This window comes from Squalius cephalus (genome assembly GCF_949319135.1).
Source record: "Squalius cephalus genome assembly, chromosome: 5".
In the NCBI taxonomy this organism is placed as follows: Eukaryota; Metazoa; Chordata; class Actinopteri; order Cypriniformes; family Leuciscidae; genus Squalius; species Squalius cephalus.
Genome location: NC_137126.1, coordinates 47,282,713 through 47,354,801, shown reverse-complemented (window position 1 = coordinate 47,354,801; position 72,089 = coordinate 47,282,713). Strand labels below are relative to the sequence as shown.

General features: G+C 39.3%; 3 protein-coding genes and 1 long non-coding RNA gene across 6 annotated transcripts in view; all 4 read right to left on the bottom strand.

Annotated features, from left to right (window-relative positions):
* Positions 1-6,979: 6,979 nt before the first annotated feature.
* On the bottom strand, positions 6,980-11,495 carry LOC307159359. 3 transcript variants are annotated; one of them, XR_013821363.1, is made up of 5 exons: positions 11,095-11,495; positions 10,834-10,865; positions 10,422-10,668; positions 9,847-10,012; positions 6,980-7,285 (listed from the first exon to the last, which is right to left on the bottom strand). It is a non-coding gene; the product is annotated as an uncharacterized lncRNA (long non-coding RNA). The 3 variants fall into 3 exon arrangements; XR_013821364.1 differs by lacking the exon at positions 6,980-7,285 and adding an exon at positions 7,881-7,937; XR_013821365.1 differs by lacking the exon at positions 6,980-7,285 and adding an exon at positions 8,176-9,074 and having other exon boundaries at positions 9,707-10,012.
* A 1,210-nt stretch (positions 11,496-12,705) lies between these two features.
* LOC307159162 (cystatin-B-like) lies at positions 12,706-13,752 on the bottom strand (the record flags this gene model as incomplete). The annotated part of the gene is made up of 3 exons (XM_079872374.1): positions 12,706-12,885; positions 13,321-13,413; positions 13,672-13,752. The coding sequence occupies 3 exons, from the start codon at positions 13,750-13,752 to the stop codon at positions 12,706-12,708; spliced, it is 354 nt and encodes a 117-aa protein (XP_079728500.1).
* Positions 13,753-25,980: 12,228 nt separating this feature from the next.
* LOC307158855 (cytosolic phospholipase A2 gamma-like) lies at positions 25,981-53,807 on the bottom strand. The gene is made up of 15 exons (XM_079871817.1): positions 53,754-53,807; positions 53,063-53,088; positions 52,742-52,850; positions 52,526-52,668; positions 52,057-52,258; positions 51,505-51,607; positions 51,284-51,424; positions 50,490-50,555; positions 50,085-50,129; positions 49,853-49,978; positions 35,702-35,845; positions 33,897-33,974; positions 33,653-33,807; positions 27,579-27,744; positions 25,981-27,505 (listed from the first exon to the last, which is right to left on the bottom strand). The coding sequence occupies exons 2-15, from the start codon at positions 53,086-53,088 to the stop codon at positions 27,348-27,350; spliced, it is 1,662 nt and encodes a 553-aa protein (XP_079727943.1). The 5' UTR covers positions 53,754-53,807; the 3' UTR covers positions 25,981-27,347.
* An 8,083-nt stretch (positions 53,808-61,890) lies between these two features.
* The window catches only part of LOC307158854 (cytosolic phospholipase A2 gamma-like), a 26,497-nt gene continuing 16,298 nt past the window's right edge, over positions 61,891-72,089 (bottom strand). Inside the window, exons 7-15 of the mRNA XM_079871816.1 lie at positions 71,887-72,027; positions 68,178-68,243; positions 67,707-67,751; positions 67,456-67,581; positions 66,323-66,466; positions 63,576-63,653; positions 63,331-63,485; positions 62,684-62,849; positions 61,891-62,610 (exon numbers count right to left, since the gene is read on the bottom strand). Coding sequence (XP_079727942.1) covers positions 62,429-62,610; positions 62,684-62,849; positions 63,331-63,485; positions 63,576-63,653; positions 66,323-66,466; positions 67,456-67,581; positions 67,707-67,751; positions 68,178-68,243; positions 71,887-72,027 — 1,103 coding nt within the window. The 3' untranslated portion in view covers positions 61,891-62,428. The remainder of the gene's footprint in view (positions 62,611-62,683; positions 62,850-63,330; positions 63,486-63,575; positions 63,654-66,322; positions 66,467-67,455; positions 67,582-67,706; positions 67,752-68,177; positions 68,244-71,886; positions 72,028-72,089) is intronic.

Genomic DNA, 72,089 nt, shown 5'->3' with positions numbered 1-72,089 from the left:
CAGTTAGCATTACCTGTGGATCTGCGGGAGATGGTCTTGACAAGCCTGCACAACGACATGGGCCATCTTGGAATTGAGAGGACCCTGGATCTGGCTAGGTCCCGGTTTTACTGGCCAAAGTTGGCAGTGACTGTAGAGGAGAAGGTAAAGGCCTGTGAGCGTTGTTTGAGACGGAAGACCCCTCCCGAGCGTGCCGCACCCCTGGTGAACATAGTGACCAGCAGACCCCTCGAGTTAGTCTGTATGGACTACTTGTCGCTGGAGCCCGATCGGAGCAATATTAAAGATATTCTAGTGATCACCGATCACTTCACTAGGTATTCTGTGGCAATACCCACCAGGAACCAGAAGGCTCAAACTGTGGCCAAATGCTTGTGGGATAACTTCTTCATCCACTACGGATTTCCTGAGAAACTCCTGAGCGATCAGGGACCCGACTTTGAGTCAAAGTTGATAAAGGAGCTATGTGGTATAGCAGGAATTCGTAAAGTGAGGACGACACCTTATCATCCCCGGGGCAACCCTGTTGAGCGCTTTAACAGGACGCTGCTTCAGATGCTAGGGACCCTGGATGAGAAGGGAAAGACCTGCTGGAAGGACTATGTGAAACCATTAGTCCATGCGTATAATTGCACCCGCAATGACTCGACAGGATTCTCGCCTTACGAGTTAATGTTCGGGAGGCAGCCTCGGCTACCAGTCGATCTGGCCTTCAGTTTACCTGCTAAGTCGTTCCCATCTCATTCAAGTTATGTCAGAAATTTGAAAGATCGCCTGCAGGAGAGCTACAGGGTGGCAAGTGAGAATGCCTCAAAAGTGGCAAGACGTAATAAGAAGAGATTCGACGAGCGAGTGGTCGCCTCATCCCTTGAAATCGGAGATCGGGTCCTGGTAAGGAACGTCAAGCTGAGGGGAAAACATAAGTTGGCAGACAAGTGGGAGAAAGAGGTATACGTTGTGATCAAGAAAGCTGTTGACTTACCAGTCTATACCGTTCAACCAGAGGGCAAGGATGGGCCGCTTCGCACGTTGCACCGAGACTTGCTACTGCCCTGTGGATACTTGCGAGAAAACACACCTGAGGAACCAGTAAGACCAAAGACACCTCGGAGGCCTAGAACTCGAGCAAACCCTGGTACAGAAGATCCCAAAAGTGTGACTGAGGATTCTGAATCAGAAAATGATTGTATGGATTATTACACACCCAGGTACTTGCCAAGTGTTGAAAACAGAATTCTCTCCAATTCCAGACCTCAAAAGCAGTCAGGTGGCGGAGTGACAGCAGAAGTTTCTCCTGAAATGAGAACTGTGATTAATACAGACCCTGAGCAACCTACTCCAGTGAAGTTGCAAGTGAGCTTACCTAACCTACCTGACGCTGGGGAGGGAATTCCACTGGATGAGCCTGAGAGAGAGGATGAGCCTGAGAGAGAGGATGAGCCTGAGAGAGAGGATGAGCCTGAGAGAGAGGATGAGCCTGAGAGAGAGGATGAGCCTGAGAGAGAGGATGAGCCTGAGAGAGAGGATGAGCCTGAGAGAGAGGATGAGCCTGAGAGAGAGGATGAGTGGGTGATGGATCTCGTAAGAGCAGATGTGTTGAGTGACTTACCTGTTGGAGATGACCCAGGACTAGTGGAGCAGAGAGAAGAATCAGATGAACCGGCATCTAAGATCTCCACTGAGGATGATAGGACTGATGTCCTGCCGCAAAACAGTGTTGTTGATCAGAGAAACCCTCAGAGTGACCAGACAGTGGTTGACCAGTTTGGAGAAGGTGTCCTGAGGCGTTCGCAAAGGTGCCATGAGCCACCAAAAAGGCTACAGTACCCTCAATTAGGGAATCCTCTTTCCTTGGTCATACAGTCCTTACTGCAGGGACTCGGTACAGCGTTCACTGCATCACTGGAGGAGTCTGACTGCCTTTGGGAAGCCTCTCCGGAAATGGAAACTGGATCCCCCTCTGCTGTGATTTCACAGCCTGGAAGATGCAGTGGGACCTGCATATCTTCAAGGCGGGGAGAATGTAACCCAGGTTACTAATAAAACAAGATGAAAGTAAAAAATAAGGAAGAAAGAAACAGAAAAGAAATCACTGATTAAATGAGGTGATGGGCTCTTTAAGAGCTAGTGGCAGCAGTGAGCTAAGCCCCGCCCATCTGCTACCGATAGAGAGAGTGAGATGACGCAGTTACACGGAGCGATCTTCAAAACCCCTCCATGTAAGTGATTAATTCAGAGAAAAGTGATCAAATACGACAGAAAAACAGGATTTCTGATCTGATGCTATAATATGAAGGAGCTGATGCCAGAGTGAGAAGCGGATGAGACGGAGGCTTGTGAAACGGATCGATGCAGATATACACGGAACATCAATGTGCCACAAATGAACTTCTTTGTTAAAACATATAAATTCATCGCCTTGGTGAGTTAAAAACTCAAACACTAACTTGACGTTTATGTAAAAAGTGCCGCGAATCTGATAAAGAGTCAATACAGTGTTTATATAGGCCGTGCGAGCCGAAGTGGATAGCACATGGGCTAAAGCTGACGCACGTGTGAGAATGCTAATGAGCTAACGAAGTATGCTGTTTAAGTGTTAAAGTGTTATGTTTAATGTGTTATTTGAAGTGCATACATGTGATTTGACGATGAAATTGTTGAATTGAAGACTAATTATTGTTCTGCCTTGTGTTTTACAAGGCTGGGTTTTTTTGTAAGATTCAAGTTCTTCTGTGATGAGTTCCTTGATTCGTGCTGGACGCACGAGGTGCAGATTGTATATGGCGAGCCACCCACGGAATCGTTTCTCTGTTGAACTGTGTTTTGAGCCATCAAACTGGTAGGAGAATCTTTTCTTTTATTTTTGGACAATCGGGACTCGGACTCATTGAGATCATCTTGTTTTTCTATTTTTTCCTTTTTGATTTCTCAACAAAAAGACATTGATTGTGATCTTGAATCATTCTAAAAGAATCAACGGTTCTTTGAACTCATCGATTCAATTCATGAACTCTGGTTAACTGAATGATTTGTCAAATCTTGAGTCTCTGATTTACATCGGACAGACTATTAAGTTTTGAGAAGAAAGTGATTCAATTGCAACTGAAAGTGAAAGTTCAGAATCCCATTCTGTGTATTGAATCAAATTGAATGTTCATTTGATTTTGAGGTATTTGAACTATTGATTGCAATACTGTGTGTGAAAGCAATATCTATTGTTTCTTTATTTTTGTTGTGTTACAAGGAATTTGACACAGATTTATTTTATTTATTTTATTATTTTGATCCAATAAGAGTCGAAAGTGTTCATTACTGCTGTCCAAATCTGAGTCCATGAATCTGAAAGAAATAACAAGAAGAGTGTGAATATTATCATTTATTGTATTTTAATTGTTTACCTTTGTGATTCATACAATTTGAGCAAAAGTACATTTTCTTCCAATACAAAATCAAACTAAACCAGAAGCAAGACTTTGTATTGACTGTTCACTCACCTGTTGTGCTGTCTTCCTCTCTTCAGTAGTCGAATCTACCTTCTGATCAATCGGCCCATATTGAATGTTACGCTAGTATGACACGCTAGACACGTGTGACACGCTACACAACGGCAATGAAGAGGTGGCAGACTCAGTATTGAAATCCTTCTATGTGGATAACTGTTTGCAGTCCCTTCCCACAGCCTATGAAGCCAAACAGCTGATAGACAAAATGAGAGCTGTGCTATCAGCTGGGGGGTTTGAAATAAGACAATGGGCCAGTAACTACCCAGAGGTAATTGCTCATCTACCAACTGAGGCGCGATCGGAAAGCTGTGAGTTATGGCTGACCGTGAACAAAACAGACCCACAAGAATCGACACTCGGGCTCTCTTGGCACTGCCCCTCTGACAAGCTTGGCTATCGAAACAGGCCACTATCATCAGAAGAGCCTACCATGCGCAATATTTATAGAGTGCTGGCTTCTCAATATGACCCTCTTGGGTATATTTTGCCTTATACCACCCGAGCAAAAATACTTGTTCAAGCTCTATGGATAAACAAAAGAGGCTGGGATGACTGCATTGAAGATGAGATGCTCAACAAATGGCAAGAGTGGACCGATGAGCTGCAGTATCTTCCTATGGTAGGCATGCCAAGGTGCTATTTTCCAGTCTGTCCAGAACCTGACGATGACAAGATCGAGTTGCATGTATTCTGTGATGCCTCTGAGCGGGCTTACGGTTCAGTAGCATATCTTCGTCTACAGGACAAGGATGGAGGAATTCATACCTCATTTGTTATGGCCAGATCCCGTGTTGCACCAAAAAAGCAACTATCGATGCCCAGACTGGAACTGTGTGGTGCCCTTACCGGAGCCCAACTGGCTAAACTCCTCTTAACTGAAATTACTCTACCCATTCATAACACTGTTCTCTGGACAGACTCAACCACAGTTCTCACTTGGATCAAATCTGAATCTTGTCATTTCAAAGTGTTTGTTGGCACACGGATTGCCGAAATACAGGAGTTGACCAGTTCAGAGAACTGGAGATATGTGAACTCCAAATTAAACCCTGCTGATGATATTACAAGAGGGAAATCTCTTTATGATCTCTCTCATGCATGTCAGTGGAATCAAGGCCCTCAGTTCCTACAAGAGTCAACAGAAAACTGGCCAACACAACCTACCTTACAGTCAACTGATGAGAATGAGTTAAGAAAATCATTTTTCTGTGCTCATGCTGCCATACTTCAGTCCTCGCTACCAGATCCAAAGCAGCACACAACATGGGCAGACTTAGTCCAAGCTACCTACCAGTCTGAACACGGGACAGCCTCACCCCCAATGTCAGCTTCACAGCGTGTTGACACTGAACTGCTTCTTCTGAGACAAGCCCAGCGGGAGAGTTTCCCTGATGAAGTCCATGCATTTCAGAATGCTAAGGTCATACGTGCCAACAGTAGGTTAAGTAATTTGTCACCTGAATATGATCAAACCATGGGATTAATTCGGGTAGGAGGTCGTCTTCGCAAAGCTGAGAAACTTGAGATTGATACTTTACATCCTGTTGTACTGGCACCTGATCACCCTATCACTAAACTCATAATACAAGACTACGACAACCGACTGCTTCATCCTGGTCCTGAACGTGTCTTCGCAGAGATACGAAGAACATATTGGATTATCCGAGGCCGACAAGCTATAAAGAAATATCAACATCAGTGCATAGACTGCAGGAAATGGCGCAGTAATCCAGTTAACCCCAAAATGGCTGATCTCCCTGCTGCTCGCCTTCGCTTATACCAGCCTCCTTTCTGGTCAACTGGAGTTGATTGCTTCGGACCATTTACAGTAAAGATAGGCAGGAGACATGAAAAACGCTGGGGAATAATTTTCAAGTGTCTCACTACAAGGTGTATCCACTTGGACCTTCTGCATAATATGGACACTGACTCCTTTCTCATGGCTTTACGTCGTTTCACTGCACGACGAGGCAAACCTTTCGAGCTAATATCAGACCAGGGCACAAATTTCAGAGGTGGGAATCGGGAACTTCAGGAAAGTTTCTCTGCACTTGAGCCAGCAATCAAAGAGCTAAGTGAACAGAGTATTTCATTTCAGTTTAATCCTCCACATGCACCTCATTTTGGTGGAGCCTGGGAGTGTGAAATTCGTTCCGTAAAATCCTGTCTTCAAGTAGTACTTAAAGACCAAATTGTATCTGATGAAGTACTGTCTACTGTTCTTGTTGAAGTGGAAGGAATACTAAATTCTAAACCACTTGGTTATGTATCATCTGAGATATCAGACGCAGACCCAGTTACTCCAAATCTCTTGCTCATGGGGCGGCGGGATGCCTCCCTCCCCCAAGTGGTTTATGGCACAAGAGAATTGATTGGAAAGAGGAAATGGCGACATAGTCAAGTCATAGCTGACCAGTTCTGGAAACAGTTCATTCAGAACTACTTGCCAAGTCTACAACCCCGTGCGAAGTGGCGGAAATCTACACCAAATCTAACAGTGGGACAAGTAGTTATGGTTATGGACTCCCAATTGCCCAGATCCCTCTGGCCAGTAGGCAGAGTAAACCAAGTTGTTCCCAGCAGCGATGGAACAATAAGAGTAGCGAAAGTAACTGTTGGAAACCGCATTTACAGTCGCCCTGTTTAACGTTTAAACGCCCTGTTTAAACTTATTGTGCTACCAGAGATGCCCACTGATACCAACAACACATAGCTTCAAAGAACAGGGACCCTTATTTGATTTCTAATTTGCTGCACAAATTAGGGGGCGGCTGTATAAAAATCCCTGTCGAACTCTTATTTTGAATTATTCTGTGACATCACATGTGGGTGGAGTCGGGGACATGAACGAACAAGTTTATATCTGCACTGTAAAACTTTTCACTGTAAATTTACAGTAAAATACTGGCAGCTGGGTTGCCAGCCACATACTGTATTTTTACAGAACTAGTACTGTAAACAGCATTTACAGTATTGTACTGTAAAACGTTGTACTGTAAATTTACAGTAAAATACTGGCAGCTGGGTTTCCAGCCACATACTGTATTTTTACAGAACTAGTACTGTAGACAGCATTTACAGTATTGTACTGTAAAACATTGTACTGTAAATTTACAGTAAAATACTGGCAGCTGGGTTGCCAGCCACATACTGTATTTTTACAGCACTAGTACAGTAAACAGCATTTACAGTACTCCACTGTAATTACCAAATACAGAATATACCACATATTTTTACAATATTAAACTTGTCTACAGCAATAAATTGTATAGTAGTCACACTAGGAAAAAACAACATTTTCTGGGTTTTAAAACATTTATTTTGGTTAAAAGCAAAGATCAGAAAATTGCCTTCTGTGAACATGTTGGCTGAATTTTTTTTAAACATAAAATGCAATTTTAACACTTAACAACAAACAGATAACACTTAGCACTTAATTAAAGGGATAGTTCACCCAAAAAATTAAATTAGCTCAAATTTACTCACCCTCAAGTCATCCTAGGTCTATATGACATTCTTCTTTCAGACGAATACAATCGGAGATATATTAAAAAATGTCCTGGCTCTTCCAAGCTTTATAATGGCAGTGAATTGCTGTTTCTGTTTTGAAGTCCATACAAGTGCAAACGAAATCCCATTCAAAGTCTTCAAGTTTTCGCAGAAGTGAGGACACCTGTAGGCTTACAGTGTTCTTTTTTTGCACAACTTGGCCAGTTTTGTTTGAAGTTACTTGTCCTTTCTTTGTTTTTGATCCACGTTCAGGATTGATGTCAGGAAATCGTCTAAAAGGCAGAAAAGAAAGGAAAAAAAACAATGAAATATTATGGACTGAGTTTATATATTTTGACAGAGAGAGACAGCACAAAAGATGTGTAAATAAAAAACAGATATCGGTTTTAACGACTAATCTGTTTGGATAAAACTGAACAACATAAAAAAAAATGCAATGTTGGATGTTGTGATCAATAACTGATATTTTTTCTGCCCTGGTTAAAATACATCAACTCAATGTGTCTGTTTACATGTGCACTGTCAACTAACTAAACTTTTGGAAGTGGGGTTGCCAGATTTAAAGTTTTATTCTACAACTTTTAATATCATCCCCTCATCAGGTCCCATCAGAGTATCAGTGGAAAGGCAGCCATAGACTCTGTTTATATAGAGCACACATTGCCAGAATCCAGCCCAAACCTTTGTGACAGAAATAATTTAACTTTAATTGCAAGCCTTGCAATGTTTATTGCATACATGACTACATGATAATGTTAAACATGACATTTACCAGACTAAAATGCATGTTTGCACCCAAAAATGAAAATTCTGTCATTATTGCTCACCCTTAAGACTTTCGTTCGTCTTCGGAACACAAATTAAGATATTTTTGATGAAATCTGGGAGGTTTCTGTCCCTCCATTGACATCAATGTCATTGCAACTCTCAAAGCCCAGAAAGGTGGTAAAAACATTGGTAAATAGAACATATAACTACAGTGGTTCAACCTTAATATTATGAAGTGACGAGAATACTTTTTGTGTGCAAAATAACCCCAAAATAACCTCTTCTCTTACATGTCATTCTCCTACACTGTTTTGTGAGGATGAGTAGGCCGGAGTGTATTAAAGGGTAACTCTCGCCAAAATGCAACCTAGGGTCTTTTTGTTAATCTACCAGAGGCAAACTTTCATTTAAAAGCATAATTAGGATGGAAACGCCACTTAAGTTTGACCGTATTTTCGTTTTCGGTCTAATTGCCTTTTGAATGGGAGTGCTTGGACTATGATAGCATTAAAAATCGCTATTTTTTAAAACACTAAGGAGGCTCGACACAACATGAAACTGTGCTCGAAGTATCACCAGGGGCTCTACACATGAACTCCAGCATTGAGAACATTGTTTGTGTACACAGAGTTTACCAAAAATAAAGATTTTGAACAACTCACGGAAGCTGTGTCCGCCTGCATTTTGACAGTCAAAAATAGTCGATCTAATAACTATATTCTAGAGCTGCTGTAAAGCCAAAACAATCTATGTTACTGTAATTTCCTATTATCACTGTAAAGCTGCTTTGAAACAATCTATATTGTTAAAAGCGCTATATAAATGAAGGTGACTTGACACTGTTTACACTACGTCAACAGCGTAGGAGAATGACGTGAAAGAGTAGAGATTGTTGAATAATGTCGTTATTTTTTTGTATTTTTTTTTGTGCACAAAACAGGTTGCACCACTGTAGTTGCATGGATTATTTAAACAATGTTTTTACTACCTTTCTGGGCCTTGAAAGTTGCAAAGACATTTCTGTCTATGGCTGGTTCAGAAACCTCTCAGATTTCATCAAAAATATCTTCATTTGTGTTCTGAAGATTAACAAAGGTCTTACAGGTTTGGAACAACATGAGGGTGTGTAATTAATGATAGAATTTTCACTAATCCTTCAACTGAAAACAACTTGCACTGACATATCTTAAATATGTGACTGCCACTGTTTTGTCTCAAGATGCACACCAGTAATGTTTTTTTTTATTAGACATTTTTATAAAAGCTGCTTAAATACCCTAATTTTATTGAGGCCTAGACCTGTCTTAAAGGGTTAGTTCACCCAAAAATGAAAATGATGTCATTAATGACTCACCCTCATGTCACTCCAAACCCGTAAGACCTCTGAACTCTTCTGAAGACATCTTAAGATATTTTAGATTTATTCCGAGAGCTTTCTGTCCCTCCATTGTAAGTCAATGGACGTGTCACTGTTCACGTCCATAAAGGTAATAAAGACATCATCAAAGTAGTCCATGTGACATCAGTGGGTTATTTAGAATGTTTTGAAGCATCGAATATACATTTTGGTCCAAAATGAACAAAAACTACGACTTTATTCAACATTGTATTCTCTTCCGGTCTGTTTTCCATCCGCGTTCACGAGTCCATATTGACGCACCAGATAACACGTCAGCAGCGTCAATGTGGACTCGTGAACGCGGATGGAAAACAGACCGGAAGAGAATACAATGTTGAATAAAGTCGTAGTTTTTGTTCATTTTGGACCAAAATGTATATATTCACTTACAATGGAGGGACAGAAATCCTCTCGGAATAAATTTAAAATATCTTAAGATGTCTTCAGAAGAGAAACGGAGGTCTTACGGGTTTGGAGTGACATGAGGGTGAGTCATTAATGACATAATTTTCATTTTTGGGTGAACTAACCCTTTAAGCTAAGCCCAGTATGGAAACCAGGGCCATATTGTTCATACCAGTAGTCAGTCAGCTTAATAAATACTGTCAAGACAAGTCACAATTCAGTCTAATAGTTATATGAATGGCAAATATGCTAATGACTAACCTCTGAACAAACTCAAGGTGCTGCCTCTTCCTGGTACTGCAAGCTGAAGTTATAGGAGGAGGCAAACAGCGCTGCCAGGCCAGCGATGAAGCTAGGCTGTGATCCTTTCCACACACACCTTGACCTTCCAAACGTAATGTCCAGCACTGGTTGCTTAGAGATTGACCTGTAATTGAAAAAAAATAAAATAAAATGAATTAATAAATAATATTAATAATTAAAATAACTATTGTGGGTTCCACTGTGGTTCGATGTAGTTGTCTATCTATTCATAGTTCTATAAATTAAAATTTTCACCTAAAAATTAAAATTGATTAGGGTTAGAAGAACACTAAAACGCACTGCCATATTATTTTGCTTGTTTTAAGCATAAACTCACAAAATTTTTACTTATTCTTTCAGAAAACAAGACACTTTTTACTTGTCAATGAAATGCTTCTTCATGTAAGAATTTTAGATATCTGGACTGGAAACAAGAAAAAAACACTAATTAAGAAAAACATATTTTGCAGTGGAGTGAGTAAATGATGGCTTTTCATTTTAGGTTTAAACTTAAACCTTTAATGTTTACATACCAGGAAATAAGGCGTGGACTCTCTGGCAAATGTAGATTGCTGGACATCAGCGTTGCAAATTCCTGAAACAATTTTTAAAAAGGACAGCACAACCATGATCAACAGAACCAAAACATAAAACATATATTACAGATTAATGAGATTTGTTGAATATCATCTACTTATCTGCTTGAAGGATAACACCGTCTAACTTCTCTTTGAATTGTTAGGCAATTTGTAGGAACATATGGCATGGCAATCAGGAATACTACATTTGAAAACAGCATTAACATGGATTTTTTTATGCTAGCAAAATTGAAAATTCTGACAATGATTCAAAAGCACGATCACATAACTGACAGCATTTGATAGCATTTTTTTTTTTTTTTTTACCACATAGACTATAACTGTAACACTACTTAAAAGCACTTACATTAGCACTGGACCGTCATCAGATTACAAAGCCTGAAACGAAAAATATATATCAAAAGCAGGTCATGCAAATAACATGGTATATGTTGCCTATTATGTGAAATATCGAAGTTAACGTTAAATTACTTGGTAAACAGGTGGAACAGAGTGAATTGTTTGCGCGGCCGCGGTAGAAAACCGCGATCGCAAAATCAAACCAAATAAGCATTTGTGAAAACAATGTAGAAATGCGAACGCAAAAAAACAAAATATATTGGCTTACCGTATCACTCAGTTGAACAATTTTCCATCTTCTCAAACTCTAAATCCCACTAATCGTCACAGGCGCAGGTTATTCAGATGACAAATTCTTCCATCCGTCTTCATGTAACATTAATGTCGCCCATTTTCTGCTGCGTCACAGACAACTAATGTTTCAAACACGAACCGAAGCTCACAAAAGCTTAAAAATTGCTCACAGATTCGCAGACACTGTTTATCTTGTTAACAGGAATGATTATTCTGTTCAGTTGAATCCCGCTGACAAATCAAGTTTGCCTGTAGTAGCTACATGTCGGCTCGCGTCACATTTGAACTGAATTGAGCGCGAAAGAAATCAATCCCACAATGCAGTGCTTTTACAGTATGATACTGTATTACGAATTTATCGGGTTGAAAACAGAAATGTGCTGTATATTTACAGCTGTTCTGTAAAATATACAGCCTAATACTGTATTATGGAAATACAGTACAATTCTGTAGGAAATTCGCTGTAAATTTACAGTAAAGTTTTACAGTGTGCATGCCGCTGTTACAACATCATTGTTTGTTTGATGTGTGTGCGTTCTTGACAACGTAAGTTTCCATCAATATACTTTAGATGAACATGTATGTGTATAAGTAGACGTATGTTTATTCAATGCTATTGTTGCTTTGTCGTTATATTTATGCATGTGCTAAGAAGATAGTTTCGATTAACAGACATTGACAAATAGACGATCACGTTCTGTGTTTATTGCAGATGCATATATTAACCATACTGATATTGATCGCTGGAATATTTGTTTGATGTTATTTATTATTCTATTTACAATTTGAGGGTATTTTTAAGTGATTTATCACGAGTAGGCCCATTTGATCTTGTTTAGCACCAAATCTGGTGGCTGTGTTCTGTTACTGGAGCAAGAGCTCCGCCTAGTGGTTATTAGTTTAATTGCATTTAATATTGCAATTCCCAATTCAGTGTTTCTTTATTACTGCAATATATATATTTGCCAGCATTGTATTTAAATATTTGATACTTTATTTAATTTATTTTTGTTATTCATTTATTTCAGAAACCACACACAATCACACATAAACCTACAAACTACTTGTGGATTTATTGGAATAAATCAATGCTTGGGAACTGGAGCTGTCATGAACTTCTTTGCTTACAAACCTTCTGATCGAGGTTGAGGATTAGATGTTTACAAACCAGTACATCTATGCACATACATCTTTAACATTTACGTCTGTTCAAAATGATTCTTGACTGAATCTCTTATATGATCTTTTATAAATTATTTTTGGTTTCCTAACTTTTCTGAGTGTTCACATGCTTGCTAAATAAAATATAATATATTTTTACGCATGTGCCTAAAGGCCTTAAACCGCTTGAACCCTGATAAATGCTGCTTGCAGCTTTAATGTTTATTGTTTCAGCATAAAACGATTTTAGTAAAGTGAAGTGAATCTGGTGTTCACATCTTCATATAAACATACTGACACAGGCACTGGTGGTTTGAATATTGAGTTTAATATTGAGGAATGAAACCTTTTTCAATAGTTCCTCTATACAGTATGGTAGCTCATTGTGTGTCTGTTATTAGATCAGACAGACTATTTTCTGCTGTTAGTGTTTAACTTCAAAGGGGATCAGTGGGTCACTGAGGGCTTTAGGGTACTGGACTCCAGACACAAACGGGTGAAAGCCTCCAGTCTCAGTAGCTTCACTCCCTTCAGTCACTTTATCGCTGCAGATACCTCGACATAACATCGCATGAAGGCACTTATCATCTACTCCAACCTTCACCTGAGAGAGAGAGAGAGAGAGAGAGAGAGAGAGAGAAAAAGAGAGAGAGAGAGAGAGAGAGAGAGAGAGAGAGAGAGAGAGAGAGAAATTCACTTGGATTTATATGTGATCTCTTCCATGTAAAACTCTGTTCACATTGATAGCGAGCTAAACACATTTATTTTCCATGACACAGCAAACATATTTCTACGAGTTCTGCTACAGTGACCGTTGTAGAGATTTGAGTGTCCAGCAACGCTACAAAGTTGAGAAGTTTTCTCTTATACAAATGCAGAGAATCTTTATACTGTGACTTTTACCTTTCAGAGAGGACAGAAAAATGACTGGACACATCACATTTGTTTAGGACACACTGCTATAGTTGGCTTGTTGATATTGGAAATACAAAAACATCAAGCTCAAAATTCATAAAAACAATACAAAACACTAATTTACCTTGACCAGATAGTTTGTCGCCCCATACCACATCTGAACCATATAGGTTTTAGGATTGAAAACATCAAAATGGACTCCAGCCTGCTTCGCTACCTGAATAAACAAATGCACATTTTATATTCATCTATATTATTATAATTATTCTTATATTATTATTTAAAAAATATTTTGTTTATTGATCTCTAGGGAGGTATGTCTATCAGTCAGATCAGAAAACTTATGTAAAATGTTTTGTGACATTAAGAAAAAAGTAAAACAGTTCTTAAATAATTTCGCCAACACATTTTACAACATAACATGCTGTGTTTAACAAAAACACATTTACAACATAAGTGATTTTCAGTCTCCTACCTCAATGCAGATGTTCTTCATCTCTTCAGTGACAGGCGCCTCTAGGCTCCATTCTCCAATGATTGGCACTGGTGTAGTCATTGTGATGGTGATCAAAGTCTGGATGAAATAAACTGTATTATCAGGCAGTTTGTCTCACAGATTGATTCTGATCCACTATTTATGCTGCCAAAATCTCATGACATCAGTCGTCATTGTAATTCCATGTGATCACATCAAAGAGACTGAATGAATAGGTGGAGTTTCACTTTAGTGCGTTGTGTAATATTCAGTTCCTGTGAAATACTGTATACATTAATATGGTACACAAAAGTACACTAAATACACTTAACTTATGCTTTACTACAATTTAATTACTACTAAAATATACTTTTAGTAACTAATTAAAATGAGTTGTTTCAAAATAGCACATTTCAAGTTAACTAATCATTAACACACTTGAAGTATACTGATAATTAGTCTGGCTGCAAGTATACTTAGCATATTTTTTTTTTCCCACCAGGGTGTGTATAAGTGATGGTGAACAAAGAGGAAGAGGATGAGTACGATGAAGAGCAGGTGCGGAGAATGTTGTCGAGGCTGGATCTGCTTTAGGGTTTTTCCCTTTGCCTGCAGAGATGATATTGTCTGTGATGTGGACTATGTCCTCAGGCCGGACCCAACATGAAGACATGATGCTGAAGCAGAATCAATCTCTCTCACTGACTTTGATTTTGCAGTTGCACAACTCTTCTGAGTGTACAGGAACATGCTTTTCATTTAGAGTTTTATTTACTGTAACCCTTTTATCTTTTGCAGTTGGGTTACTGTATTTTCACAGTACACAAGTGCTGAATGACATTCAATACTATACAATATTCAGTAGAATACTATAATTGCAGTGCATATACAGTATACAATTTATTCATCTTACTTCTTTAAGTTGTCATTAACTATACTTTTTATGTAATTGCAAAATTTTTTGCTTTGTTAAAATATACTTTTTTCTGTAACTGCATGCTTTGGATTCTGTGTTCTCCATCTTTTTTGTTGATGTGTTAGGTTTTTCCTCTGCTTTCTGCGATGCCATTCTGTCACGTATAACTAAAGAAAAACTAAAGGAGAGGACACAAGTGCAGAAAGAATATTTATTAAATAAAAGAAACATGAAATGAAACAAAAACCCTCAAGGGGGAAAACATGAAATAACCAAAACTACAACTTCAAAACAACATACCGGGGTTTCACGGGAAAGCGGGAGACGTAAACAAGACAACGATCCGACACAGACTGCAAACACAAAGGAACTTAAATGGGACAAATCAGGCAGGTGATGAGGGAAAAACAGGTGGGGCAAATGAAACCAATAATGAGATAACAAGGAGGGTGGGGTCAAAACAGAGACAGGAACACAAACACCACATGTGCTACACGAGACAGGACAGGCATGTGACACATTCTTGCTTTAGATGTCGTCACGGCAGCATCAACATTTACTTCTTTCACTTCAGACTTTTCTTTCTTATTATTGGCTGCTGACGTTTTATGTCCTCATTTTGTCTGACCTGAGTTATCGTTTCATCCCATGTCAAATTTGGATCTAGTTGCAGTCTTTCTGAGAGCTTTGCATCTCTTATGCCCACTACAATATGGTCTCTGATCATTTCCTCATGGAGGTCACCATACCTGCAGTGTTTCACAAGCGTATACACGTCCATGATAAAACTCTCTGCTGATTCACCAGGCTGTTGAAATCTGTTGTTGAATTTTTCTCTTTCATACTGTAAAAGACACAATGTCTGCCAATAAAGTGCTCACTTAAAGCCTTCTTGATGTAAGGACTGATTTTCATGCTAAGACTAAACTCACCCTGCAATAAAGCCATAAAATGTCCACTCCCTGGACAGAAGATAGCAAAGACAGAGCACAGGACCTTGCCCTGCCCAAACGTATCTCCTTGTCTCCTTGTTTGACTTCAACTCATCCCCCCTCTCCCTCCTCAAGTCACTGAAGTTCACTTAGAATGTCTGTATATCACATATGATGTATCTTGTGAATCTATTCCTTTTCCTTATAACAACTAATGTAGGCAATTTTATAATGATGACATTGTGTATTTCCATGTTTAATTATGTGATATACTAGTAAACTAAAAAATGCATACCACTAGTAAATATACTAGTTATGGTGACTTTCTGCTACCATTCCTTGATTCATCCAGACCAAGTCTAAATTCCACTACCAGATCACTGCGGTAGTGAAGAATTTGGTGATCAAATGACACCTGCTCACTAAATATATGATTCTGAAAAAGAGACCTTATTTACCACTCGCACTTTTGACTTTTGAGTTTCACACTTTTGAATACATCATGTCTTGTTATTTTGTGTTCTTGTGTTTATCCAATAACTTTTTTCTCATCTTACAAGAACCACAAATACATCAGTGTTCAATTATTGCATGGCCATTCAGAAGTTGTTCAGGTGTCTCACACGCAATGGAGCGTCATCAGTGAAATCATTCCTTCAACAATGGAGTTCTGACCTGCCCGGCAAACCAAACCTTCTGCTTGAAGGTGACTGAGGAGGACTTCTCAAAGGGTCAGTTAAAACATTCTAGGGAGGACACAGATGTTTCCGCAAAGCATTATAATGACACTTTCCACTGACACTTTCTGATCATGCTGACCAACGCAAACAGACTTGATACAACGAGTCATTCTACAGACTGAATACCACCGCAACCAAGTGCAGGTGGAAGCAAACCCGACCAAGAGGGTCATGTGACACCCTTTCCAGCTGCTGCAGCATCCATGCATTCTGCCATACTTTCATGTTAATGTTCAACCAGTCTTAATGCTGTTATTTCAGGTGAAGACTGGATTCCTGCACCAATCGACTAATGTTGCAGACAACAGTGGTCAGCCCTATGAACACTCAGAAAATAACACTGAAAATGTGGAAGCAGGAAAATGTACAAAAATGTCCCATTAGGCCAATCTAAATCTCTGTCCCAATGGGCCAGGGGCCATCTGTAAGAACTGATTTTCCTGCTAAGACAAAACTCACCCTGCAATAAAGCCATAAAATGCACCCACAGAAAATGCACCCACAGAAAATGCACCCCCCCCCCCCCAAAGAATCACAAAGTTCACAAAGAATGTCTATATCACATATGGTGTATCTTGTGAATATATTGTTTTTCCTTTTCATGTTTGGTATCATTTTAAGTGTCTCAGTGCGATTGGTAAAATGGTCTTAATTTCATTGCAGTCATTAAAGAGAAAGATTGAGAACTTAGGAGAATCCTGTTCTATCTCCCGAAACCAGCTGTTACCCCCTGGGGTACATAGATTGACCCAAACATCTCTAAACAATATTGGTATAACCCTTTTGTTCTGGTCTGGGTATTTAAGGCTAGGTGACAGAGCAGTCTTTGGGACCCTTAACCAGGATCATCTCCCATACAAGTGCTGTTTCAGTGTTTTCCCGTTAGAAAGCACTGACACACCACTGTGTGTCTCTGTCAGGAATGCATTGCTTAATTTTAGAGTAATCTTTGAGTAAATTATGTCATGTATTTATTATTTCTGAATTGGCTTTTAATCATTTACTTGTGTAACTGGCATGATACATTTATACCTGACAAATAAATGTTACATCTTGATTTATTCTGAAGTTTTCTGAAATCATCATAGTAGACTAGAGGAGGCTGGTGCTACCGCAGCTCTGTGTCCAGGATAGGTCAAACTAAAGGCGCATATGAACGGAGCAGTAGCACGTCATCTGAAGACCTTTTGATTTCTGTCTATCACTGACTTGGCAAGTTGTACGGAAGTGGCTAAATAAACTACACTTTTTTTGTATGAGTGAGCAGTAGGCAACCGACTTAAGAGGTATTAGCAAACCCTGCACCCTCTGACCAAGATCAGACTGGCGAGGCTGTGTCCGTGAGATCCACATAAACCCGGGGTGTGTGACTCTGTGCGGCATTGGGTCCCTTAGTAAATTAATAATTGAAAGTATGGGATACTCAGAATATTCAAAGATCTAAATGAATTCATAATCAATATTTATGACTATTTTCTAATCAGAAACACGATCTAAATTTGATTATCATTTGAAATTGGAGTCAGATTAAGCGTCGAGCTAAAGTAATATGGAAACTAAATTCCAATAAATTAAGTGAACTTCACTGGATCGCTGAAAAGACATACACGCATTATTCCTTCGCCCACCGTTGGATTCCGTCGTTGGGCCAATGGGTGGTCCTTACAATATGTTGTAGCCACGACTAAACTAAGTGAACAGTACATATCCCCTCCCGGTCACCATACATTTGTGCTTGAGATAAATTAAAAAATGGCACTTTTAAAAAAGTCTATCAGGTTTGACATGAAGTGCAGGGAAGCAGAATAATATTTTTAAAATTATTGGATTGAAAATCCTATTTTTTTAATCAAAGATTAAATACAATTTTTAAGATCAATTTAAACAATCTTCCAAACAATCTTTACAATGCATTACAAGTGCATGAGAAAGTGCTGAACACTTTGTACCAATAGTGATACAATTCCAGTGAAGAGCAAAAAGATAAGCTTAATGAGGGATGATTCATCATTTTTGTTTACCTTAAATTCCTCTGGAGTGAATTAGTTCCATGGAATTGTCCACTTTTTCAGCCCCTTTGTTGTAACCACACTTTCAAACTAAATACACAAAATACAACTGACTTACTCAATATATATACATATTTTTTATCCTTTATTTAACCAGGATAGTCCTATATAAAATCTCTTCTTCCAGGGAGCCCTGGCCAAAATAGCAGCACAAAAAGTTTCACATAAACAGTATACAAACATAAAACTCAGAATCTTAAAATGTTATCCAGCACTCATAAAATAACAACAAAAGCTACTTAAAACATGCACACGTTTCCTTTAAACTGGTCAGTAAGAGATTTTTAAAAACTTTTAAAGAGGGGAGTTTCTATCATTATTATACTCCGCAGCTCATTCCATAACCAGGAAGCATAGGAAGAGAAGGCGGTTTTACCAAGCTCTGAACGTACTCTAGGAACCAAATATCTAAAAATTCTTAAATCAAGATGCATTTACTATAGTAAAATGCCATAAGATATTGTTTTCTGGGGGGAAAAATCCAAATGAAGTGAGTTTTTACTTAAAACAAGCAAAATTATCTGCCAATGGGGAAAGAAAAATAATCTTAATTCAAACAGAAACAATATAATTTTTCTTACCCTATTGGTAGATAATTTTGCTTGTTTTAAGCAACAACTCTAATTTGTATTTATTTCCCCAGAAAAAAGACATAATATCTGATGCCATTTTACTCATCTAGTAAATGCATCTTGATTTAAGAATTTTTAGATATTTGGACTGGAAACAGGAAAAAAAAATACTTCTGTTTTCAATTTAATTCCCACAATGCATGTGTTCAAGTAACATGCTCACTGACGCGTCCACGACAGCGACAAACACCTCGAGATCCAAAAGTCTCCATATTGAAGACATGAAGAGCTGAAACAGGGTAAATTTATATCCTTTCCTCCCACATCCTTTCCCAGAACTAGAGCTCAAACCTCCACGTCCAGGTCTGTAACAAACATCTTGATCTCAGTTGTGGACGTGGGGCTCATGGAGGGCCGGTGGAACAGATCGAGTCCTTCGGCTCAGTGACTCTTCAATATGGAAGGTTTTTTGCTCTTCTTTGCCCTTTTGCTGAAATAAACATGTTCTACTCAATCATATAAACGTCTTCAGGCAAGAGCTACACAAGTCCGTTTACTCAAATGACATGAGATTCGCTGGTATCTATAAGAGTGGAAAGAGCAACTGGTATTATGCAGTTATAATAGATGGACAATAGGGCTGGACAATATGATGCTGGAGTTTAGATGATCACAGTAGCAAAGCAAAGTCGCAACCTGCTGCATTACTATAGAATGTATTAAAGCAACAATCTATAATTTTTTTCGCTGCCAAGGGTTACTAACCTCTTACAATAACAAAGATTATTTGAGGCGTAGATTGATGTAAATGAGTAAATGAGTGTGGAATCATGGAACTTGTCGTCATGCCGAAGGATCTAACGTTAATATTGTTTAAGTGGAAATGTTTATGGATGAGTGAATACATTCATGTTTTTTAACATGACTGTGGTATGAAGCTGGGTGTGATTGCTAATGAGAGACATATATCAGCGCCACACGCGAGTCCCACGGATATAAATGAATGAGGACGTTTCTTTCTACCGACCGAACCGCAAGTGCAGAATTACTGCTCACACAGATCAGTTTATTTGATGAATTAAACTGTGAGGTAACACTGCGCTGTTTCACTTGGTCTAACATTGATTAGTTTTAGTTTTATGTACATGTGCTCACCTGTCTTATAAAGTACATGCAAGAGTGGCGTCTCTGTCAAGTCAAAGTTTGTCATGGACGTGGAGCTCTCGGCATCTCGAAAACACCACGCTGATATTGATCCTCATTTTATTTCTCCTTTTGTCTCAAAGTCTGCTTGCCATGGTCCATAATGTTTGAACGAAACAACAGCGTGCCACTGGACATACGGAGTTGTCCAAGTCTGTCGCCATGGTTACAATGGCAGTACAAGCGGAAACCAGGGATAATGCGGATATTACATCATTGAAAGACGACAACTTAAAACTTAAAAAAATGTCCCAACTTATTATATTAATTTGGATTGTAGATTGTAATCATTTGACATCTAAGACTTGATACTAATCTGAAACTGCCACAGTAGAAATTATTGAAAAGATGAATCATTGTATTTAATGCTCGCTTTAAATGTGCACATTTAACATTATTTTTTATAGTGCATAAACCTTAAACAAGAATATGAAAGAATTTCATATCGGCCTAGGTTTCTCATGTTTTTATTTTATTTTATTAGAAAGGTAGAGGGTTGCGGGCCTCCAAATGTCTAGAACCGGCCCTGAGTAAATGTATGGACTTTTTCCAGATCTTTCAATCTAATGGATGAAATAAGCTCACGCAATTGACAAATTCGAATGGAGATGACTGAAAAACAAACGGAGAGCAGCAGCTTTAGTTTCTGTTCTGAGACCAAAGACCAGCCGAACTCTGTGAGTGTGTGTTCGAAATGCAGTTTAAATCCCGTCTGGTTAGCGAGCTTCCCATAATGTTTACTCTTTAGGACAGTAGTGTTATGGAAGCAGACTCGGAGGAAGGTGGAAGATAACAGGATGTCTTATTGACAACAATGAGCGGATAAGCAGTAAGTGAGAAGTTCAATGATAATCTGGAGAGCAGGATTCTGGGGGTGAATGGAATGTTCCTTCTTACAGGTTCAATAACTGGGAGATGAAGAGATGGATGACGGAGCTGATGCACACAGGTGGGAACGGAGACACGGAGGAATGATGAACGAACAAGAGAATGGAGATGAGACACTGGAGATATCTTGGAGATCACTGGAGGAAGTAAGGTAAGTGTCCACTTCATGTAAAACGAGACCGGACAATGAACTGGGGTGAAGTGTGTGCATATATAGTGGATGAGGGTGATGATGAGGTGCAGGTGTGTGTGATCAGAATTCAGGAGAAGGAGTGCGCTGTGATTGGCTGGTGTGAGAGCCTGGCAGATCTGTAGCAAGTAGGAGGAGAGTAGGCATCTTTCATGGCTGTTCGAACACATTGAACACATGACCGTTTACCCTACGAAAGCAATCTGGTCGAATGTGTTTTCGACTGGAAGAGGTCAAAAGTGGACAAGCTCAAAATCTTTTAGACCCTGTTTACACCTGTATTTAGCGTCGTCCACTTACGATTGGATCGTGTAGAACTAACAATAGTTATAAATGTTTTTTTTTTTTTATTATACATGGGAAAATATACACAGTTTGGGCAGTATATTTTAAAATATGAATTAATTTAAATGAAGGACCTTTTTAAATATGTTTTATTACATTTAATAGCAGTAATATGGTAAATACAGTCAGTTTTACTGTACATGGTAATTACAGCTTGATGTTGTCGAATTTACTATTTGTTTTAACAACCGGGTTTTTCTCTTACGATCTGGGGTACTAATCACATAGTCTGTGTCACCAAGCTTTTTCTCAACAACATATGGACCAGAAAATTTTGCTTGCAAAGCTGAGCCAGGAACAGGAAGGAGGACAAGCACTTTTTCACCTGGTTGAAAATTACGCACCACACTTTGCTTATCATAATGAGCTTTCATTTTAGACTGGGTTTTAACAAGATGCTCTTTTGCGACTTCGCATGCCCTGTGCAGACGTTCCCGAAAAGAACTGACATAGTCTAACACTGACATTGGTGAAGTGGTCTTAGACAGTAATTGCTCACTCAACAATTTCAATGGTCCCCGTACTGTATGTCCAAAGACCAGTTCCGCAGGGCTGAAACCCAGTGACTCTTGAACCGTCTCTCTAATCGCAAACATGAGTAATGGCAATCCCTCTACCCAGTCTTTCCCTGTATCAAGACAGTATGCACGAAGCATGGATTTTAAGGTTTGGTGAAACCTTTCAAGTGCCCCCTGGGACTCTGGGTGATAGGCACTTGACAGTTGATGTTTCACCCCCAGTTCTCGTAATACCTGCCTGAACACATGAGAGGTAAAATTGGTGCCTCTATCAGATTGGATTATCTTAGGCAACCCAAATGTAGAGCAAAACTTCACAAGCTCATTAACAACAACCTTAGCTTTAAGAGTACGTATTGGAACAGCTTCAGGATATCGTGTCGCAGCACACATCAATGTTAGTATGTACTGATAACCTGACTTTGATTTGGGCAATGGACCCACACAATCAATAAGGAGTCTCTCAAAAGGTTCTCCGACAACAGGAATTGGTTGCAAAGGAGCAGGAGAAATAACCTGATTTGGTTTACCTGATAGCTGACAAATACGACAGGAGCGAACAAAGCCTGACACAGCAGACTTTAACCCAGGCCAAAAGAAGTACCTTGAAATCCGCCGGAACGTCTTTGTTATGCCCAGATGGCCAGACAAAGCATTTTCATGAGCCAACTTAAGAACTTGTTTACGATAACCTTGTGGAAGAACAATTTGGTAGCTTGCACTCCACTCATCCTCATCAGAGTATTGTCGCTTCCACCTACGCATTAGCACATCCCTGTCCCAGAAATATCCCACTCTAGTTTTAGGACTTCTCTCACCAGCATAGGCAGCACTGATGCAGTTAGACAAAGTGGGATCAGACTTTTGTGCCATAGCTAACTGTTCTCTACCAAGTGTCAGAGGAATTTTCTCTGAATCAGTCAGGACGTCAAGGTCAGATTTAAAAAGTTCAGGATCAATAGACAGTTTGACTTCCACCGGCTCACTCTGAGAAATCAAGAAAGAGTCTGAAAGTTCAACAACATCGTCATATTTGCGTGCCTGAGCACGAGTCACAGCACAAATAGGAAAGACAGAGGGAAACTGTTCTGCAATGTCACTGGGCCCACAAGCAATAGGGACATCCGTTACCACAGGACAGGGAAAAACCTTACCACCAGCTAGATCATTTCCTAGAATAAGATCTATCCCCCTCACTGGTAACTGAGAACAAACCGCTATCTTCACAGGCCCTCCAACAAGACCAGACTTTAAATGGACTTGGTGCAACGGAACTTTGACACAGCCCAACTCAATACCCTGTATTAAAACGCTTGTACCAGTATATGACACAGATGAGAAGGACAGAGCGCTCTCCAGAATCAAAGACTGTGCACATCCTGTGTCCCTCAACATCTGGATAGGCTTATAGTCAGAATCCGCAGAAAGAGACACAGAGCCGGTCAAGATGAAAGGTTCATATACCTTGGACTCAGGTGGAGAATCAAAACTGGACACACTTTGAACAAATGCTACACTTTTAGTCTTGGCAGCAGAGCTTTTCTGTTTCCAGGCCTTGCACTCAGAAATTAAATGGCCAGGGTCAAGACAATAAAAGCATACACGCCCGTCTCCACTTAATTTAGCAACAGGGTTACGACCACTAGCAACCGGCATGTCATTTCGGTTCGTGTGAGAAAAAGTTCTAGGCATGCCTCTCTCCCTACTCTCATCCCTAAAAGACAGATTCCTAGTTGGACGTGGTGAAGAAAACACCTGTTTATGTGTCAACACAAATTCATCACAAATAACTGCTGCATCCTGCAAAGAAACAACCCTTTTTTCATTCAAGTGAACAACAATTTTCTCTGGGATGCAACGCTTGAAATCTTCCAACAAAAGCAATTCCTGCAGCTGTTCAAAACTACTAACTTTGCTAGACAGACACCATTTTTCAAAGTGAGTCTTCTTTTCTCTAGCAAATTCTACAAATGTCTGATTGACTGTTTTTGACAAATTTCGAAACTTCTGGCGGTAGGCCTCAGGCACCAGCTCATATGTTCGGAGTACTGCAGATTTAACAATATCATAGTCCAAAGACTGCTCTATGGGCAAAGCTGAAGAAACCTCCTGGGCCTTCCCTACTAAAGTGCATTGCAGTAACAAGGCCCACATCTCCTTTGGCCACTTCAAATTAGCAGCCACTCGTTCAAATGCGGTGAAATAGGAGTCAACTTCACCCTCACGAAACTTGGGCACTAACGCAATGTGTTTACTTACATCAAAGCCTGATTGTGGATCTGGCATTGAAGGAACAGGACTTTGTAACGGAGAGGTGCCAGAGGGAGCTCCAGGTCGTGGCAATGGAACAGGCTTACTCTGCATTTGCTGAGCCTGTAAATCTAGCTGCCGCAATCTGATATCACGATCAGCTTGTACCTCAATAGCCCGAAGCCGAATTCTTTGAGCCTCACACTCTTGTTTCCTTATTGATAGATCTAATTCCTTTAATTTAAGTGCTATGTTTGGATCATCACAAGCTTCAACACTTTTAGAGTCAAGAAGCAACTCTTGATCTACAGTTTCCCCAGCAACATCTGGTACATCTTCAATCCTCTCTTTCTCTTCTGGCAAAATACCAGCACAAATTAGCTTCTCAAACAGTTCATCTTTGATAACCTGCTTAGTAGCTTCTCTAGGTACTTCCATATTAAAGAAATCAGCTATCAACAATAGATCTTTCTTCCTACAACGATTAAATTCTTCTGTTGTAGGGTTAAGTGTAAATGATATAAGATCAAAATCCATACTGTCCCTAGCACAGAATTTCCTCTTTCACCAAAGTCAAAAAACAGGCAAGCAACAAAACAAAAATGACAATGATAATAACAAAGGCTTACCTCCTCTTATTTAGTTGCAAGGGAAGATAATAAGGATCGAGGAGAAGTTTAGCAGTTAGACGAGCCCCCAATTAATGTTACGTTCCACCCAGTCTAGGGTAGGGGAAAGCAGCATTAAAGTAACTAAAAATATGAACAAAACAAATGGCTCCAAAAGTTACACCAAAACAACAGAAATGTGATACAACAAATTTATTGATGTAACACAATTTAGGAAGTATTAAGACTTCAGGAGTGGGAGTAAAGCCCAAAGAAAGTACATACAAAAATGCCTCTAACTATAGGGACAATCTCTACACTTACCTTGTGTAAAATAAAATGAAATAAACAACAAAATACTTCCCTGACTCCCTCTCTACTTTAAACAGGAGAAAAGAGTTACAAAATAATAAAAAGGGCACCCACTCCCTAGGACTCCCAGTTTAAGTATATTTACAATATTTACAGGATAAACAAACAGAGATTCAGTTTTAACAGTTGGTTTCACAACAGAAATAAAATGTCTCTACTTGAATGTAGCAATGTTTAGAAGCTAACATCAACACAATTTGAAAGTTTACAAGATCAGTGCATCTGAACAGCGGCAAAGCTTATAATCAACAAAGAGATACAACTAGCAAATGAACAACAAAAAAAAACCTCCCCTTTCAATGGAGACCAGCGAGGCTTTAAACTCTTTTCTTGAGGAGAAGACCAATCCCAAATGAGCAGCCATCAGTCGAGGAGATCACCTTCACCTGGCTTTACCTGCACAGAAAAAGGCATGGAGAAAACGACCACTACTGCTACCTAGTGGTCGGAGACACAACATACAAAAAATAATAATATAACATAAAACTACACCCTAGGACGTAACATGGCTGTTCGAACACATTGAACACATGACCGTTTACCCTACGAAAGCAATCTGGTCGAATGTGTTTTCGACTGGAAGAGGTCAAAAGTGGACAAGCTCAAAATCTTTTAGACCCTGTTTACACCTGTATTTAGCGTCGTCCACTTACGATTGGATCGTGTAGAACTAACAATAGTTATAAATGTTTTTTTTTTTATTATTATACATGGGAAAATATACACAGTTTGGGCAGTATATTTTAAAATATGAATTAATTTAAATGAAGGACCTTTTTAAATATGTTTTATTACATTTAATAGCAGTAATATGGTAAATACAGTCAGTTTTACTGTACATGGTAATTACAGCTTGATGTTGTCGAATTTACTATTTGTTTTACCTTAATTCCAACCACAAATTACAGTAAATTACTGTAAACAGCCACAGCTTACAATTAGCAGGTTTTTACAGTAACTAGCAACAGTGTTGTAAGGTTCAAAAGTGTATGCAAATACACATTATTACTAAAACATGATTTCAAATAGTTTTTTTCTCCCACATTGGAGACAATGTGGTGTGTTGAGTTACTCACCAATCTACACAATGGTGATGAGTAAAGAATCTAAATAGGCCAAATATTAATGTGTAGCAAAACAAGGTTGTTCCTCCAGATTAATTTGTGCCACATTTGCTATCAAAAAGATTATGACTTAAAATATGATTTGTCCTGGTCATTTTATATCACATAGCAAACAGCACAAATGCTCATTATTACAAAACTGAAGAGTTTTGGTCCTGGATGCTGATTGGTTAATCCAGAGCTCCAGTCATAAAACACATCAGCTACTGTGTATAACTTAATAACCTTTTATCATTTGTACTTAAATTTCTAGGATTTTGGACATTTAGGCGGTCACTTAGAAATGTCTAACATTACCCACACAGAGTTTAGTAATATTGAGTTTAGAAATTACAGGAAGCAGTAAAGGATCAAGCATGGTGTCTGCTAGGAGATATTTTAAACATGAATTAAAAATCCTTTCAATGTAGGTGTAATATTTTTATTATGAAGCCTCCAAACTGCCACAGACTGTATTGTTTACACTAAAATATTGTCACGAAAATAAAAAATAATATTGTAAAGTGATCATATTATGTTTATTTTGTCAACAGAACCTTAATATTTCAACTTCATTGGAACAGAAACAATAATGGACATGAACACAATATTTGTAAAAGTAATACAACTTTTTAAATCTGCAGTTATACTTGTAATCCAGTTTGTTATTGCTGATTTGATCAATGATGATCAGCTATTTTTAATGAAGGTCAATCATGCAGAAACATTTTTAATATAAACAGAAATGAATCACAAACTTTACCAACCTCTCATCATCTTATAATGGCACACAAATCACAGTTTGCAGAAAAGGTAATAATGCTGATTAAATGTTAAGTGATTATTAAAGATAGAAAATGAAATTAAACACTATTTATTGTTAAATTAATATGCAGATCAGTTTAGTCTGTATTTTGATTGTCATTAATTGTGTTTAGTCACAGTGTTAAATTTAGGATCCTGGATCATGTTACACCGGAAGCGCAATGATCGCACGAATCTCTTCCACCAGTTTTGCTTTATTGTTTGTGATGTTTTTTCCAGCGACCTCCATTAGATCAGTGATCATCTCAGCGCTGTAAGGAGGTTGAAGCGTGCAATATTTGTTCCTCCAGGCCTCAATATCATCTGAAGAAACACTTAAATCAGAACACAGTCGATATTTCTGTTTTATTCAGGATATTGTAAGATCATAACTTGCCTCCACAGTTGACCACATTAAAGAGAGGGATGTGAATCACGGTTGGAACGTTTTGGCCTTTGAACACATAGAAGTCCTTCGGTTTGTCTGAGTCCTCACTGGGAATGATGACCTCAGGGAAAGGGATGTTTCGTTCCCTGCACATCTTAGCAGCGTCCTTCACTGTCTGCAGAGGAAAAGCATTGCAAATCACTTTATTAAAAGTGGAAGTACTTCCAGGGGTTCATGTGTCAGCCGAGAAACCGACACTCAGATGAATGTTAATGCCAACAGATAGCTCTCCGTTAGATTTTCTTTGAATATACCATGTAAAGATGGTTAAATTAAAACATGTTTAAATGTTGTTGTTTTTTATTATTAAAATGATACACAACATTTCAGTATCTGTCAGTGTTTTTTTGTGTGTTTTTAGGGGTTCAAGCACGTAGTGCTGAAACCCTATTGTTATTGTTAATTTTCCCATGATGCAACATTCTCCTCTAAAACTGATCGGGCAGGCCGAACCGTAAGTCGTAGAGACTTGAAACTTTCAGGGCTGGTAGTACTCACACCGCCTACTGCGTCACTAGGGCCCGCCCCGATTGGCCCATAGGTGGCGCTACAGCGGTCAAAAGTACGAAACGGCTCATAACTCCTAAACCGTTAGGCTTAGGCTCAAGTGTCTTACATCGTTGGAATCCTTGGCTCAAGGCGGACAAGATGCATGTCTCGGATTGGCTCGTCACCCAGGAAAATTTTCGGGTATTTGGGTTTTTTCCAAAAACCTACTTTTGCGAACTAGTCCCTGGTTTTTCGCCCGATCGGAACCAAACCAGTCTGAGACGATTCTCTGGAGACTGAATATCAATAATTATCGAAAAAAAGTTGAATTTTTGCATTTGGTTGCCTATAAACAGGCTAATTTAGACAAGGGGCGTGACAAAATACACTCAAAAGCCTATAAATCCTAAACCAAAACTCAGAACTTCACAAAAATTGATGAGCACATGTGTCATAACATGGTGAGGACGCATGCAGAGTTTCATGGAGATCGGACCATAGGTGGCGCTATAACTGGCAAAAAGCTTTCATTCTAATTAGGGGTTCAAGCATGAAATGCTGAAACCCTATTGTAATTGTAAGGATTCGTAAAAAAAAACTGATCGTGCAGGCCAAACCGTAAGGCCTAGAGACTTGAAACCTGGCCAGATGATGGGCCTCAATTTTGGGGAGAACCTATCAGAGCATTACCCCGATTGGCCCATAGGTGGCGCTACAGGCAACCAAAATCACAAAATCGCTCACAACTCTTAGACCGTTTGTCCCAGGCTAAGTGTTCTTACACCACTGTGATCCCTGGCTCAAGCCGGAGAAAATGTATATCTCTAATTTTGATTTAGGCGAGAAAAAATGTCTGCTGTGTCTAATTTTGTCCAAAACATGCTTTTGGGAACTAGTCCCCGGTTTTCCGCCCGATTGGAACCAAACCACTCTAGGACGATTCTCTGGACTCTCTAGAAGATCAATAGTTATCGAAAAAAAGTGCAACTTTTGCATTTGGATGGCTGTAACAGGGTCATTTACAAAAAGGGCGGGGCAAAGTACAGTCGAAAGCCCATAAATCATAAACCAAAACTCAAAACTTGACAAAAATGAGTGAGCACATGTGCCCTAGCATGGTGAAGAAGCATGCAAAGTTTCGTGGAGATCGGACCAACGGTGGCGCTATAAAGGGCAAAAAGGTTTCCCTATTATTAGGGGTTCAAGCACGTACGGTCAAAAGTACGAAACGGCTCATAACTCCTAAACCGTTAGGCTTAGGCTCAAGTGTCTTACATCGTTGGAATCCTTGGCTCAAGGCGGACAAGATGCATGTCTCGGATTGGCTCGCCCTTCAGGTTCCAATTTTGAGTAAATTGAGTTTTTTTGAAAAACCTACTTTTGCGAACTAGTCCTAGGTTTTTTGCTTGATCCGAACCAAACCACTGCAGAAAGGTTCTCTGGAGAGGGACTATCATTAATCATAAAAAAAAAACATTTCAATTTCAATTCACGGTTGCTAAGTGGAACCAAAATATTCGATGGTCCGTGACCTTTTTTACTAAAACGGCTATAACTTGTGACTGGAAAGAGATATTTTCGCTAAACTCAAGACACTTGTCTAGGAGCTCAATCTGAGGTCACAGTAAAAAAAATTGTGACGACTGAACACTGGGTGGCGCTGTAACATAAAAAGAGCTATGACCACCTGACCTTTAGTCCGTTTGACTTGAAAATTAGTATGCAGTGTCTTGGGCCAAGGCCCCATGTATGTGTATGAGGACATTGGCATATCTCAAAAAACATGGTGGCCATTGGCCAATGAAATTTGAGCACCAATAAGACCAGGTTAACGGAGGCCGATCAAAACGAAACTTGATGGGCATGTTCGACTCATGGCCCTAAAGGTCTATAAGAATTTTGAAAGAAATCGGCCACCAGTTGGCGCTAACAAATTTTACTGATCTGTGGTGTTGCACACATCCACACAATATGCATATCATACGATAGATCTCCTCATACTGAACAACTTTTCCTCAAGAAACACTCTGCCTTACAAAGGCAAAATACCTTAACTTGCTAGAGTGTGGAACTGAGAAAAATGACTTTAAAGATTTTTAGTTGTCCCGCCAAATTAATTAATAACTGGACATTGGAAATCTGGCAATTAGATGTTTTAGTCATGAAAATTATCTACATAAAAAAATCTTGAGCTCAAATTTGACTTTTGACCACTGTTTTAACCTTACTGTACTCTGCCTTTGTATTGTTGGCAAAAAGTGAGAAGTCATGTCAAGGCAAAAGGCAGTAACTTCCACATTATCAATATTTGGTTTGCTGATCATCATTAAAACATCCTTATAGTAACACCTGTATAAAATCTAGCGATCATGATGTAACCCCCTAGAGTTTAACACTGTTTTAATTTTTGTTTAGTTGTATGCAGTACCGTAGTTTCCCTGTAGGGGCCGCTACACAAACGAGTTGACTGAGAAGAAAATATAGAGCGAAGAAGACTGTAAAATAGCTGATGAGCACGAGGTGATCAAGCGCTGCTTTTGAAAGCACTTTACTGAAAAGAGTGTATTTTTCTGAACAAAAAGAGTTTAAACTTTCCATAAGTCTTATGAAGTATGTTCGTGAGTCCAAAAGGAATTCCATTTGATTCTATTGAGAATTTTCTGCGAACTCTGATTGTTTTTTTTGTTGCCTGATTCCATCCTGTGAAAAGATCTGTGAAATGAGCCAAGGCGAGCCAGTCCGTGATTTAGAGAAGGTCCTACTGCATTCTACTTGACGTCCAACCCGGACCAGTTTGCATCTGTTTGCATCGTGGGATTCTGTGCAATTACAGCTAAGCTGTTGCTTTATACACACACTACCCGGGTAGTAGTAGAAAAAGGCCTTAAACACAATTAACTTTACACACACACACTCATTTTCCAAGGAACGAGAAGAACTTTGGACATTTTATTTTATTTTTTTATTTTTTTCCTTTTATTCTCAGACTTTGTGTACACAACCTGGACTAAATACTGCTTTTCCTTTTGTCAGAGTGTTGTGACGAGTCCTCAATATATTTTGTTTTTTTTATTTCATTTGTTCTATGTACAATAAATGTGCTGGCTGTTGCTGAACTACACTATTTGGCCTAAACTTAATTTCTATCCTCCCGAGAGTCGAACCTAGTCCTAAATATTCAGTGATACAACCCTTATGGTGTTTGGTTGACTTTGACAGTGTTACAATGGCATTTATTTTGTATGATTTACAATGACTTATAGTCATCTACTTATGCTATCCTGTGCTTTGGTTGCATTCTGATGGCATTATTAATACATTAGACACGACAAAATACCTCCAGCTGTAAAGAGTGAGCTATCTTCAATTGGTACAGAGTGGCATAAGACTTACTAAGCATGCGTTCAAAATTATCACGATAATCAGATAAACAGATAATCGCACACATTTGACCCGGGGACTGGTTTATAGCGGTGGATCTGAGAGACGCATATACTGTACTTTCACATTCAGATAGCCCTCATCACAGGCGCTTCCTGAGATTCGTGTTTGAATGTGTCGCACTTCTCACGTTCACGAAACAATTGTGTCGCGCTCCTCACGTTCACGAAAAACGCATGCTTTTTGAAACTATCAGAGGGCAGCGCATTCTGGATTACGACTAATGCATTTATAGCACAAACTTCTGTGTTCTGCGTCTACATTATACGGTGGTTTCAGCTGTCTGCCCTATTATTGTGCTTGTGCACTTTGATAGAACACAAGCACAGTAATTTCATATTGAAGCGCAACTAAACAAAGGCAGAGTACCTGAACTCAATTTGAGCATTCCAAAACAAAGCCAAAAAGCGACAACGGGTATTACGGTGCTCATGGGCTTTTGAAAGTTACTGCTAAGACTACCTAGCCTGGGTGCCAGCCCGAACCCCGCCCACAACATTTTTTGGTCGGGAAGTTCGGTCTGGCCTCGATCCGTTGAGGAGTAATTATGCTCGGCTCCCAGAAGGCCGAGCCAATCAAATTGCCAGGGCGGGCTTTAATCGATAATGGACACATAGAATGTCTAATAAGGAAGGGACAGATGATCTGCGGTTACGTAATCACCCACGTCACCAAAGAGCGCTTGGGTTGAATTGGTTTTCAAAAAAGATGACTACAGCTGGAGAAGTGAGATGTTTAGATTCCGCTATCGCGTCTGTTATAAAAGAAATCTACAGCGCATTAATTTTAAAAGATGAACAGAGAGCCGCAATCAAGGCATTTGTCTATGGGAAAGATGTGTTTGATGTGCTCAACATACACCACTTACTGCGTTGCTCTGATTGGTTGTAGGTCTATCCAATTGAGTGCAGAGTTGTTGTTTTTTTCCTGGTTCGGTTAAGACACGCCTCATAATGAAAGCTCTATGGAGCAGTCTCAGACTCACATTCTGACTAGAATATGAGTATGACGAAGTCAGGCTAAAGACTACCCATTATTTTCTCGAAAAAACAACGGAATTGACTCAAGATACTTATCCACATGACAAAGGAGGTCTTGAATGTGCCAAGAATATCAATAACTATTTTTCGACCAAAAATTGAGCGTCAGCGTCATTTCTGGCAGGCCAGGTAGTCAAGACGCTGCTAATGCTATTGCTTCAACACTGTCCCACCAGCTGATCTGCTCCAGCTGAGCTGCATTAGCTGGTTAGCTCCCCTCGCTGCTCAATGGCCAAGCTCAAACAAGGCGCCCTATTTAAAGCACATTCACTTTGCTCATACATTGCTGCTCTCTACTGCGGCCCGCCACCTCCACAGCTCCTCCTTTTGCATAACGTGGCATTTTGCTTATGTCATGTTGCCTGCTCTGTTCACAGGGGGGATATTTTAGCTCTCACAGTCCTAAACTGTGTGAACGTTCCCTAATGCTGCTGCTGCTGCTGATTACCTGATCGTTAGTCCGATTGACTTGAAAATTGGTATGCAGTGTCTTGGTCCAAGGTGCCATGTATGTCTATGAGGACATTGGCGTATCTCAAAAAACATGGCCGCCATCGACCAATGAAATTTGAGCACCTATTAGACAAGGTTAATGGAGGCCAATCGGAACAAAACTCGATGGGCATGTTCGAATCATGGCTCTAGAGGTCTGTAAGAATTTTGAAAGAAATCAGCCACTAGTTGGCGCTAGTGAGTTTTTTGGCTTGCTAAATAAAACTAAATAACTTTTGATGCTTTTGTGCTTAAAGGCCTTAAAGGCCTTAAATGCTTGAACCCCGATAAATGCTGCTTGCAGCTTTAATTTATTATTATTTTTATTCTGTACATTTAAGTTTAGTGTGACCTCTGGTGGTCACTGTGTCATGAAGAAAAAAGCAGCAAGATTCTTAAAAAAAACAACCTCATTTTGTGAAGAAAGTCATAGGTGTTTGGAACAACATGAGTGTGAGTGATTGATGATTGGATTTACATTTCTAGGGGAACTAATCCTTTAAATGAGGTTATATGAGAGTATGTGTGCATTATTATATTAGAGAGAATTATATATAATACCGTGAAAGGATCCCCATCACTGAAATCCAGGGAAATGATGAGGTCAATGTCTCTCTCTTCTCTCAGCACTGAGAAATAGGGTGAGTTGAGCAACAGTGCAGCGTCTATATAGTCTCTCATTTCACTTTCCAGTAGAGGGATGGGCACTGCTTTAGCTGACAGTATTTTAGGGAGAGATCACAGCGAGACATTAGTTTTTTATTATTCACATTGAATTGCCAGTAATCAGCAAGTCTCTTCTCACCTGTCATGTTGTGGAGAAAGTTATATTTCCTGCCCCAAATCCACTGATCCTTGCATCTATAAAAGCTGTAGAAAAAATCTGTACAACAAATAAACTCATATTGACAAAAACGAAAAATACACTCATATTGACAAGTACAACAAATACACTCAATACACTGAAAGTTTCTTCAGTGGTTACATAAAGGGTTCTTAGGGCAGTCTTTGCCCGTATAGGGTTCTTAACTTGACTATATAGTCCAGTCATTTTAAGCCAAAATGGGGGTCAACCTTGAACAAATTGCAACAGAAGCAAATTCAAATGATTTTGTATCCTCAATATGTCCTGAGTAAGGAAAAAAAAAGGGGAAAGTTTTGAAAAAGACCCAAATATAGCCTATTCATACGCCTATTCATCTTTTTCTTACGTGAATAGGGTAAAAATTTTAACCTTTAGATATCACCATGAAAATTACTGAGTTGATTACTTACAACAAGAAAAAAAAAATGTATTACAAGGTTTTTTTTTAAATGGTTTGTTAACATTGACAAACAGTGCATAATCTAATTACGTATGTGCTAATTTGCATAAATACCACAACAGATCTAAACACTGGGTCTAGCCATGTGAAAATGTCTTGTTGAATCTTGTTGACATATAACAGTAAAATACTTAATGTTAAGGTCTGAATGGAACCCATTTCGGCTACCCATGAGCATGAACAACCACCCCTTTAAGAGTGTTAAAGGTTTATATTTACAAAGTATTTTTGCAGCATTGAGCTTTGTAGCCAATCACAGGCATCTGTGAACACAACAGCCAATCAGAAGTGTTTAAATTAGTCAGAATCCACTCAACTAAAATGGTGGAGTGTTTGTTCAGAGCGCGTTCTGCACACTCGTGAATCCTTTCATTACACAATGTCAATAAGAGCTTCATTGCAGAGAGTAGACAGCTTCGTTGATAATAATGGGAGTTTTCCAGTGCAGCGTTGTGTACCTCACGTTGTAATTGACAGCTTCAGTGATTAAAATGCCAGCGATAATATATTATCTATAGCTAATATATATGGTTATACTTTATTTTAAAGTGTCATTGTTACAGTGTAATTATATATTAAAGTACTGAGTAATAATAATCAACAGCATGTACTTGCTATATGGTTAGGGTAGGATTAGGATTTGGTTGATGGTTAGTTGCATGTAATTATGCATAATTTACTGTTATTACCATGGTAACTACATGTTACATTTATAACAAGGACAATTTTAAGTGTAACCATATATATGTAATGTGTTACTTTGTTACTATGGTCTGTCCTCCTGACAGTGATTATTTTGTATTTAATGAATAAATAGGATAAATTAATATTTTAATCTGGTTTATTGTCAGTACTTGGCTTGCAGTTCACATGGGTAGTGTACTTTGTACTGAGTGTGTAGATGACCGTGTTCGACCGGCACCACTGAAGACTATTTTTGACCCAGGAAAACCCCTGACAATCCTTATGCTAATGCAATGAAACTGACAAGTGGCCATTCTCTCAATCTAATAATATGACAAGGAAAATAAAAACATTAACTAAAAGAAAACAAATGCAGTTTTTTTCCCCTTCACTAAAATGTGTTAAGCGGTTCTCGAGATAAATGATGCGTCTCTAGGGTCCTAGTATGAGAAAGTTTGGGCATTAGGTATTAAATTACACTGGTTCAAACTGGAAGCTCAGTTATGGCTATATTTAAAATATGAAAATGCTTTGTTCTTTATGCATTAATTTGGCTTGAAAATCAAAAGTGAAGTACATTGTTTATATCAGTTCAACCTACCGAGCGGCCAGAAACTGCACCGAACACTCAAATTGTTGCATACATCCATGCTGTAACGCTCCATATACAGTTTTGCAGCTTCTTTGTCAGCGAGATCCAGTTTCTCCACTTGAAAAATCAGCTGACTTTTGCCTCCAGTGAGTTCTGTAAAAAGAGGAAAACTTAAATGATTAGTTCACTTTCAAAACATTTTTTGCTGATAATTTACTCACCCCGATGTCATCCAAGATATCCATGTCTTTCTTTCTTCAGTCGAAAAGAAATTAAAGTTTTTGAGGAAAACATTCCAGGATTTTTCTACACATAATGGACTTCAATGGCAACCAAACTATTCCAATGTTCAAAGAAAGTTCTGAAGGGGGTGGAATGGAATCCTAACTAGATGTACCGCATGGCGGTACAAAATATGACCGCCGCTCAGGCCTGCACTGGCTTTCCACAAAAATAAATGACGTGGAGCAATTTGGCTGTATTGCGTGTTTATGTATATAAGTTGTATATTTTAAAAGACTGTCTGGACTGGAGTATTCCTGTGGATCATGGATAATTTAGAGTTTTGTAATTATTTGCCATTACTATTTAAGTTTTATATCAAAAGTCATTAGTTTAGACACTTAACATCCATAATGTGAAAACGTCACATCCATAACAGTGGTTAACAGTAAAAAGCGACTGAAGTGCCCTTGAGCAAGGCACCTAACCCCTCACTGCTCCCTGAGCGCCGCTGTTGTTGCAGGCAGCTCACTGCGCCGAGATTAGTGTGTGCTTCACCTCACTGTGTGTTCACTGTGTGCTGAGTGTGTTTCACTAATTCACGGATTGGGATAAATGCAGAGACCAAATTTCCCTCACGGGATCAAAATAGTATATATACTTATACATACTAAGTATGAAAAATCTGTTTTTTTTTTTTTAAAGGACCCTCCCATTCTATTTCTACAAACCTCTACCAAACGGGTGAGGTGCCTGTTGATGGTAAAAGTCAGTTATCTGACTTTGGCATGGGTTTGTTGTGTTTTACTGAAATAAAAAACATTTTTTCCCCAAAAAAGTGGTTTTATCTTGTAGCCCTGGTCCCAGAGTTTAAAAAAAACAATGTTAACAAAATTAAACTCATTCCCACTGTACCTAGTAGAACACTTAAGTAAATGTCCCATTGAAATTAATGGGATTTTATGGATTTAGGTGAAGAAAGTGTACACATAATACATTTTGGTCTGTACCATGAAGAGAAAACTGATTCAACTATATAAACTATATATTTTCTGAAAGCGTAGACTCTCAGGATGTGATCTAACATGGCATGAAACATGTCCCACCCACCTCATTAGTATACTGCCCAAGCATAACACATTGGGTATTGGTAAATCAGGTATATGGCTGATACCTAAAAAAAGTAGTAGTATGTGCATGTCTGTCTGTGTGTGTATGTGTGTGTGTTTGTGTATGTGTGTGTCTGTGTGTGTGTGTGTCTGTGTGTGTATGTATGCGTGCGTACATGTGTGTGCGCGTGTGTGTTTGTGTGTGTGTCTGTGCGTATGGATGTCAGTGTGTGTGCATGCTTGCGTTTGTTTGTATTCCTGCATGTGTGTGTGTGTGACAGTATCATCCTAAACCAGCAACCCTTCGCTCAACAGCACCATCTACAGGCCGATGAGTGTACAGTCACTAAATGTGCACATAAATTAATTTATTTTATACCCCCCCATGGATGAAATTCTACGAAACTTCGCATACCCCCAGAGGATGTCAAGTTAATCATACACATGAAATATGGTGCAGTTCTGAACATCTCAACTGAAGATAGGGGCGATTAAAGAAGAATAATATTGCATTTTCAGTTTTTATGGGAAGGGGCGCAAATCACAAATGAGTGATTATGGGCTAGATTGATGTGGGCCCTTAAGACCAACATACCATAAAAATTTCTTCATTCTCTGTGCCACGGTTCAGGTAGTTATTTAGGAAAAACATTTTTTGGGTTTGGGGGGGGGGGGGGGGGGTGCAGCACGGGGGGTGAGTGGCCCCTGGGACCAAACGGAATTTTTCCGTAAAAGTCTAGTGGGGCTACATGCCCACCAAATTTCATGTTCCCCAGTGTTTCGGTGTCCCTGGTATCGTTGCAGAAAAATTCAGTAGATGACAAAAAAAAAAAAAAAATTGACAATCCCTATATGACCGCTTTCGCTAGCTATGCTAGCGCCGGTCATAATTATCACATGAGTTGAATTACTTCTCTGGAGATTTTACTTTGTTATAGAAGTTACCAGTGTGATTACTGAAATGTGTATTCTTTAATGTCAGTATTTGATATCTGAATGCAGTAACAGTGCTTGCTCATTTAGTCCGGCTTCCAGAAATTTTCTGTTTGAGAAAGGTCTTCAAAATGTTTAAACATATAGGGCTCATTGAAGCTAATAGTTTAAGGGACCATTACTTTGTTAAAGCCTTACTTTCCAGTTAGACTAAAATGTAGCTCTCCTTGAGAAAGAACGCATTATCTTGATGTAGACGAAACTCCTGTTTATAGTTAGAGCCTGGCCAAATTCAACCTTGGAAAAGCTGTGTGTCGGTGTGTGTGTTAGTCTTCTTGGTTACAGGTTAAGGAACAACTGGCATTATTGGAGATTGACTGAATTGTTGTTCGAGACATGCTGTCACCCAGCAACCCAAATCTGAGAACTGGAAGGTCACGACGTGCCTAACTTCAGGGTCCGAGTGTCAACGGCATAATCTATGGAGATATGCTTCTGTCTATCTGTATATGTGTGGAAAATTACTATGTTTATCTATTTCTTAGCCAATGAGAATCATTCAACCTGTAAGCAATGACGTAGCTGAGACCTTGGAAATGGTATAACTGCTGTGATCTTTGTAACTGTAAGTGGGTCGGCGAACTCCTGTGTGAGTCTTGAAGCTGACTTCTGCTGATGAAACTGCAAACTATCTTCAGTAAAACTTTTCTTCAATTTATTCTGACACCGGGTCTTTTTTCAAACATCTGGTCCTTGGGTCCTAAACTGTTAACCCCTAACAGTAATGGTGGAGGATGCGCCGGGCAATTATTCTTGGTGACACCCCTGGCAAATCAGCAAACAAGGTACAGTAGAAAGATTTTATTCTTTGGTAGTTCTGTCTGAATGGAAGAGATTGATGGAGAGTGGAAGAGCTCCACTCCGACGAGGAGAGTGAAGATTAATTATACTTTATAGAGTATAAGTCGCTGATAGTGTCGTTTAAGGTTAGCGGCAGCAGACAGCGCAAGTGAAGCGTGCTCTGTGGGGGCCCTGCTGGGCATTGTTGGTGTAGCAACACCCCAGCAGGGTACGTCCCTGGATTGAAGGTCCAGTGGCGCCGCAAACCTGCTCCATCTCTTCCATCTCAGATATGGGATCCCCGAATTGAGTGAATCAGGCAGTTAGGGATACTAACAAAAATAGGGTTGTTTGTCAGGGATGCATCAGGAACGATCCCGAGAGAAAAATAAAAGTTGTGACTCAAATTGGCGTGGACCTGTCATGTTGGAGTAATACTTTGCAGTTTCATCATGCAGAAGCCAAGCTGTGTTGTTCAAAGATCACCACCTCCATCTCTGCAATAACTTCAGGTGAGTTTGAACCATGATTAATATATGGCTGACGAATTAAATAACCTGAACAGTCCTGAAACAAACAGTGAGACAGAAGAGGCCAAACGCTGTGAGCAGCTGTGCTCTGAAGCCCTCACTTCAAAGAAATTAGCGGAAATGATTAAAGGAACACTCCACCGTTTTTTTCATATTAAACTATGTTATTCCCTTAACTAAGATGAGTTTATACATACCTCTCTCGTCTCAGTACGTGTACTCAATCACTCTGGCGCGTGGCGACACTTTGATAGCACTTAGCTTAGCCCGTTCATTCATTAGGGACCAAATCTCTGTTTATATTATATGTAAATATTATAAATTAATTGATGAATACAGGTTGATGTTACATTAATGACTCCAACAAATGTGAGTGAAAAAAAATAAAAAAAAATATGTTTATTTGAAAATGCATGTCATTTCTGGCAAAGATGCCTCAAGCTGGGCTAGAGTTAAAAGATGGTAGATAAAGTTTGACTTTAGAAGTTCATGAGAGTGCAGTGTACCAGTCCTGAATGCCTCAGAGTCTCTCTCATTCGTTGTCAGCTAAAAGCTGTTATCTGAGCCTGTGTCATAAGTGATAATAAGCTATTTATAGTCAAGCACAGTGTTTCAGTTGAAAACCATAGACATGGAGATGTTAAAAGAAATCATGTTACAGGCAGTTATATATATATTATATAACTGCCTGTAACATGATTATATGTTGATAACATGATATATATAGGGGAGCGCGGGGCACAACCTAACGCGGGGTTAGTTGTAACACGCTTGTTTTAAATACTTCCGCACATGCTTGGATGACGAAACTTTGTGTATTTACTAGTTGCCATATCAACACTATATAGAAAAAAAAAATCCGCCAAAATTATTTATTTTTTGGAAGATATCCATAGACATTTATTAAACCATAGCAAAAGTAAATTTCTTACTTAAGTTAATTTTTCATCTCTATTTTTTGTGTTTATTTAAAATAAGACAAATCTGATTGTTACGAACTGCTCGGAGACACGAAGGGAGAGATCCAAATGCAGCTTTATTGGCTGGGGCAATCCAGAGGCGTAATCCAAAGTACAGGCTAGGGTCATACACAGGCAGGTAGTCAAAACAAAGAAACAAACAAAACAAACAAAAAAGGCAGGGACCAGAGGCAAGAGAGTAATCCAGGGACCAGAGGCAAGAGAGTAATCCAGGGAACAGGGCAAGATATCAAAAACCAAGAAACAAGAAAACCAGGGAAACGCTCAGAAATGCAGTGTAACACTTAACAAGACTTCGCGGTGAGTGAATGAATGAACAAGGTATATATAGACAGACTAACAGGATGATGAGACAGGTGAATGCAATCAGTGAATGAGGTACAGGTGAATGTGATCAGTGATAAGTGATGAGTCCGGGCAGTGAGTTATGGGAAATGTAGTTAGTGAGTGAATATGATAGTCTGATGTGGACTGCCCTCTGGTGGCTCACAAGGGCAGCTCCAGCTGGTGATCGTTACATAGCCCCTCCCCAAAGAGCGGCTTCCAGACGCTCCAAAACTGTCCAGGTGGGAGGTGGCCCGGAGGCGGATCCGGGGGCGGGATGGAGGGCCAGGTCCGTGGAGCGGAAGAGGACCTTGAGACTGTGGTAATACGGGAGGCCAGGACGGAGCAGGCAGTCCATCGGGCGGCCAGGGCGGAGACGACCCTCCATCGGGCGGCCAGGGCGGAGACGACCGTCCATCGGGCGGCCAGGGCGGAGACGACCCCTCGGGCGGCCAGGGCGGAGACGACCCCTCGGGCGGCCAGGGCGGAGACGACCCCTCGGGCGGCCAGGGCACAGGAACAGACATCGGCTCAGGGACTGGAACAGACACTGGCTCAGGAACAGGAACAGACACAGGCACCGGCTCAGGAACAGACACAGGCTCCGGCTCAGGAACAGACACTGGCTCCGGCTCAGGAACAGACACTGGCTCCGGCTCAGGAACAGACACTGGTTCGGTGGCGGAGGTCATCGTGTCCGGAGACACAGGCGTGGAGTCGGCCATCTTGTCCGAAGACACAGGCGTGGAGTCGGCCATCTTGTCCGAAGACACAGGCGTGGAGTCGGCCATCTTGTCCGAAGACACAGGCGTGGAGTCGGCCATCTTGTCCGAAGACACAGGCGTGGAGTCGGCCATCTTGTCCGAAGACACAGGCGTGGAGTCGGCCATCTTGTCCGAAGACACAGGCGTGGAGTCGGCCATCTTGTCCGAAGACACAGGCGTGGAGTCGGCCATCTTGTCCGAAGACACAGGCGTGGAGTCGGCCATCTTGTCCGAAGACACAGGCGTGGAGTCGGCCATCTTGTCCGAAGACACAGGCGTGGAGTCGGCCATCTTGTCCGAAGACACAGGCGTGGGTTCGGCCATCTTGTCCGAAGACACAGGCGTGGAGTCGGCCATCTTGTCCGAAGACACAGGCGTGGGTTCGGCCATCTTGTCCGAAGACACAGGCGTGGAGTCGGTCATCATGTCCAAAGACACAGGCATGGAGTCGGCCATCTTGTCCAAAGACACAGGCGTGGATTCGGCCATCTTGTCCGAAGACACAGGCGTGGAGTCGGCCATCTTGTCCGAAGACACAGGTGTGGGTTCGGCCATCTTGTCCGAAGACACAGGCGTGGAGTCGGCCATCTTGTCCGAAGACACAGGCGTGGGTTCGGCCATCTTGTCCGAAGACACAGGCGTAGAAAGAGGAAGAGGAACAGATTCAGGCTCAGTATCAGGATCAGTTTCAGGCTCAGGAACAGATTCAGTCTCGGCGGGACGAGACTCCTGACGGGTGGACGTGACGTGAAGCTCAGTCTCTGGATCAGCTGACGTGACGTGAAGCTCAGTCTCTGGATCAGCAGAAGTGACGTGAAGCTCAGTCTCTGGATCGGCAGAAGTGACGTGAAGCTCAGTCTCTGGATCGGCTGAAGTGACGTGAAGCTCAGTCTCTGGATCGGCTGAAGTGACGTGAAGCTCAGTCTCTGGATCAGGATCAGCGCACTCTGAGCTTGACGGGACCAGCGGCGGCGAGGGCTTTGAGCTGGGTAGGACCAGCGGCGAAGAGGACTCTGAGCTGGGTAGGACCAGCGGCGAAGAGGGCTCTGGGCTGGACAGGACCAGCGGCGAAGAGGGATCTGAGCTGGACAGGACCAGCGATGAAGAGGGCTCTGTGCTGGACAGGACCAGCGGCGAAGAGGGCTCTGAGCTGGACAGGACCAGCGGCGAAGAGGGCTCTGTGCTGGACAGGACCAGCGGTGAAGAGGGCTCTGTGCTGGACGGGACCAGCGGTGAAGAGGGCTCTGTGCTGGACGGGACCAGCGGTGAAGAGGGCTCTGAGCTGGACGGGACCAGCGGTGAAGAGGGCTCTGAGCTGGACAGGACCAGCGATGAAGAGGGCTCTGTGCTGGACAGGACCAGCGGTGAAGAGGGCTCTGTGCTGGACGGGACCAGCGGTGAAGAGGGCTCTGTGCTGGACGGGACCAGCGGCGAAGAGGGATCTGAGCTGGACAGGACCAGCGGTGAAGAGGGCTCTGTGCTGGACAGGACCAGCGGTGAAGAGGGCTCTGTGCTGGACAGGACCAGCGGTGAAGAGGGCTCTGTGCTGGACAGGACCAGCGGTGAAGAGGGCTCTGTGCTGGACGGGACCAGCGGCGAAGAGGGATCTGAGCTGGACAGGACCAGCGGTGAAGACTCTAGCTTGGCGGGCATGTCGCTTGCTGTCTCAGGGGCGGCGGGCATGACGCATACTGCCTTGGCTTCGGCAGATCTGGTGTGAAGTGCGGGCTCGGCTGGACTGGCGTGAAGCTCTGGCTCGGCAGACGTGACAGGCACGGTCTCTGGAAACGCCCCCTCATCCACAGGGCCCACAGAAAAGGATGAGCCGCTTATCCTCAGGGCGAATTCAATATATTGACAAAGTCCATTGAGGGGTGTTGTCTGGCATGAGATAATTTAACATGTCCTCAAGCCCATATCGGAAACTATCCTTTAAGACAGCATCGTCCAAGTCTACCCCATGGCAGAGCTCACAAAATTCTCCAACATATTCCTCTATAGATCGGTTACCTTGGCGGAGGCGGAAAAGACTGATTAGTAGGTCCATGGTGGGTCTCGGTTCTTTCTCGGCTGCTGGATCTGAAGTGGCGAAGTCTTCTGTTACGAACTGCTCGGAGACACGAAGGGAGAGATCCAAATGCAGCTTTATTGGCTGGGGCAATCCAGAGGCGTAATCCAAAGTACAGGCTAGGGTCATACACAGGCAGGTAGTCAAAACAAAGAAACAAACAAAACAAACAAAAAAGGCAGGGACCAGAGGCAAGAGAGTAATCCAGGGACCAGAGGCAAGAGAGTAATCCAGGGAACAGGGCAAGATATCAAAAACCAAGAAACAAGAAAACCAGGGAAACGCTCAGAAATGCAGTGTAACACTTAACAAGACTTCGCGGTGAGTGAATGAATGAACAAGGTATATATAGACAGACTAACAGGATGATGAGACAGGTGAATGCAATCAGTGAATGAGGTACAGGTGAATGTGATCAGTGATAAGTGATGAGTCCGGGCAGTGAGTTATGGGAAATGTAGTTAGTGAGTGAATATGATAGTCTGATGTGGACTGCCCTCTGGTGGCTCACAAGGGCAGCTCCAGCTGGTGATCGTTACACTGATATTATTTTAATCTCCAAGATGTTATTTAACAGTTGAGATAGTTATTTAATGCTTCGCTAACTAGCAGAAGACACTAGCAGGGTTTAAACCCCAGCTGTGCAGGCGGGGGCATGTTGTAACACTGCGTTACAATGTGCCCCTATTAGAAATATGCTATTATATTCTATACTTTTATTAATTTTATTGAGAAAACATGAGAAAAAGGTGAATAAAGACTGTGAGTCAATGTTCAGAAATTACTAATTATTTATTTGTTTTGAACTATGTTGTATAGCTGTGTTTTCATGTGTTCGTAGTCAAAACTCAAAAATGAGTTTATATTTAATTATTAAAAATTGCCATTATTTTATATGAAAAAGTTTTTTAATTGTATTTTATTTAGAAAATATTTTAGTTTGTTTTGTAAAAAATTTTTATTAGATCAGATAACATTTTAAGCTGTCATATGGTCATGTTACAATGTGCCCCTGCACATGTTACAATGTACCCCACCTATGGGGCATGTTGTCACATTTCACTTCCATTCTTTCGGGGTATATCAAGAAAAAAGTATATACTGTATTGATAAAACAAAAACACATAATTGTACTAGACATGTGGGAAATGAATGTGGGAAAAAATAAATACTCTGAACCATAAGTAGATTTACACAAACTGAGAAAGTCAAAAAGCGTTACTTTGTGCCCCGCTCTCCCCTATATATATATATATATATATATATATATATATATATATATATTAGGGCTGGGGGAATTAACGCGTTAATCTTTGCGATTAATTTGAAATGTTTAACGCGTTAAAAAAAAAAACGCAATTAACGCAGCACTTTTTTTTTTTTTGCCTCGTTTTAATGATTTCCTGTTGCGGCTGCTATTGAAAAGACCGAAATATGCCGTCCCGCCTCTCCGTGTTCGGCGATTAGGTTTCATTCTCGCGAAGCTTTCATGAGCGGGTCTTTTCCGCTCCGTGTGTGCGCCGCGCTCTGTGTTCCGTGTGTGTGTGTGTGTGTGTGTGTGTGTGGCGCGCTCTGTCATTAACGGCCCAGCGGCGCGCTCTCCGTTCCGTTCCGTGTGTGTGTGTGTGTGTGTGTGTGTGTGTGTCGGCGGCTCTGTCGTTAACGGCCCAGCGGCGCGCTCTCCGTTCCGTGTGTGTGTGTGTGTGTGTGTGTGTGTGTCGGCGGCTCTGTCGTTAACGGCCCAAACGCTTCAATCATGTACCGAGCACTGGAAAAGTAAAGTCCACTCAAATAACGTGAAATTTCTCAGTAGACTTCTGTTTGCTGAGCTGGTACGCTGATCGACAATGGTAAAATTACCTGCTCTGATCACATGCTCTGGTAATAATAGCTTTGTAGGACTATATTTTATTTTGATAATTAATTAAAAAATAAATAAAAATAATAATAATAATCTGTTAAATTGATTATGTTGATTGATTATTGAAAAAGAATAATATATTGATATATTGATGTTTAATATTTTAATATAGGGCTATTTTCTGTTCCTTTTCCCCCTGTGTTGTTTAATTAGGTGATTCTAAGTTAAAAGGGATACTCCACTTTAAATTGAAAATTCTGTCATCATATAATCACCCTCATGTTGTTTCAAACCTGTATGAATTTCTTTCTTCTGCTGAACAGAAAAGAAGATATTTAGAAAAATGTCAGTAACCAGACAGTTTCTGGGTCCCATTGTCTTCCATAGTAGGATAAATATATACTATGGAAGTCAATGGTACCAGAAACTGTCTGGCTACTGACATTCTTCTAAATATCTTCCTTTGTGTTCATCAGAAGAAAGAAATTCATACAGGTTTGAAACAACATGAGGGTGATTATATGATGACAGAATTTTCATTTTAAAGTGAACTATTCCTTTAAATATTGATGATTACAAGCTTGGGGGAAACGCAATTAATTGCAATTAATTACAGAAATTGTGCAATTAATTAGTTAATTTTTTTTAATCGATTCCCAGCCCTAATATATATATATATATATATATATATTTTTTTTTTTTTTTTTTAAATGACCAATCGTTTCGCTAGATAAGACCTTTACATCTGGACTGGGATCGTGTCGAGCCTTTGAAGCTGCATTGAGACTGACATTTGAAACTGGCGCGTCAGAGCCCGTCAGAATGGGCGTGGCCTATGGCTATAAATTGCCCGTGCCTAGCCTAGGGACTCCAGGTTTAATCGACTGAAAGAACCCTGGCTTGCAAAGCGGGTACTTCCAAGTTATAAAATTTCATAAATGTGGACGGCGAGGCCCAGCCGGCCGCTGCACAGATATCATCAATGGGTATTCCACTGGACCGGACCCATGACGAGGCCATGCCTCTTGTGGAATGAGCTCTGAATCTGTGGTAAATCGCCAACACGCTTAACTGAGGCAAGCGCCAATAGAAAAGCAGTTTTGAGCAAAAGTGAATTCAGGTCCGCAGACCGAAGAGGCTCGAATGGGGGACCCTTCATGGTCTCTAGGACCTTCGAGAGGTCCCAGATAGGCATAGAGGAGGGTCGAGGAGGGTTTAATCTCCTAGCACCTTTAAGGAAGCGCACAATGAGGTTGTTTCTTCCTAGTGGTTTGCCGGCCACAAGAGCGTGAGACGCTGTTATGGCCGGCACATAAACTTTGAGCGTGGAAGGGGTGCGACCCGCGTCCAAGAGCTCTTGTAAAAATGCAAGTACACTTGGTACTTCGCATGAGTGAGGGTCTAGGTTTTGTGCTGCGCACCAGCCAGAAAACACTACCCATTTCTGAGCATAGAGGTGCCTAGTTGAAGGTGCTCTAGCTTCAGTGATGGTTTTCAGCACCCTATCCGGGAGACACCCGGGTACCCGTTGAGGGGCCACGCATGGAGATCTCTCCTCAACGGAATTGGCCATGGGGCTGCTTCCAGTAGTTGTACCAGCTCTGAGTACCATAATTGGGTTCTTCAGAGGGGGGCTATTAATAGCACTGCACACCTGCACTCCCTGATCCGTTTGATGACCTGTGGTAGCATCGTGACCGGAGGAAATGCATACAGAGATACACTCCCTGCTCTTTGTAAAAAATGTTTGGCAACGAGCGTTGCCTTCTGAGGTGAAGAGGTCGACCTCTGCTTTGCCGAAGATGTTCCACATCAGCTGAACTGTCTCTGGGTGAAGAGAACATTCACCTGGGGGAACGTTGTCTCTGTATAGCATATCCACACCCTGGTTCAGAATGCCTGGCACATGCGCCGCCCTCAGGTTGTGCTGAGCCCAGAGAATGAGATTCTCGGCCATGATGTGCAGGTTGTTTGACCTGAGACCACCCTGGCGGTTTATATAAGACACCACTGCCCTGTTGTCCGTCCGTACCAGGACATGGCGGTCTATTAAGTATGGGAGAAAGGCTTTTAAGGCTAGAGCCACCATTTTCATCTCTAGACAGTTTATGTAGACGGGCCTTTATGTAAAGGGCACCTAAGATGGAGGCATCTGTCAAGATCACCTTTCTCTTTGAAACCACACCCAATCTCACGCCAGACCGATACCAGTCGGCCGCTTTCCAGGGAGTCAGGGCTTTGATGCAGCCGTGACTCGCTCTGATTTGTAAATGGCCAGATCGCCACGCATGAGCTGGAACACAGGGTTTTAGCCAGCGCTGAAGAGGACGCATGCGTAGCAGTCCTAACTGGAGTACTGGTGTTGCTGAAGCCATGAGACCCAACATTTTCTGAAATCTTTTGAGGGGAGCGCGAGCACCCGCTCTGAAAGATGTCGCCAGACGTTGACTAGAAAAAGCGCATGCTGGTGTGAGGTGCGCTTTCATCTGTGTCGAGTCTATGGCTATGCCCAGGAAGGAAATATTCTGGCTGGGAGATAGTGTGCTCTTGGAAAAGTTGATCCTGAGACCCAGACATTCCAGGTGGCTGAGGAGCCAGGATCTGTGAGTTATCAACTGCTCCTCTGATTGGGCTATGATGAGCCAATCGTCGAGGTAGTTTAACACTCGCACTCCCCGTTGTCTTAAGGGGAAAAGTGCCGCGTCCATACACTTCGTAAATGTACGAGGTGCTAGTGACAGACCGAATGGTAGTACCGTGTATTGGTAAGCCTCGGGAAATCTCGGGAATGGCCTGTGATGGGGCGTTATCTGGATGTGAAAATAGGCGTCTTTTCAGGTCCAGTGAGAAAAAACAATCTCCCGGGCGAATGTGCGTGAGAATCTGCTTGGTTGTCAACATCTTGAACGGGCACGTCATGAGCGCTTTGTTCAGGAGGTCTAGAATGGGTCTGAGACCGCCATCCTTCTTGGGTACGAGGAAGTAGCGGCTGTAAAAGCCCGACTCGCTTTGTGAGAGGGGAACTGTCTCTACAGCTCCTTTTTCTAACAGTTTCGACACTTCGGTGCGGAGAACGTGGGCCACGCCCCTTCTCACCGTTGTCTCGACCATGGCTCGAAAGCACGGAGGTCTGCGAGCGAACTGAAGCGAGTAGCCTCGTTTTATTATATTCAACACCCATTCTGATAATCCGGGGATAGCCTCCCAGGCTTTGATTGGTTCACGCGTCGGAGCCGCCTCGCCATAGGTTCGTGCAGTTGCCGCAGCACAGCCAATGACCGCTCTCGCGCTCATATGTGCTCGCTGTGCAGCTGCACTGCGTTTTAAAAAGTTAGCTTCAATATACTTGAGAAAAGGGGTTTTCCCATAGCGTAAGCTAGCCTTACGCAATACGAGAGAACTCTCGAAAGGGAACCTTAATTTCTTTTCGACTGAAGAAAGAAAGACATGGATATCTTGGATGACATCGGGGTGAGTAAATTATCAGCAAACATAATTTACAAAAAAATAAAAATAAATGTTTTGGTCAAACCAGTGGATTTGGGCAAAAGGCTACTTTCTGTTTGACCAATCAAAATATTTAATGTCACCACAGATCCCCTGCCTTAAGAAAGTAGCACAGGGGTGCTGAGCAGACGCAGTGAAAGTGAACTGTTTTCCAGATTAATCAGCTTCAATCTCATGTTCGTTTGGCAGCACCCTGACCTTACTAATGTCATATAGTGTGTGTGCATATAAAAATCAAACTTATTTGCATTTGAATTATCATCAGTAAACTATTTGAAAGAGATTCTGGAGTCTGGAGAGTGAATTTCCTCAACTTGATGTCTTTTTACAAAGTTTTGACCAACTGTCTGCAGGGGTTCGAATCAACCTGAATTTTTCATTTATTAAAAATCAAGTAAATTAACCTCAGTCAGAGATTTGATATTTTTACATGTTGCCATATCCATTTTCGTTGTTGCATTAATTGTTTGTTTTTCATAATATTTTTGCCGTTTAAATTTAGCTGGAAAATGTAATATATTTTAAACACGGATATGATGTGATATAGAGCTATATTAGATTCTTAAATCACTGTCAATAAACAGCAGGTTCCTGTTGTGACAACTTACCCCATATAATTTGGACAGTAAGTAGATATAAAAGCTATATAAATGCAGTCCATTTACCATTTACCATATAAATAGACTGTGAGGGACATACGGTCCAGTCAATTGGTTGTACTGTTGTGCACTTTGTGTCAGTCATTCAGCCGACAAAAGTACAAGAGGACAAAAACTAAAGAAAACATTCACTGTGGATATTAGACGTGACCTGACAGTATAACCACTGAACAGTAGGCCTACGTCTGAACAGGCACAGCCTCATTTTATTTGGCATCAATATTATTATTTTTGTGTGTGTGTGGATATGTTCAATACATTTTTTGTTTGTGCCTCTTCAAAAAAAAAAAAAAAGGGGGGGGGGGGGGTATAAATGTAATCCTGAGAAATAAGATTTCTACTGCACTTTAATAAAAGGTTTACCGGTCAGTGTTGTTCTGATGGATTCATCATAAGCAGAAGGATCTTTGCCATCCAAAACACAGAGTTTCATGTCCACAAGGTCCAAGATCACCTGGAAACACTTGTCTATAGATGGGTCTGGATCTTCTGAAGAAAACATTGAACAAACATTAACACACTAAAATGTTTCTTTTAATCGAATATTGTACTACATGTAACTGATTAAAAACTAAAATCAATAATAAATATTTACCTTTTCCCATTTCCTCAAGTATATATTTTTTGTTTTTAAAGAAATCTGAAAGTTCATATGACAAGGAAAAAACAATGTTAAACAAACGTACCCCCAGTACCTTATGTTTTCCATTCATGCATTATCCTTAAGGTCATGGTTGTCCTTGAAAGAGCGCATGCAGTTTTCTTATTTACTTTGACTTCTCAGGGAATGTCAATAGTAAGACCCGTTTCAGATGCGGCCAAAATTTCAACAACAGTGATTGCATATAAATATATTTAAATTGTTTGATCAAAAATTATTGCTAGGGACAACTCAGTAGTCGCTGGATATTGTGTTCCTAATACAGTAAATGATATGCCCTTGATGAATTGACTGGCAGTTTTAGGCAGAAGTGAATCTTGAGAACAAATGCAACTGTACCTTTTTTCTTTTGCCAGAGGAATTTCTTAATCTCGTCTCCATCAGCTAAAGCGCTGCCACACAGAGCTGCAGAAAACACACAATATCAGTTGTGAAGTTTAAGATAAATGCAACAAAAGCCTAACATATTTTTAAATAAATTATTAATAATTTACAACTAATATATATATATATATATAGTTCAAGAAACAATTCTCAGATATATGGTAAGTTGGAGTAAGACATCACATTTTAGTGAGTAAGACTAATTCTGTTTGAATTTTATCTGAACATCTGTGACATTTAATCGAATTTTGAGGTTAAATGATCAATTGTTTTTGTTATTGGATATTACTGATCTGTAAAATTGATTTTATTTTGGACATAAAAGGTTTTCATATCAGTTTTTAATCTGGGACACATAACGCATGAGTTCTTGAGTAATTAGTGATGCCTTTTATGACTATATTCAGACTAAAAATGATGACTGATGACTGACACGCTAATGTTGTAATTAGCAATTAATTAGTAATTCTTTATAATTTGTCATAATTACCTATTAGTTATTATGATGCCAATCTCATTAAGTAATTATTCATTACCTAATAAAGAACTATGTTAGTCCTATTCGATTCGATTCGATATTACTTACTGATTAGTTAAGCTTGTTTCCATATTAGTTAATAGTAGTAACTGAAGTGTTAATGTACTACTCATTATTCCTGCAGTACTTCCTGCATAGTTACTTATTAATGAAGGACCATTATTCTAATGTGTTACCCATCACAGAAACTATCGATCTAATAGTTTGTTACCTTGTAGGTACAGCATGTCAATTTCAGGTTGCTTCTTGATCATAGAGCCCTTTTCAAACTGACTGCCAAAGCTGGAGACTCCCACAAACGCTCCAGTGAGAGAATAACCTGCTTCATGTGGAGTGATCTCGAACCAGGGGTCTGCAGACAGAAACACGTCCATATAACAGCTGACACACACACATTTACTGTCTGTCTTTCTTTCACACAAACACACAGACCTCCTTCCTTTTGCTGTTTGCATTGCTTGTCGATCATTGTGTAGATGGGATACGGGTCTTTACTCTTCTGTTTCCACTGCTCTGAGCGTGTGTGTTCATCGATCTATAGAGAACACAGTTTTGCATGTTATATAGTGGAGACCAGGGACCGTTAGAAAAAAATCCTTCAATCACAAGCAAGTTCATGTGATAAAACTTGCTCAATAAAAGAAAAGCGAACAAGAATCTGAAATGTATTTATTACTTACTGTATGTTATTTTACATATTTATATTTATTTGAAATCACAAAACTTTGTTTATTTCCATGTTAAAATTAGATTATGAATCCCATATTTATTTATTTTTTTTGCAAGTATGTTTCCTTTACCAGAGGATGGCAGGTAGATTTGTAGTATTTTGTAATCTGATCAATGTTGCAAAATTGATTCTATTGATTAAATATTTATATTACAATCTATCAAAATTATTTATCACATAGAACTTGTTTAACCTAAATGTGACCTTCTCATAAATCATGTAAGGCATGAAGGCTGTTATGAATAGTAACAGACATCTTTCACATAATCTGTGACGACCATCGCTGCCCAGAAGTCAGTCAAGCTGAAGATGTCTTTCTCATAGTAATATTTCTTCAGTTTGGCTAATGCATCTCCCCAGCTGACGGCAGGACCGCTGAGTCTCTGGATGATCTTGTCTTTCACAGTCTCTAGTTTGGTGGACCAGTCTAGTTCCTGATATAAGGAGGCCATACACCTTCAGAAGAACAACATACTGCTGTCATTTTTGACATTCAACCCATCTCTCTCTCTGTGTGTGTGTGTGTGTGTGTGTGTGTGTGTGTGTGTGTGTGTGTGTGTGTGTGTGTGTGTGTGTGTGTGTTTGTGTGTGTGTGTGTGTGTGTGTGTGTGTGTGTGTGTTTGTGTGTGTGTGTGTGTGTGTGTGTGTGTGTGTGTGTGTGTGTGTGTGTGTGTGTGTGTGTGTGTGTGTGTGTGTGTGTGTGTTCTTTCTCAGGGTTCGTACCAGGTAGATCCAGAGACTCCGCTCAAATAAAGGATGGAGTCCAGAAGTCCCACTTTATCGAGTTGAACCAGGGATCCCAGCAAACCCACCATGGCTCTTTCTCCTCCTCCAGAACCCAGTAATGCAATGTTTGGCACTTCACCCTGAAACACACACAGTTTAATTTTGCAAAGAAGGTAAATCCAGGTAGATATATAAAGTATAAGATGTTTTTACCTCACTGCAGTGTATCCCATATCTCCGCAGGCTTTGTTGAACAGTTTCTCTCCTTCTGACTCTAAAATTCTCCTCGTTTTTATTCAGAGAGTGTTTGATTCTCACCTCACTGTTGCAGCGACAGACAGACAGACCATGAACATCATCACACACTGCTATTTAATATAGTTGAATTTCATATTCTTAATTTGAATACAATTTTGTCTAATGTTCATTTTGAACAGTTATTCTCAGAATAATCCATTTTGTCATAGACATTAATTGTGTAAGTAATGCAGCAGTGTATGTAATGAAGTGCACTGCTTCAATGAACAGGATTACCTTCCCTGGAGTTTGGATGCACTCATCTATAAAACAGAAGAATTAATCAGTTAATCAAAATAACAAATCAGTAACTTCTGGGGGGAAAAAAATTCTGAGAAAAAAAAAAGACATTTGTCAGTACAAGTGAATACAAATCTAGACTAATGACCAAAAGTAAATAAAGGAGATGATAAGCTTAATATAAATGTTTCATCTTAAAAAGCTGCTAAACAATTGAATCGTTTAATTACTGTTATTAAAATATAAACATTATATGAAAAGTTTATTTTAACAATAACTAAGGTGACTTTTAAATAATAATAATAATAATAATAATAATAATAATATTAAATGGCCATAATACAGCTGTTGTCACTTTCATTTTTTTTTTTTTAATTCTTCGACTGGTTTATGTTCTGATTATTGGTTCAAACTTGCAGCAGTATGTTTCAGACACAGTTATTTATAGAATATTTAAGTAACATTGTACAGATGTTGATGTATGGAGTGTGAAATCCTGATTTTTCACCCTCATACTGGTTGTGAATTTGTGCACATTTGTTAGTGTGCAGATCATTATGTTATTTAATTGGTATTAGATCTAATTTAATTGATTAATTCAAGCTACTGCTGTCAAGTTCCAATTATAATGACATTAAGCCTTTTAATTGCTGAAAAGACATTATAAAGCTTTAAATGATATACTCACTATTCCTGTATAGTCTTGTGAATCCTGAGACCTCTCCAGCAACACAGCAGACGTTTTCTCTCTGACAAGGCAGAAGATGCCCTTTTATAGGGCTCTGAAACTAAACTACATCATTAGTGGTGGAGATGGTTCCCACACCTTTGTAAAAAAAAAAAATTAAATAAATAAAATACACAGACTAGGAAAAGTTTGACATTACATCCTTATAATTTGTAATTCATTTACCTTGTACTTACTGCATGACACTTCACCTTTGATATACAATACATAGCAAACTTGAAGTAGAACAGAAGGTACATTGAAGTCAATTCACCTTTATTTATATAGGGCTTTATACAATACAGATCAAATCAGCTTTATAATGATAACAGAAAAATGATTTGATGAATCAACAGAGTTCATTTCGGATGTACGGCAGCTCTAAAAGAAAATAGCCTCATTGTTCAGCTGAAGTCAGTTCAGCTCAATCAGTCAATCATCAATTATTAAATTAGTTCATTTAATCTATAAAGTAGTTCTGCAGAAAAACAGTGATGTCATCATCCAGCTCAGGTCAGTTCCCATCCAAGAGGTGCAATCAAATAAATAATATTGTTGAATATTATACAATCTTTAAATCATTTATACTAAAGCCAATTGCTTGATGGTGACATTGTCACATCTGTAAATATAAGTTTGCATTTTCATGCATAACATGCGTAAAATGTGAACTGAAATGTTTTTTTTCTAGTCATTCTGGTGGCTTTTAACACTTTAAAGGTAAAGCCACTAGATTCTTAGATTAGCATCATCACATCTACATGTGATCCTGAAATCACTGAATTAAGCCTTAAATCTTCAATAATGAGGCAATCGATGCACCTAAATAGACAAATAGTCTCAAAATGTAACATGCAAATGTATCTGGAATTATGTTGCAATTAGTTCATTTTAATTATTGCATTTTCAATACTTTTAATAGTTTTGTATTTAGTTTGTCTTAGCAAAATATTTTAAAAGTCTTTGAAGCCTTCTTTTATGTGCTTGGGATATTTGATAAAGACATAATAGTCTTTATTCACATGTCAGGTGTTCATAAAGCTCTCCTCTGACACTTTAGCTGCACATGCAATAAAAGGTGTAAATAAATATTTTCTGGTGGTTAGTGCGCTAATCATAACACTACTGACCTAATGAGTAAACGTTATGAAGCTTGTGGACGGGAATATGGTGAGATTGTAGTCATTTGATATGCATGACTTGATACTAATCTGAAACTGCTACAATAGAAATTATTGAAAAGATGAACGATTATATTCAATGCTCACTTTAAATGTGCACATTTAACATTATTTTTCATAGTGTATGAAAGTGCCAATCACTTTGAAACAATGTGTATTGTGAAGTACACAAATAAACCTTAAACAAGAATATGAAATAATTTCATATAGGCCTATGTTTCATATGTTTTTTTAATTCATTTGAAAGGTGGAGGGGTGCGGGCCTCCAAATGTCTATCGGGCCTGAGTAAATGTATGGACTTTTTCAGATCTTTCAATCTGATGGATGAAATAAGCTCATGCAATTGACATATAAATGTGAACGGAGACGATGGACAAACATACGGAGAGCAGCAGCTTTAGTTTCTGCTCTGAGAGCCGCAAGACCAGCCGAACTCTGAGTGTGTGTGTTCGAAATCAGGAATGGTTTGGTTTCATCTTCAAACTAAACTTAGGTCTTCAGCCAACAAAGTTTAAATCCCGTCTACGAGCTTCATAATGTTTACTCATTAGGTCAGTAGTGTTATGGAAGCAGACTCAGGAGAGGAAGGTGGAAGATAACAGGATGTCTTATTGACAACAATGAGCGGATAATCTGTAAGTGAGAAGTTCAATGATAATCTGGAGAGCGGGATTCTGGCGGTGAATGGAATGTTCCTTCTTACTGGTTCAATAACTGGGAGATGAAGAGATGGATGACAGAGCTGATGCACACAGGTGGAAATGGAGACACGGAGGAATGATGAACGCTCAAGAGAATGGAGATGAGATGCTGGAGATATCTTGGAGATCACTGGAGAAAGTAAGGTAAGTGTCCACTTCATGTAAAACGAGACCGGATAATGAGCTGGGGTGAAGTGTGTGCATATACAGGTGCTGGTCATATAATTAGAATATCATCAAAAAGTTGATTTATTTCAGTAATTCCGTTAAAAAAGTGAAACTTGTACATTATATAGACTTATTACATGCAAAGTGAGATATCTCAAGCCTTTATTTGTTATAATTTTGATGATTATGGCTTACAGCTTATGAAAACCACAAAATCAAAATCTCAGAAAATTTGAATATTACATGAAATCACACAGTAATTACACAGTAATCCCATGGTCATTGAACCAGGTTTTGGTTCTTTTGGCAGTGTGGGCAGGTGCAAATCCTGCTGGAGAATGAAGGAAGCATCTCCATAAAGCTTGTCTGCTGAAGGAAGCATGAAGTGCTCTGGAAATGTCCTGGTAGACGGCTGCGTTGAGTGGACAGCACAGTGGACCAACACCAGCCGATGACATGGCTCCCCAAACCAACACAGACTGTGGAAACTTCACACTGGACTTCAAGCATCTTGGATTGTGTGCCTCTCCATTCTTCCTCCAGACTCTGGGACCTTGGTTTCCACATGAGATGCAAAATTTGCTCTCATCAGAAAAGAGGACTTTGGTCCACTGTGCTTTATTAAATCCAGAGTCAATGCAGCCTTCTACCAGGACATTTCCAGAGCACTTCATGCTTCCTTCATTTCCCAGCAGGATTTGTACCGGCCCACACTGCCAAAATAACCAAAACCTGGTTCAATAACCATGGGATTACTGTGTAATTACTGTGTGATTTCATGTAATATTCAAATTTTCTGAGATTTTGATTTTGTGGTTTTCATAAGCTGTAAGCCATAATCATCAAAATTATAACAAATAAAGGCTTGAGATATCTCACTTTGCATGTAATGAGTCTATATAATATACAAGTTTCACTTTTTTAACGGAATTACTGAAATAAATCAACTTTTTCATGATATTCTAATTTTATGACCAGCACCTGTATAGTGGAAGTGATGAGGGTGATGATGAGGTGCAGGTGTGTGTGATCAGAATTCAGGAGAAGGAGTGCGCTGTGATTGGCTGGTGTGAGAGCCTGGCAGATCTGTAGCAAGTAGGAGGAGAGTAGGCATCTTTTGTGGCTGTTCGAACACACTGAACACAGTTTACCCTACGAAAGCAATCTGGTCAAATGTGTTTTCGACTACCTCTGGAAGAGGTCAAAAGTGGACAAGCTCAAAATGTTTTAGACCCTGTTTACACCTGTATTTAGCGTCGTCCACTTACGATTGGATCGTGTAGGACTAACAATGTGTTTTTTATTCATTATTGTAACTATTACTATTTTATGCATGGGAATATGATATGAATATGAATGAATTTGAATGAAGGACCTTTTTAAATATATATTTTTTTTAATTGAATAGCAGTAATATGGTAAATACAGTCAGTTTTACTGTACATGGTAATTACAGCTTGATATTGTCGAATTTACTATTTGTTTTACCATAACTCCAACCACAAATTACAGTAAATTACTGTAAACAGCCACAGCTTACTGTTTGCATTTTTTTACAGTAACTAGCAACAGTGTTGTAAGGTTCAACAGTGTATGCTAATACACATTATTATTAAAATTCTAATTTCTCCCACATTGGAGACAATGTGGTGTGTTGAGTTACTCATCAATCTTCACAATGGTGATGAGTTAAGAATCTAAATAGGTCAAATATTAATGTGTAGCAAAACAAGGTTGTTCCTCCAGATTAATTTGTGCCACATTTGCCATCAATAAGATTATGACTTAAAATATGTTTTGTCCTGGTCATTTTATATCATATAGCAAACAGCACAAATGCTCATTATTACAAAACTGAAGAGTTGTGGTCCTGGATGCTGATTGGTTAATCCAGAGCTCCAGTCATAAAACACATCAGCTACTGTGTATAACTTAATAAACTTTTATCATTTGTTCTTAAATTTCTAGGATTTTGGACATTTAGGTGGTCACTTAGAAATGTCTAACATTACCCAAACAGAGTTTAGTAATATTGAGTTTAGAAATTACAGGAAGCAGTAAAGGATAAAGGCGACTATAAAGGTGTCCAAAGGCCATGAGCACAGGTTATTTGAGGATCCTGTAAAGTTGGAGCTGTTCCTCAAGAGCTTGGAGAGTACGGAGTAGAATTCGCTGGAAAGATGCAGTCCGGTCGCTTAGATTAATGCTGGTAATTATGGGATAAGAACTTAAGTTGTGTCAGCTATCCCAAAGTGCGCATTTTGCATTCAATACGCCCTTATAATTGACTGTAATCCTCCAATGTAAAACACAAGGTATGACAAGAACTATTGTTTTGGTTCCCCACTACCGGGCACGTGATGAAGGGCGAATACGCTGTTGATTTGGTGAGTGCGTCACGTGACAATATCTGTAACAGCCTATTGGAGGATTGGCGGATCCTTGTAAATTGTATTATGGAAATATATGGGAACGTATTGAACGCTGATAATAATGGACTAAGATATGTACTTTTTTACAGCAGGACAATAAGGAGAAGATTATTGCACAAGTTACACAATGATCACAGATTTAGGGGGTGTGAATGAGTGTGAGTATGGGTGTGGGAGTGTTTGTTTTTGTTATATTGTCTTTAAATTGGGATTTAATAATGATAAAATTATGTGCAGAGATTATATGAGTGGTTTAATGGAAAATTTACAATTGATAAATGGCTAATTTTACTAAATTACATAGAAAGGGACTAAAATTGGCACATTTAAATATACGTAGTCTTAGAAATAAGGTGACTGACATTACAGATATTTTAGTAAAAGGAAATTTACATATATTAGGAATTACAGAGACTTTTTTAGACTCCACATTTGAAGACTCCTCACTTCATATCCAAGGCTATAGTATTTATAGGAAAGACAGAAATGCAAGGGGTGGTGGAGTTGCTATCTTTATACAGGACCATATACCGGTAAAAATGAGAATAGACTTAATGTTGTATGAGATTGAAGCATTATGGCTCCAAGTCCATATTCCACATTTAAAGCCGTTACTGGTCTGCTGCTGTTACCGTCCTCCTAATGCAAACTTAGCTTATTTAGATAAATTATGTACTATGATAGACAATGTGTGTGATAATCAAAACGAAATCTATATTATGGGAGACTTTAATATAGATTGGAATTCACTACAATGTCCGTTAAGGAACAAGCTTCATTCTATCACTGAGGCATGTGGCTTGATACAAGTTGTGTCTAGGCCAACTAGAATTTGTAATAGGAGTAATGGATCTAGAACATCGACTCTGATTGACCATATTTTCACAAACTCTGGTGATCTTTGTACTGAAGCAATATCAATCCCAGTCGGCTGCAGCGATCATAACCTAATAGCAATGGTGAGGAAAACCAGGGTTCCTAAAGGAGGGCACAAAATAATAGTTAAAAGATCATATAAACATTTTACTGAAGATGATTTTATTGAGGATGTCAGAAATATTTGTTGGGATGATGTCTTGAGGAGTAATAATCCAGATCATGCAGTTGAAACATTTAACAAAAAGTTTTTAGAAGTAAGTAATAAACATGCCCCTCTGAAAAAGAGAACAGTAAGGAACATAAGAGCTGGCTGGATTGATACTGAACTTAAGGACTGTATGGAACAAAGAGATGAGGCTAAGAAAGTGGCAAATATTTCTAATTATGAATCAGATTGGCAGGTATACCGAAAGATAAGGAATTACGTAACTAAATTAAACAAAAAGAAAAAGAAGTGGCATTATAAAAATCTGATTATAAATGAGAGGCATGATAACAAGAAATTATGGAGTATCCTAAATAATATGTTGGGAAGGAATGCTAGATCTACTCCATCATTTCTGGAGTCTAGTGGTCATTTTATTACAAAGCCAGTGGATATAGCCAATCACTTAAATAACTATTTTTGTGATAAAATTGAAAAACTACGAGGTGATATGGAACAAACAAATAATACAAAAGCAGAAATTTTAATTACAAATAACATTATGGAAGGAAAGACTTGCAGTTTTGAGTTTATGAATGTTACTGTGAACCAGGTTGAAAAGTTACTAACAGAATGTAAAGAAAAACCATCAGGTGTAGATAATATTGATGTAAGATTGTTAAAACTTGTTGCAAGGTTAATTGCGGTTCCAGTTGCTCATATTCTAAATTTGAGCTTTGATAAGGGTTTCTATCCATTTGCTTGGAAAATGGCTAAAATTGTACCTTTACCAAAAAGCAGCACTGTACCATTCTGCGGCTCTAACAGTAGACCAATCAGTCTGTTGCCTGCTCTGAGCAAAATTTTGGAAAGGATTGTTTTTGAACAAATTCAAGAATATTTTACTGATAATGACTTAAATACAGATTTCCAACATGCATACAGAGCAGGTCACTCAACCACTACTGCTATGGCTCAGATGACAACTGATTGGTTGACAGCAATAGATAACAGAAAGTTTGCAGCAGCTGTTCTGTTAGATTTCAGCTCAGCTTTTGATCTTATTGATCACAACCTTTTGTTAAGAAAGATGCAATGTTATGGGTTTAGTTCAGCAGCGTTAATTTGGCTTCAGAATTATTTAATAAACAGGAGACAAACTGTTTTTTTTAATGGAAGTTTTTCAGAGGAAAGAACCGTTTGCTGTGGCATCCCACAGGGAAGCTGCCTAGGACCACTCCTGTTTTCTATATATATAAATGACTTGCCACTGGTTTTAAGAAAGGCAAAGATCGCAATGTATGCTGATGACTCAACTATTTATTCTTCACAAAGTACAGTGCAAGAACTGGAAATTGTTTTAATGGAGGAATTAAAATCTGTATTTGAGTGGGTCACAAATAACAAGTTAGTTTTAAATATTAGTAAAACAAAAAGTATAATTTTTGGAACCAGATATATGCTGTTGAATGAACCCAAACTGAATATTGTGGTCAAGGATATAAATGTTGTACAAGTACAAGAGGTCAAACTACTTGGTATAGAAGTGGACAATACATTATCATGGTCTGGTCACATAAACGCGGTAGTACGTAGGATGGGTAGAGGTCTCTCGATGGTTAGAAGGTGTTCCAACATGTTGCCTTTTAACATGACTGCAGATGTTATAAAAACTGTTGTACTGTCACAGTTAGATTACTGTTCTGAGATTTGGTCCTGTGCTGCAGCAGCACATATAAAGGCCATACAAAAAGTCCAAAACAGGGCAGCTCGGTGTGCACTTCGATGCCCACTAAGAACTAATGTGAACATGATGCATAATGTCTTGTCATGGTTAAAAGTAAAGGAGAGATTATTGGCCTCATTGCTAAATTTAACAAGAAGCATTGTTATTACCAAAATTCCAAATGTGCTTCAGCAAAAGCTATGTTTTAGCTCTGATGAACACAGCTATGAAACCAGGCATGCCACAGAGGGTAGATTTAAACTACCCAAAGTGAAAACCAACTGTGGAAAAAGTACAGTAATGTATAGAGCAATGTATAACTGGAACACTTTGCCAAGTGATATTATTACAGCAAATAGTAAATACCAATTTAAAGTCCTTGTGAAAAAACATCTTTCGTGTTAGTTGAATGTAAACTTAAGGTTGCAGTCAGTCACAATGTTGTCTAATATTTTAGTCTAAATGATGAATTTTTGCTACTGTAAGAGCTATGATAAGATAGTACTAATTAATTATGAGTCAAGTAATCTCTCTTTTACTGCTGAAATAATTGTAGAAATTAGGTCCTATGTATATGTATTGTATATATTGTGTGTATATGTGTGTGGGAGTGCATGAATGGGTGGGTGGGGGGGTTTGTGGTGTTTAGACATGCCAATGTTTTTTAAACATTGTTTAGGTGTGTGGTGTTGTGAAAAATTGGTGTAAAATTGTCTGAAGAGAAGCATGTTAGTTTGACTCCAGGAAGAATAGCTGTACTTGTGACAGCTAATGGAGATCAAAATAAATACAAATACAAATACAAAAGGATCAAGCATGGTGTCTGCTAGGAGATATTTTAAACATGAATTAAAAATCCTTTCAATGTAGGTGTAATATTTTTATTATGAAGCCTCCAAACTGCCATAGACTGTATTGTTTACACTAAAATATTGTCACGAAAATAAAAAATAATATTGTAAAGTGATCATATTATGTTTATTTTGTCAACAGAACCTTAATATTTCAACTTCATTGGAACAGAAACAATAATGGACAAGAACACAATATTTGTAAAAGTAATACAACTTTTTAAATCTGCAGTTATACTTGTAATCCAGTTTGTTATTGCTGATTTGATCAATGATGATCAGCTATTTTTAATGAAGGTCAATCATGCAGAAACATTTTTAATATAAACAGAAATGAATCACAAACTTTACCAACCTCTCATCATCTTATAATGGCACACAAATCACAGTTTGCAGAAAAGGTAATAATGTTGATTAAATGTTAAGTGATTATTAAAGATAGAAAATGAAATTAAACACTATTTATTGTTAAATTAACTATATGCAGATCAGTTTAGTCTGTATTTTGATTGTCATTAATTGTGTTTAGTCACAGTGTTAAATGTAGTCATGTTATTTGCTGGATCCTGGATCATGTAACTCCAGAAGCCCAATGATCGCACGAATCTCTTCCACCACTTTTGCTTTATTGTTTGTGATGTTTTTTCCAGCGACCTCCATTAGATCAGTGATCATCTCAGCGCTGTAAGCACCTTGAAACGTGCTATATTTGTTCCTCCAGGCCTCAATATCATCTGAAGAAACACTTAAATCAGAACACAGTTGATATTTCTGTTTTATTCAAGATATTGTAAGATCATAACTTGCCTCCACAGTTGACCACATTAAAGAGAGGGATGTGAATCACGGTTGGAACGTTTTGGCCTTTGAACACATAGAAGTCCTTCGGTTTCTCTGAGTGTCCATTGGGAATGATGACCTCAGGGAAAGGGATGTTTCGTTCCCGGCACATCTTGGCAGTGTCCTTCACTGTCTGCAGAGGAAAAGCATTGCAAATCACTTTATTAAAAGTGGAAGTACTTCCAAGGGTTCATGTGCCAGCTGAGAAACCGACACTCAGATGAATGGGAATGCTAACTGATAGCTCTCCATTAGATTTTCTTAGAATATACCATGTAAAGATGGTTAAATTAAAACATGTTTAAATGTTGTTGTTTTTTTATTATTAAAATGATACACAGCATTTCAGTATCTGTCAGTGTGTTTTTTGTGTGTTTTTTAAATTATTTTTATTCTGTACATTTAAGTTTAGTGTGACCTCTGGTGGTCACTGTGTCATGAAGAAAAAAAGCAGCAAGATTCTTCAAAAATAAAATAATAATCTCATTTTGTGAAGAAAGTAAGTCATACGTGTTTGGAACAACATGAGTGTGAGTGAATGATGATGGAATTTACAATGAGGTTATATGAGAGTATGTGTGCATTATTATATTAGAGAGAATTATATATAATACCGTGAAAGGATCACCATCACTGAAATCCAGGGAAATGATGAGGTTAATGTTTCTCTCTTTTCTCAGCACTGAGAAGTAGGGTGAGTTGAGCAACAGTCCAGCGTCTATATAGTCCCTCATTTCACTTTCCAGTAGAGGGACGGGCACTGCTTTAGCTGACAGTATTTTAGGGAGAGATCACAGCGAGACATTAGTTTTTTATTATTCACATTGAATTACCAGTAATCAAGCAAGTCTGTTCTCACCTGTCATGTTGTTGAGAAAGTAATATTTCCTGCCCCAAATCCACTGAAAGATGCATCTACAAAAGCTGTAGAAAAAATCTGTACAACAAATACACTCATATTGACAAATATGACAAATACAAAAAACACACTCATATTGACGAATACACTCAATACACTGAAAGTTTCTTCAGTGGTTCGTTGGTTACATAAAGGGTTCTTAGGACAGTCTTTGCCCGTATAGGGTTCTTGACTTGACTATAAGGCTCTTTGGAAATTCAATTGGAAATGAATTGGAAATTCAAAAGGTTTGTCTATAAATCCAACTCCTCATGGACTGCAAACACAACACAAATGCAGAGTGTGACCTGTCGGCCTATAGTCCGATTCATGAGCAAAAGACTCAAATTAACCATCAGCTGGTCCTTATATTGTATTATTCAGACTCATGGTTTGAATCAGTCTGATGAGTCCTTTACTGACCAACATAGCAAAGCACCAAGAAAGAAAATATGCTTTAAAATGAGTGTTTGTGTTCTGTTAAGAGTGATAAAGGTTTATATTTACAAAGTATTTTTGCAGCATTGATCTTTGTACACAGCAAAAACTCCAGTGTTAAATTAAGGAGTGTATATGAGTCCACACTCAAGAGTGTAAAGTGTTAAAAAATGAGTGTTAAATTAACACTAAAGGGTGTTAAAGTTAATGAGCTAATTAAGTGATTAATTTAGTGATGATTGAGCATTATTGAAGACACCTGATGTTAACAAGCAGAATCACTAAAGGAGAAAAATCACAAATTGTAAGTCACCATTGTGGTGATCAGTGTTTGCTTTAGTTGGGGTCTTGACCCATATATGTTTACTTTAAATTTTGTTTGTCTGCTGTTATTGATTTATAACAGTCAGATGAACAAAGAAAAAATGTGATCTGATGGTGTTGGTTATGTTTTGACATAATCATGCTGTGATCTTAAAAAACGAAACTTATTGAGATAGTTTGGTTTAACTTGTTAATTACAGCAGCTCTGTGATTCTACAGCATATGATTATCAGTATTTTTCATATATTTAATATTTAATAAACTTTGTTCTGATCAAAAGGCTTGCAATGATTTTTTTCGAAACACATACATCAATAATCAGCCTGTGAATCTCAACAATGGTGACAATAATAAAGCATATTGCAGTGGCTGCCACCAATCACAAATCATTAATGGCTACCATCATGCATTGCGGTATGAATAAATTATGTTGTTGAGATGCATAGACTGAATCTTGATGTCTGTGTGTGCCTTAAAGAACGACTTTTTTTCTTTTCATAACAACATTTAAGAAATCCTTTGTATTATATCTAAAATTCTAGATATTTATGCAGAATCGCAGTTATCAGTTATGCTGTAACCGACAACATCAGAAATAAGGATCTTAATGAGTTCAGTGATCAAGTTCAAATGATGATTGTCATAATATAACCAACACCATCAAATTACTTTTTTCTTTGTTCATCTGAGAGTTATAACTCAGATACAACAGCCAAGCAAAATCTAAATTTAATAATTTAAGGATCAAGAGCCCAACTAAAGCAAACAATGATCGCCATAACGGTAGCTTAAAATCTGAGATTTTCTCCTTTAGTGATTCTGCTAGTTAACATCAGGTTTCTTCAATAATGATCAATTATCACTCAATTAATCACTTAATTATCTCATTAACTTTAACACTCTTAAGTGTTAATTTAACACATTTTAACACTTTACACTCTTGAGTGTGGAATCATATACACTCCCAGGAGTGTTAATTTAACACTGGAGTTTTTGCTGTTTAGCCAATCACAGGCATCTGTTGAGTGTGTGAACACAACAGCCAATCAGAAGTGTTTAAGTTAGTCAGAATCCACTCGCCGCCTAAAATGGTGGAGTGTTTGAGTTCGGCAGATTCATGAATCCTTTCATTACACGATATCAATAAGAGCTTCATTGCAGAGCGTAGACAGCTTCGTTAATAATAATGGGAGTTTTCCAGTGCAGCGTTGTGTACCTCACGTTCTAATTGACAGCTTCAGTGATTAAAATGCCAGCGATAATATATTATCTTATAATGTATATAGCTAATTTATATGGTTACACTTTATTTTAAGGTGTCATTGTTACAGTGTATATTTAAAGTACTGAGTAACAATAATCAACAGCATGTATATGGTTAGGGTATGATTAGGATTTGGTTGATGGTTAGTTGCATTCATGGGTTAGTATGCAAATGGGTTATATTACGTGCATGTAATTTACTGTTATTACCATGGTAACTACATGTTACATTTATAACAAGGACACTGTAAAATAAAGTGTTACCATATATATTACCATATATATGTAATGTGTTACTTTGTTACTATGATCTGTCCTGACAGTGATTATTTTGTATTTAATAAATAAATAGGATGTGTTATCATTTTAATCTGGTTTATTGTCAGTACTTGGCTTGCAGTTCACATGGGTAGCGTAACATTCTCAATCTAATAATATGACAAGGAAAATACAAATATTAACTAAAAGAGAGTTTAACTCTAAAATATGTTAAGCGGTTCTCGAGATAAATGATGCGTCTCTAGGATCCTAGTATAAGAAAGTTTGGGCATTAAGTATTAAATTACACTGGTTCAAACTGGAAGCTCAGATATGGCTATATTTAAAATATGAAAATGATTTGGTCTTTATGCATTAATTTGGCTTGAAAATCAAAAGTGAAGTACATTGTCAGTTCAACCTACCGAACGGCCAGACACTGAACCGAACACTCAAATTGTTGCATACATCCGTGCTGTAACGCTCCATATACAGTTTTGAAGCTTCTTTGTCAGTGAGATCCAGCTTCCCCTCTTGAAAAATCAGCTGAGTTATGCCTCCAGCGAGGTCTGTAAAAAGAGAAGAACATAACTGAGTTATAATTTTTTTGGCCAAAACATTGGATTTCTGTTTGACCAATCAAAATATTCACCGTCACCACAGACCTTGTGCTTTTAGGAAGTAGCGCAGGGGTGCTGGAGCAGACGCAGTGAAAGTGAACTGTTTTCCAGATTAATCAGCTTTATCTCATGTTTGTTGGCAGAACCCTGACCTTACTAATGTAATATAGTGTGTGTGCATATAAAAATCTAAATTATTTGCATTTGAACTATAATCAGAAAACTCCTTGAAAGAGATTCTGGAGTCTGAAGAGTGAATTTCCTCAACTTGATGTCTTTTTACACAGTTCTGACCAACTGTCTGCAGGGGTTCGAATCAACCCGAATTTTTCATTTATTAAAAATTAAAGTAAATTAACCTCAGTCAGAGGTTTGATATTTGTACAATGCCATATCCATTTTCGTTGTTGCATTAATTGTTTATTTAAATTTAGCTGGAAAATATTTTAAAACACAGATACGATGTGAGAGAAATAGTATTTAATATTTAAAAAAATAAAAGGTATTCTTAATTCACTGTCAATAAATAGTAGGTTCCTGTTGTGACAACTTACCCCATAATGTGATGATAACTATGGACAGTAGATGGCATATATTTAATTTGACTTGAACGCAAGGCTGTGAGGGACATACTGTCCAGTCAATGAATTGTACTGTTGTACACTTTGTGTCAGTCATTCAGCTGACAAAAGTACAAGAGGACAAAAACTAAAGAATACATGCACTGTGGATATTAGACTTGACCTGACAGTATAACCACTGAACAGTACATCTGAACAGGCACATCCTCATTTTATTTGGCATGAATATTAAATATTTTTTTAGGGAAATGTTCAATACATTTTTTGTTTGTTTGTTTGTTTGTTTGTTTGTTTGTGTCTCTTCAAAAGAAAAAATGTGATTTTTTTTTTTTTACTGCACTTTAATAAAAGGTTTACCGGTCAGTGTGGTTCTGATGGATTTATCATAAGCAGAAGGATCTTTGCCATCCAAAACACAGAGATTCATGTCCACAAGGTCCAAGATCACCTGGAAACACTTGTCTATAGATGGGTCTGGATCTTCTGAAGAAAACATTGAACAAAGATTAACACACTGATTTTTTTTTTTTTTTTTTTTTTTTTTTTTTTTCATCAAATATTGTACTACATAACTGATTAAAAACTAAAATCAATAATAAATTATTTACCTTTCCCCATTTCCTCAAGAATATCTTTTTTCTTTTCAAATAAATCTGAAAAACAAAAAGACTTTTTTTACTTTGAGGATATTTTGACTAACAGTTTGCTTTGTACATTGTTTAACAACAAAGTTAAAATTGGGTAAAGATTAAACTTGTTTAAACATTTACAATATGTTTTCCAGTCATGCATTATCCTTAAGGTCACGCTTGTCCTTTAAAAGAGCGCATGCAGTTTTCTAACTTATTAACTTTGGCTTCTCAGGTAATGTCAATGGTAAGACCCGTTTCAGATGTGGTCAAAATTTCAACAACAGTGATTGCATATAAATATATTTAAATTGTTTGATCAAAATTATTGCTAGGGACAACTCAGTAGTCGCTGGATATTGTGTTCCTAATACAGTAAATGATATGCCCTTGATGAATTGACTGGCAGTTTTAGGCAGAAGTGAATCTTTAGAACAAATGCAACTGTACCTTTTATCTTTTGCCAGATGAATTTCAGAATCTCCTCTCCATCAGCTAAAGCACTGCCACACAGAGCTGCAGAAAACACACAATATCAACAAACAGGAAGTTTAAGATAAATGAGACAAAAAAACCTAACATCTTTATATATATATATAACCATATATATATATTAGTTCAACATACAGTTTTCAGATATGGTAAGGTGGAGTAATCACATTTCAACACATTTATTGAGTTATTCTGCTTGACTTTTTATCTGTGACATTTAATAAAATTTTGAGGTTTAATGATCAATTGTTTCTGTTATTGGATATTACTGATCTGTAAAATGATTTTTTTCATAGGTTTTCATATCAGTTTTTAATCTGGGACACATAACACATTTATGTCTTGAGTGCAGGCTCTATTGTAAGAGCCATAAGTTAGGCCTATGTTTCTTTATAGATGTGGAATAAATTGTGTGAATTAAGTAATCGGTAAATCATTTTATATGTGTAATATAATATTTCGTATTGACGCTGATTTCATTTCCGGCAATGATTGTTAGTTTTGTGTGATGCAATATTGGAGGGATACCGTTTTTGACCGTGTAACATTTTTCCAGTAAATTTTGTTATTAAACTTTACTTAAAAGAAAAGTTACTGGACTACGGGATGTTATTCGATTTAAAATCACGCTCACCCAAGAAGAAGATCTAACAAAGGTAAACATTTAGAAGGATTGCTATCACAAGTATTATGAGTCGTCTTTCTGTCCATCCTCTGACATTACATTCACAGTGGATGTGTGTTCTTCTGTCAGGCACTATCAAACCCCATAACCATAATGGCATATTACTTAAAGGGGTGGTTGATTATGATTTCACTTTTTTAAAGGGGGGGTGAAATGCTCATTTTCACTCAGTCTCCTGTTAATCTTGAGTACCTATAGAGTAGTATTGCATCCTTCATATCTCCAAAAAGTCTTTAGTTTTATTATACTTATAAAAGAAAGATAGGCTGTAATAGGCTGTTGGGAATCTGTGCATGGTTGTCTTGCCCTGGCAACCAAAAACACACTTCTTTGGTGACATTGACTTCCCAAAAGCCGAGCAGAGTGCTTTGATGGCGTACTGCTTTCGCTCTCTTGCTCTGGTCTACGAGCGCACGTGCTCCTGCGCTCTTCCGGGAGAAGTGCCCTTAGGACCCATATAAGGAAATTACACCCCAGCTGACGTCACACAGGCCCATACTCGAAAAAAAACTTTCCGAAACTTGTGACAAACCGGAAGGACAATTTTTGGCACAGAAATACTCCTTCAAACGTACAATTTAATTTTTGAAACTTTGTCCATGTTTAGCATGGGAATCCAACTCTTTAACAGTGTAAAAAACTCAGTATGCATGAAATAGCATTTCACCACGATTTATAGATTATCATGACAGAATATGCTAATCAATGACTAGAAGATAACTACACATAAGCTACATAAATTCATCAACTAACCATTCAGAAATGTTGTCTACATGTTGTCACTTCTTGAGTCTCTCCATTTTTGTCTGACTAAGGCTACGTTTACACGTAGGTGGCTATTTTCATAAACGGACATTTCACCCCTCTTCGTTTTCAAAAATAACATCGTGCACACAAACCTGTGTATATGCTGTCAAGAGCATGCCAAACCTGTTGGTGGCAGTGTAACGAGAAGCTCAAGCCCACCTTAGCCAATCAGAATCCTGAAAATAGTCACATTCTGTGACGTCGCTACCTAAAACTCCGGTTTTCTCTGTTTACATGCAAACGTACAAACGAAGATTTTCAAAATCTCCACTCTGGCCGGAGTTTTTAGAAAGTATCGGTTTCATTGGCGAATCCTCCGTTTGCGTGTAAACGGAGGGCGCAAACGAAGGGAAATGTCTCCGTTTTTCAAAATAACCATGTACGTGTAAACGGGGCCTAAAGGTTTTAGAAATTTTCAGGACACAAGCAGTTGAAGCTCCGCCCCCTGTGCCGGGAGCAGCAGCTCATTTGCATTTAAAGGAACAGACACAAAACGGTGCATTTTTGATCACCCTCAAAAAGCGACAATTTAAACATGCTATATAGGGTATTTTGAGCTAAAACGTCACACACTCTGGGGACATCAGAGACTTATTTTACATCTTGTGAAAAGGGCATTATACCACCCCTTTAATAGTAATTAATATTACTTACAGTTTTTCTCAATTGCTTTGGCATATTTTTCGAAACAGTCTGAACATTCTCTAAAATGTAAGCTCAATTGTCACCACTGTTCACTGGAACATCAGAACTCTATTGTCTGCAAATTGTAGTAACTCACCCAAAACTCTTCCGGGGGCAGCGCTTGCAAGTTCACCACCTGGTCCCTAAAAGGAGTTTTGGAAACTTTGGGCTCATATCCAGGCCAGGGTCCTATGATCTTGTGAGATAAGGCTGGCCCAAACTCATAGTATACAATTCGCTCACCAAAAATGCCTGCAGGTCCCCCTCAGGTACCCTCTTGATGGAAGTGAGCGCGGTCAGAAGCACTATCTTTAGAGACAGGATCTTAAGCTCTACTTACTCCAGAGGCTCAAATGGAGCTCTCTGCCGACTAGAAAAGACCACAGAGAGGTCCCAGGAGGAGACGAGGCACGGCTTGAGAGGATTTAACCTACTGGCGCCTCTCAGAAACCTAATGACCAGCAACCTACAATCAACTGCATCTTGATGTGCTGCGATGGCGGCATACGCTTTCAAGGTGGAGGGGGACAGTCTCTGCTCTCACCTCTCTTGCAAGAAGGAAAGCACAGAGCTTATCTGGCATTTCTGTTGGTCTTCCTGAAGGGAAAACACCACTCAGTAAACAGACTCCAATTCAAAGCATAAGCTCACCTAGTAGAGGGAGGTCTGGCTTAAGTGATAGTGTCTAGCACCGCCGGTCACTCAAGTCCTCCATGTCTCAGTCAGGGAATTAAAAAGCAGGCAGTAGGAGGACTCTTGGAAGGCAAACAGGTCTACTTGTGCAGCCCCGAATAGACTCCAGATCCCCTGGACCACCTGGGGATGCATTTTCCATTCTTCCAGAAGCATGATCTGTCGTGAGGGCTCGTCGGCCACGTAATTGAGCTCACCTGGAATGTGAATGGCCTGAGTCGCTGCTGACTCCAGAGAAGGAGATGGTGAGCAAGTTGTGATATGTGACGTGAGTGTACCTTGCCTTGGCATTTCATGCACGCAACCGTCGCGGAGTTGTCCGTAAGGACCAACACATGCTTGCCCTGAAGCAATGGTTGAAACCGGAGTAGGGCACGAGCACCACTGCCAGCAACTCCAGGCAATTTGTATGCCACTGCATTCAAGGTCCCATCCAGGAGCCTAAAGCTGCATGTCCATTGCACACAGCGCCCCAGGCTGTTCTGGAGGTATAAGTTGCAACAACAACGTGACTGGACACTTGTTCAAAGGGCACTCCAGCCCATAGAAAGGAAAGGTCTGACCAAGGGCTGAATGAGGGCAAAGGGGCAGTGCCTTGGGCCCCCTGATAATATATTGGACACGATAAATTCCTCTTCAAATACTCAATGTGTTGTTGAAATTGAGGTCTAAATGATTTTTTTGATATTTCTAGTCATAATGTTACTGTTTCAGTTTTGACATGGAAATGAATAACTGCTACAGACCCGATCACCGGATCAATACATCACAGAAACTATCGATCTATTCGTTTGTTACCTTGTAGGTACAGCATGTCAATTTCAGGCTGCTTCTTGATCATAGAGCCTTTATCAAACTGACTGCCAAAGTTGGAGACTCCCACAAACGCTCCAGTGAGGGAAAAACCTGCTTCATGTGGAGTGATCTCGAACCAGGGGTCTGCAGACAGAAACACGTCCATATAACAGCCGGAATGAACACATTAACTCTCTGTCTCTTTC

Bases quoted from the DNA above. Each gene is read 5' to 3' on its own strand.
- LOC307158855 (XM_079871817.1), bottom strand. From the start codon at position 53,088: ATGAGTGCATCCAAACTCCAGGGAAG. The intron at 51,608-52,056 runs GTCTGTTACTAT...TGTTCTCTATAG, and splicing joins TCACAGATTATGTGAAAGAT to ATCGATGAACACACACGCTC. The intron at 49,979-50,084 runs GTAAATATTTAT...TGTTTTCTTCAG, and splicing joins ACTTGAGGAAATGGGAAAAG to AAGATCCAGACCCATCTATA.